General features: G+C 40.4%; 2 long non-coding RNA genes across 2 annotated transcripts; both read left to right on the forward strand.

Moving 5' to 3' along the window:
* Positions 1 to 23435: 23435 nt before the first annotated feature.
* On the forward strand, positions 23436 to 40378 carry LOC147581257 (uncharacterized). Its single transcript, XR_015251585.1, has 3 exons — positions 23436 to 23843; positions 38369 to 38518; positions 40230 to 40378. It is a non-coding gene; the product is annotated as an uncharacterized LOC147581257 (long non-coding RNA).
* A 4085-nt stretch (positions 40379 to 44463) lies between these two features.
* Positions 44464 to 50199, forward strand: LOC147581258 (uncharacterized). The gene is made up of 2 exons (XR_015251586.1): positions 44464 to 46408; positions 47011 to 50199. It is a non-coding gene; the product is annotated as an uncharacterized LOC147581258 (long non-coding RNA).
* Positions 50200 to 60948: the final 10749 nt, after the last annotated feature.

Genomic DNA, 60948 nt, shown 5'->3' on the forward strand with positions numbered 1-60948 from the left:
AGAAAAAATTTCAATTCTACACAAAGGATGCTAGAGAATTGAATAGGAAAGAATATTTTCCCACTCATTTTTTGAAACCAGTATCACCCTAATAAAAAATCCATACAAAGACATTACAAAAACTGAATACCAAAATCAATATCCTTCATGAGCATAGAAACAAAAATCCTTCGTAAAATATTAGCAAATTGAATCAAGCAATTTATAAGAATGATAATATCATGACCAAATGATGTTTATCCTAGGAATGCAAGTTTAGATTAGCATTAGAAAATGAATCAGTGCATTTCATCATATTAACAAACTGAAAAAGAAAAAAAAATATGATCTTTTCAACAGATATAAAAAAAGTATTTGACAAAATTGAATACCCATTCATGATAAAAGCTGAATAAAGAAGAAAAAGAAATTCTCAACATGATTAAGGACATCTACCATAAACTTACAGCTAACAACACACCACAATTAATTGTGAATTTAATGAATGTGTTACCCCTAAGAAAAGACAATTTGAGACATGTTATCTGCTTTTACCATCTCTATTCAATATTGTTTTAGAGGTTATAGACAGTGCAATAAGGCAAGAAAAATAAGGCAGGCAGATAGAAAAGCTGAGGGCCACATATGCTTTATTCATGGATGACATACTCACCATTGTATAACATCCTACATAATCCACAAAAACACTATTCAAACTAACAAGGGAGTTTAGCAAGGATAGAAGATACATGAACACAATACAAAAATCATGGGTGTGTCTGTATATTAACAGCAAACAACTGGAAATTGAAATCAATAAAACGGCCATTTACAATAACATCAAAATATATGAAATATTTAGAGGTAAATTTGACAAAAACTGTGGAAGACCAGTATACTGAAAATTATAAAACATTGTAGAGAAAATTTAAAGAACTAAATGAATGGAAATACATAAATCAATCAATACAGAGCTTTTTTGATTTTTAAGGTTTTATAGTTTATTAATACCTTCAAGAAGTAGGAAAGCATTTCAAACTTGAACAATGAGAGACTTTTCTCAATAAAGCCATATAACACATATAACATCAGTTCTGCAACTTTAGCCATGGGTTAAAAATGAGCATAGAACATAAAATCTTACTAGTCCAGATCTCAAAGGGCCATTCTCCTTTCCAGGGGGTATAAAACATTGTCATAGTTGATTTGAGTTCATTAAATGGCAAACAAAAAGACTAACCATTTCCATTTCTCTGTGGTATGCCACCCAATAGAAAATCTCTCTCTACTGTCCACCTGAGAGAGATCATTAAGTGATGAGACCATAAAACAATATTTCCAGTTATCACTCTCCTCAACAGGGAATAAATTATCAGCTGTGCATAAACTATATTCCCATATACTCTCCTGACTACTCAGTTGAGTCCAGCTTAATGGTCTCATAATCCCTATGCTCTGGACCCAGTTGTAGAATAACAGAATTCCCATAAAATAAATTTTATATACAGCTCCTTTATTGTTTGTGCAGTCACAACCAGTTGATCAGATAACTATTAGTCCCTGCTCTCAGCGGTAGAAAGGAATATAATCCTACCCTAATATAGACAGACATCACAGGCCAACACACCTAACCAAGAACAAGAAAGAAAACCGCAGAAGTAGAAAAGAAAAACAGAGAAACTGAGATTCAACAAAGGATAATTTCTAGGGCTACCTGGAATTCACTCTTGGAGGCAACTGTGTGTCCCAGCTTAAACATCCAAAGAGAAGCACTTCTCTAGCAACACAGTTTAATTGGCTCTGATAGATGTGTCCACTATGACATCTTGGTGAGACCTAAAAAACTGTTGTATAATGCTTAATTGTGTAATTTTCTAAAAGATAAAAACACATTGCCATGTGACAATGAACACATGTCAAAAATTTAACTCATTAATGAGGATATCAGCCAGATATTAAGACAGGTTCCAACAGGATTTCAGGAGCATAGTCTCTGAGAAAGCATGTTGAAATAAGTTCTCTAAGTTAGAAGAAAATTTAAAAACAATTAATGTCCAAATATCCAATGGGAAATAAAACTGTATCCTTTGGGGTTCTTTTGCTTCTAATCTCTTCTAGACAAAATGGACAAAGTAACATCTTCAAGTTTGTAAGTATCTTCACAGAGTGTGGGTTATAATCAAGGTAAATAGCAAGTCAAACAAAGATACATGCTTCTAGAGGATTGGGTAATTTTTGGATGGACCATTTAGACAATCCTCTGAATGACAGTCTTACTTTCCTCTAATTTCCATCTATTTGACATTTTTTCTTTTTCTTTTTTAAGTTTGTTTATTTATTTTGAGAGAAAGCGAGGGAGGAGCAGAGAGAGGGAGAGACAGAATCCCAAGCAGGCTCCGCCCTACCAGCGCAGAGCCTGTTGTAAGGCTCGAACTCCCAAACTACGAGATTACGACCTAAGCCATGATCAAGAGTCAGACACTTAACTAACTGAGCCACCCACCCACCCTGGACATTTTTTAACAGCTGCATGAGATATATTTGTTTTTAGCATGGATACCAACCAGGAAGTGATTCTTCTCACCAAAAGAGTAGAATGCCCCCTACGTTCCATCACCACATTGTAAGTTGAAATATAACACAAAGGTGTGGATGAAAAGAATACCTTGAGATGCAAACTGAAAAATAATCCTTTTTTTTTTTTTAGATCAGAGTAAACCCATGACAGAGATTTGGCATTTACTACAGTGCACTGGTGAGCACGAGCCTAGGGCTCTCATTTATGAAAAAACCACTTAGGATAAAATTTGAGAAACCATGGAAGCACAGGTTAAGGATATTTAGTTATTTATCAACACTCTTCAGGGGCACCTGGGTGGCTCAGTCAGTTAAGCATCTGACTCTTGGTTTCAGCTCAGGTCATGATTTCATGGTTTGTGAGTTCGAGCCCCATGCCAGGCTGTGTGCTGACAGTGCACAGCCTGGTTGGGATTCTCTCTCTCCCTCTCTCTCTGCCCCTCCCCTGCTCACTCTGTCTCTCCCTCAAAAATAAATAAGCTTAGGGGCGCCTGGGTGGCGCAGTCGGTTAAGCGTCCGACTTCAGCCAGGTCACGATCTCGCGGTCCGTGAGTTCGAGCCCCGCGTCAGGCTCTGGGCTGATGGCTCGGAGCCTGGAGCCTGTTTCCGATTCTGTGTCTCCCTCTCTCTCTGCCCCTCCCCCATTCATGCTCTGTCTCTCTCTGTCCCAAAAATAAATAAAAAACGTTGAAAAAAAAATTAAAAAATAAATAAATAAATAAATAAACTTAAAAAAAAATTTAAAAACCTCTTCAATCTTTGGATGAATTCTCTATGAGTTAAAAGAGAATGACAAAGAAACACAAAAGATGTGGATTTCAGAAAATATACTCACTTTAACAGGAAAGTACCAGTATAGACGGGACACACATATGTACAAAGACCCATAACCACCAAGTGATTACATATTTTCCCTCTCTCTTTTCACCTTTAATCTACAAAGTGAAACAATTATTTTAAAAGTATCTTACGCCTACAACATGCAAGTGTTATGCTAGGTGACATGAGACATTTACAGGTAAATACGACAGAGGAGCATTGAGTTCGAGTTTAGTTCCACTAACCATCTATGTGACATCAGTTATTCCAAACCTTTCCAGGATGAAGTTTTCTCATGGGTAAAAATCTGCTAGTGTTCTTGAAATTATAAAAGACTATAAACCTATAATTTTATAATTCCTGTCCTCAAAGAGCTTGGTAAAATTTCTTGAAGACTTTTAAAGTGTACAGAGTGGGATGGGAAGGTGGGTTCCCAACAGAGAGACTATTTCATTCATAGTTTTTCAAATTTTTATTTTTACCACAGAATTATTTGTTCAAAAATCACTATTAACTGGGAACATAAAGAAGTAGAATAAATATGTGGAGATGTTGTGATTGGATCAGGTGAGAGGTACCCAGACTCCGAGTTGGCAGACCCTCCCATCTCAGCCTATAGACTTCTGTGGTCTCCAAGCAGCTCCATCCAATCTCTAGGACTCTCTGGAGCATGTTTGAAAATTATTTATGAAGTTCAACCAATTTAGTTCAAGGATAATAAAATAACAGGCAAAGAGAAGTTAAGTTTCCTTAACTAGGAAATGTTCTTCTCCAAGTTCACAGAGATCAGAGAGAATTTGGTCCAGACCACTGAGCTGCCTCCTCTCCAGAGACTCTCTGGTGTGCTATGTCAATTGCGTGTGCAATACCAACTTATCAACCCTCTTTTCATAGTAACTCCTCAAAATGCAAAAGGGACTCATATTTGTTTTTGAAATTACTAAAGGTTATTATTTTTATGGCCTTGCAAAAGGACCATTTGACACCAAGATCAATACATCTGAACACTTTCATAAGAGTTATTTTGTAAATGGAAAAAAAATATAAGATGGCTTGGAACTAATACACTATGCTTGGGTAATACTTAACTCCTAAACCATTTTGTAGAATTTTCTTTTTTGTCCATGAACATACTGATGGAGGATCTGTATATGTTTTCTAGAGCTTCAAAGATCATTTTCAAATCTTTCCATTTTCTCTGTCACTTTATATTACTTCCTGCTCCTAGATCAGGTTATATATTTCCTGCTGTGTCTCTATGTTTTTAGTGAGGTAGAATTTCATTGTTGTTTTTTTTTAAGTGTGTCAACTTAATGGACTACTTTATTATTTAGACCCAAATAATGGTGCTTTTGTGAAGAAGGGCAGGGTGCGGGAGACAGGAAGGAGGAAAGGAAAGAGGGGGTGTGAGGTAAAGAGATAAACTCTAGCATATTGGGATTGCCTTTTAAAATCCTACACAGATTTTTCCCCCATTCAGATAACTTGCTGACCTTATCCTATGCTACATCTGATTGCAATTACTTCAGTTTGTTAGGCTGACCAATTTTAGAAACTTGGACAATGTACTTCGTTGCAATCAGATCTGCATTAAATCCCAGAAATGAAGGATAAATCAGTTATTGCCATTGAAGTTGTTATGTTGTATTTTTTCCAAAAGAAATACACTCATGTCAGCAGGCCTGAACTTTCATTTCTCTAAACTTCTAACATGTCTTCTGCAAGTAAGTCTGGTATCTTCGACATAATTAATCTAACAATCTCATGAAAATGAAGGACAAGCCTAATTCATCATTGTTCTTGTCCTTTGTAAATTTTATAATTATTGACAACACATTTGAAGGTACAGAACACACAGAGAGCAAAACATTAGAGGAAAGTCATACTATACACTTTCCAGCATTAGAATGTAGACGCTCTCTGTTCACCAATAAATTTCAATTTATCTTTCCATCAGGCTGCCATGCCCATGGGTGGAGTGATTTGGCAACTTCTTAACACAGTATGATATGAGGGGCACAAAAGAAGATATCTCTGATTTTTAAATTCTCTCCATGAATTGCCTTAGTTTCCAAAATCCCCACACTTTCCCTCTAGAGTAAGGACTGGAATACAGAAACCTCAGTTAAAATACAGGTATGTCACCTAGGAAAGTAGACTCTAGGATCTCTGCTCGATGCTTTGTAACTTCCCAACCAGAAAGCAAAGCCCTGAGATAAGATGCGACTTCAGGGAGGTAGAGTGAGTCAAAAAAGATGCAGGGCCTTTAGGGCAGCTAGTCAGACACTCTTCCAATCATAAAACTATACACGCTTTTGTTGGCAAGGAAGAACAGGCCCACAGGAAATATTTTGACAGGGCTACCAACAGGTGTGGGATAACGAGAGTGTCAACTACTCACCAGGAGCTGGCTCTCTCAAGTACGTGATCTTGTCTCACTGAATCCTCAAGGCAAACTGGAGTGGTAGGGGCTACTATGCTCATGGAGAGAAGAGAAAGTGAGCCTCCAAAGAACCCAAGTTCACTGAGCTACTGTACATTAGCATCTGGGTTTGAACTCATGGTCAAACACCTCCACCTTCACTATCTCATGGAAAAAGCAGGAAGGTGTAAGATGTGGAGCATGACAACTGCCAGGGAGATAGAGGAAGCTGAAAACCACCGGTGCCTACTTCTTGGATGCCTGGCACAGGAAGGTGAAATGAACTCTATGTCTGATTAATGCTGAACAGTGTAGGAAAACTGGTTTCCAGATGGTAAGTGGTCAGCTTCAAATTCATTTCATGAGGCTCCTCTCCCATCTCTTCCCTGTGCTCACTCTGTGCTCCAATATTCTATTCTATGCCCTCTCTGCCCTTGTTCGTGTCGCTGCTTCTGCCAGGAAATTTCTTTTCATCATTTGTGTTGTCAAACTCCTATAAAGTGGAGTCACTTCTGGTACTTCTCATTAGATTATAAAGTCCACATATAGGCATAATTCAGCTTAGTCAAGTTTATCTGTGAAACCCCTGAAATCACCCCTGGAGTTTGAAATTCCCTGATTTGTCCTTGCAAACCTCCAGGGCATAGGACAACCGAGGTGACTGAGGTAAGGAAGATTCATAGCCATCATCTCTTGCTCCTCAGGGATGCTTTGTCACTAGGCAGAAGCTGGGCGGAAATGGCCTCGCCCTGATTTAGTTGCTTTGTGTTTTTCCCCCTTGCTTCCAATTGGATCATCCATTCATATGATACAGCTTTGCTGTGATTCACTCAAAGTGGATGGATATGACACTTCAGCAGATATGCATTATAGCCTCTCACCTCTTTGACACTTTCTCTTACCGTGTTATTTTTATTGGACTGATCTTCTACATGGATTATAAGATTTCTGTGGTCACAGATTGTGTTTCACTCATATTTCTAGGCCCTTGCATGCACAACAAATGTGCTGAATTTAATTAAAGTAAGCAGATAGTTCAGCTCTGGCTGGCCAGGGCCATTTGCTGTAAAGTTCCCAGATACTTTACGACCTCTATGGGCATAACAGTGGCACAGGGATGTTGGGTGGAGTAGGGAACTCCTAGCCAGAAAGGCCCTGGTGTCAGTTTATAGCCTGGCGGCCTCAGAGAGGCAAAGTTGGTAGTTCCAGGTTAAGGTGGGGAAAGGACCTAACTCTTTGCCATCCCTCAGGAAGTGCCAGAGGCCTCACTCTGTAGAGGTGGCTCTGCCTTGGGATTGATGAACTGTTTACGGGAGCCAAGAGGATCTCAGTGCAGACAGAACCCTGGTGATGAAAGGAAGTGAGCCGAGATCATTGAAAGAGTCTTAGGCACAAGTGTCACAATAAATAGAGAGGCAGACTTTCAAAACTGTTTCCTTGCCGGAAACATATGAGTATATATCTCATCTAAAGAAATTATCTGACATCAGCATAGTACGGAAACATTTTCATTTTTTTTTTTTAATTTTTTTTTTCAACATTTATTTATTTTTGGGACAGAGAGAGACAGAGCATGAACGGGGGAGGGGCAGAGAGAGAGGGAGACACAGAATCGGAAACAGGCTCCAGGCTCTGAGCCATCAGCCCAGAGCCCGACGCGGGGCTCGAACTCACGGACCGCGAGATCGTGACCTGGCTGAAGTCGGACGCTTAACCGACTGCGCCACCCAAGCGCCCCGTAAGGAAACATTTTCATTCCACTCTCATATGAGCTCAATGCCGGCCTCAATATTTAAATATCTGTTCATCCTGAGTTTGTCTTTCAACACTGGCAACTTTTAGATATATGACCTTGAGTGAGTTTTTTTTAAGTGTATTTTTATTTATTTTGAGAGAGAGAGAGCAAGCAGGGGAAAGACACAGAAAGAGTGAGACAGAATCCCAAGCAGGCACCAGGTCATCAGCACAGAGCCTGATGCGGGGCTCGAACTCACAAACCGTGAGATCACAACTGGAACCAAAATCAAGTCGGACACTTAACTGACTGACCCACTCAGGCATCCCTGAGTGAGTTTTTAGACCATTCTGTGCCTTAGTGTTTTCATCTTTCTGGTGGAAACAATTATTATACTTACCTCAGAAGGTTGTTTGGTGGGTTAAACAAGCTAGTTCCCACAAATCACATAGGATGATATTTGTTCCTTAGCCAGCTCTCTATATTAACCTGCACCTCACCCATCATCATGAATTCATTTGTTAACTTGTCAACTTGTTAACTTGTCTACTTTCTACCCTATTTCCCACTGCTCCATTTCACATACCCCAGTCTCTGTAGTCAGCCTGCACCATCTCAGTTTCAGAACTCCACTCACATTCCTCCCTCAAGTTTACTGGCAGAACTATTGGTTGCTCCTACTGTATTTTCTTTACCTCCTTCTCCTGAGTTTTAGCTGGGCCCTGGGGCACCCAGGTAAAGAATACATTTCCCAGCCTTCCTTGAAGCTAAGTGTGGTCATGTGACTATGCGTTGGCCAATGAGACCTGAGATTAATTGATGTGTACAATTTCCAGAACGTGCCATTAAAAAAGAAGGGGTATGCCCTCCACTCCACTGGCTGAAGTGTGGACATACCACAAGATGGAAGGCACATGGTGAAGAAAACAGAACAAGAAGACAGAGGCCTAGACCTAAGTTGACTTCCAAGAGCAGAGCCACCCACATGTAAACAGGCACAGTAGGTTATCTTACTTTCTCTTGTGACTTATTTTTTTTTTCTGTTTAGTATCTTTACTCTTTATGGCCTATTATTACTTATATTCGAGAAAAACACATTAACACAGAGAATCAATATCAGGCTCCGAAGGACATATGATCTTGAGAGATCTTAAAAGTGAGAAAAATGTCAAGTGGATTTTTTCCAGATTCCACTATAAAGATTTACTGAGGCCTGCTCCTTCTTCCTTCTTTGCTTCTTTTATGGTTCGGGTCTTTCCTGCTAATCAGTATGATGTTTTAAAAATTGAGACACCTTGGCTAAGTCATAACTTTTTATTAAAATGTATTTTCTGTAAAAATTTGCCATGACTCACCTATGATTGCTCCCAAGACTTATATGACCAGTTCGTGTCAGTTTTTCCACAGCGTGATCTTCCATTTTTTCCGAATATCTAGCAGCACACATCTGCGCTGTGTGTACAAAATTTCACCTCCTGAGAGCCTCACATTTGACAGAATCAAGTTTGCCTCATTTTTCAAACAGTGTTAATTCAGTTTAAAAATACTTTTCTCATTATGTTATTGCAAGGGTCTTCTTTTATTCTATCTCATGCTTTAATCTATCCTGGATCTAACACTTATTTCATTAGAATTTTACTGTTGGGAAGGGGAGCTCAATAAAATTTGCCAACCACTTCCCACCCCCTGCATATTTCTTGTAGTGCATCAAAGAGTTGAAGGAAGGTATTACTTTCTCAAGACAAACACTAGAGATTCAGTCCATTTGGAAAATGTCTCCCTCACATCTTCTTTTATCTGCAGGGTAATTTCCTTTGTAGTGGGTTTGACAATGCAAATTAGGCACAGTTTATTTATACCCAAGTGCACGAAAATGAATTTAGATGTACCCCAGAGAAAAAGTTCCATGGAAACATCGGCTTTTCCTCACTTTCGGACTATAAGAACCTCCGCAATATATCAACTTCCATAAAGACCTTAGGGCTATGGAACCACTTTTCATGAGGCAAGACAGCCCCACCCTTGCTCTCCAAGGAAGACTAACTAGAATCATTGTTACCACTTTAAATCTCTTCAATTGGTTTAGGGTGTTGTCAGTAGTATAACTAAACCGACCAACATATATTTATTGGTTTCCAGTTAGAAGAAAGGTTCTGCCCTTTATAAGAAATACAAGAAAAGATATCATTTCTGCCCTTAAGGAGTTGCCCGTCTAGTTCTAGGAACTTGTGAGAGATCTAGTTTTTCAAGTCAACTTTGGAAAAACAGAAACATGGCTCTCTGATGCCTCACAAAAGACCATCCCTGAGAATGGCTACACTCTCCTGTGGCTGTTTAAATCCATTATGTTTGTCATTATATCACCCGAGTTGGAATAGACTTTTCAATCTTCAGTGAATTCAGTTCTCAGTAGGGGCTGCATCCAATAAGTCCTTGTTGTCCTCAATGCCTAACCTAGTACCATATTAACAAATACATGAGAGAGTGAAAGAGTGAATGAGTAAACTTTTGGTATACGGTCAATGCAATTAAAACTAATTCATTTTTGGGGCGCCTGGGTGGCTCAGTCGGTTGAGCGTCTGACTTTGGCTCAGGTCCTGATCTCACAGCTCCTGAGTTCCAGCTCCATGCGTCACACTCTGTGCTGACAGCTCAGAGCCTGGAGCCCGTTTCAGATTCTTGTCTCCCTCTCTCTCTGCCCCTAACCCACTCGCATTCTGTCTCTGTCTCTCTCAAAAATAAATATTTAAAAAATTTAAAAAAAAAAGATTTATAAAACTAATTCATTTCCAGGTCTATATGCAGGACATGATACAATCATTTCTATTCATGCCCAAGGACTAGAGACTGGTTGTTTCCATTTATATCCAACCAAATCTTTAACAATTATTTTCTGAGGGCTCAGGATATGACAGATAGTATTTTAGATGCTGGGAATACAGTGATATATAAGACAAGAATTTGCCCCAGTGAAGTTTACATCCTAGAAGAAAGTAATGCTGAGGAAAGAATTTCCCTGTGGTAAATGAAGCAGCCAGTAAGGGAAGGAAGGAAGACGCCATACAACCATGTCTTCCTGGGATTACAGGTAAATAGAACTTGTTTACTTAAGCTTTATTAAATTCAACAAGAAAATAGCTCCTGTCTCACAAGTGAATAAACCAAAATGAATTGCTCCTTGAAAAGTAGAAATGAAAAATTATTACAATTCTCCTTTACCTAATTGGTACATCCATAAGGGAGACATGTTTAAAATAAACTAAAATAAAAATTTTTAAAGTACCTCAGAATGAAATAGCTGAACTATACTTTGCATGAAATTTTATTCTGTGCTTTAAGCCAATGCTTCTCTAATTTATGTGCTTTCCTCTCTGAATTCCTTCTGTCTCCTTTAACAGCCTCTTACCAATGCATTAATTTCTTCACTAAAATTTTCATGAGGAGAAAAACACTGATAAGATGCCCAATCTAAAAAAAAAAAATTACTTACATCTTATGTAATCTACTGAATAAAATATGGTTAATGAAGAACACAAAAGTGATGCATTTAACCCATGTGGAAGTTAACTGTTCATAGATTCCTCCCTGTCACCCCTCCTGCATGAGTGACGGGGCTAGAGATTAACGATGAATGTGATGAATGTTTCTTTCTTTTTAAAATTTACATTTCTAATTTGCTATATTTGAATGATGATCAGGCAGGTGCTTTTGATCATCAACGGTAGATAAAGATGGAGAGTAGAAATACATCCTTCACTAATTTGAAAAATTATTTTTAAAGTAGGATATCTGAATTTAAAATGTTACTGTTATTCATTATACATTATAAATATCGCCAAATATCAAACTAGGTTAAATATAATTTTTTCCATACATTTGTGACTGCTGAAAATATTTGGCTAAATTTATTTTGGAAATATTTATTTCTGTGACATAATCTACACAAAAACTATCTCAGGAATTTTTCATCTTTTCTGTTGAAAATAATATATTGATGACATATATGTCAGCCATATTTCATTCATATTTTTATCCTTTTATCTCTTAATGATTAAACATTTTTAAAAGTAGTGGTTTTGAATTTCCTTCCAGATCATCTGTGCATCACGGTGTTAGGTTTCCCAGTATGGAAGTTCTGGTACCCAGGTACGTTCAGGGAGGGGCAGAAAATGGAAATCTCTCACCAAAGCACCTGAAACTCAGTAGACTCTGAGAAGGAAGGAAGGAAGGAAGGAAGGAAGGAAGGAAGGAAGGAAGGAAAGGGAGGATAGAATAGAGAGGGAAGGGGATGGAAAGGAGAGTCTGGTATCCAAGGTAGAGCTGGCCAGATATTAACAAACTAATTTCTTCTCCTATGCTTAGAAATAAGCCATATTTGCCACACACACACCCCACCCCTTGCAGTTGGGAGCAGCCATTAGACTGAGTTCTGAGGGATGGAATGTGGGAAGAAGTGAGGTGTACATCTCCAAGCTTGACCCATAAAACTCCCTGCAGAAACCTGCACACATTCCTTCTTTTCTGGGTCACCAGCTGCGGAGGATTAAGGAAAGCCCTCTCAGGAGGCTCTAGGGGGTGTTGAAGCCACTAGATGGAGCAAAGGCAGCAGAGTACCCACACTGGATGGGCCATGTGAGGAAGAAATAAAACTTCACTGTGTTATGCCACTGAAATTTTGAATGTTTCTTATAGCAGTGGTCTTCTCTAACTGATACAGCACCTAAAAAAAATAAATCAGTAATGACAAACTCCACACCTTCTCGTCCTGTGAACTAGTTGATCCTCATCAAAAAGACTTATTTAGGGCATCTCTAATGAGAAAAGGAGCTGCACTAGAAGCTTTTCCATGTCCACTGAGCAAAGGGTGCATCCTGTTTATTTATACACCATAAAACATCAAGGGGAGGGTTTCATTGCTCTGTGCGGGAATTTAATATTCTTTGATGCTGTACTGATGGCCAATGATCTCTTTATTCCTTTGGGGGGAAGCAACAATCCTGGGGCAGTAATGTTAGATTTCACTGACATATGAAGCAATTTTGGCAAACCTAGTGAGCCTTTTGGTTGTGATTTATATCTAGTCAGGGAGAAATGACATCTGGGATGTCTGATTTATTCACTAGCAAAATGCTGGCTGAACCTAAAATAAGAAAATAGAGATTTATGTAACAGATTGCAGCGCCTTAATTTAAGAATGGCTGGGAAACCAGCAGACACTCCGTGGCTCTGCTCGGCTTGGAGTCACATGCTGCAAGTTAATATTACCTTTCTCAAAGTATTAAGTCACATGTTGAGAGTTATGGCATTATTTTATCACCTGAACATTTTCAAGATGACTATTTCGTGTCCAAATAAGTCCTGGCATTCAATTACATGCCGACTGCCATAAAAAAGCAAACAGCTTTTGTAGAATTTAGCAGACAGCTAGAGTCTATTGTAAGTCTGCCAGGAAGCCCACAAGCTACTTCATACTAATCACGCCAGGAGAACCAAGGAAATACTGGGACTTGATAGTAAGGAATTCTGTCCCTTCTATTAAGAGACTACTTGAAGTCAATGTCTTAATTGTTTCCTTTTCAAAACTTTGCAAAGTTTTCCTGGATCACACTCAATGTTGTAAACACCAAAAATGCGATTTCTCTCTGGTCTCAGCACCATCATTAGATGTGCTCCTCTTAAGCTATCAATGTCTTCTTGTGTCAGGAACATGGAGTTACGTAGCAAAGTCCTGCTTCCTGCTCCCTGCTTTGCATTAGCTATGAGAAAGCTCAAAACCAACACATAGTCCCTTCTAGAGAATGTCAAAAACTCATGGTGTGACTGCAGTGCACTAACCTTATTCAGACTCCTCTCTGCATTTTGCCGTCTATGACACTGTGACCTATGTTCTCATCCATGCATTAGTTGGTCAAGCAATACATTTATTATGTTGGCTGGCTGAAATTCTTTCTGAATAAGCCTGGGGATCCACAGAGGGAGCAAGAAGTGATAAAAAAGGAGAATAAAAGTGAAATAAGAAGGAAAGAAGAGAGAGAAGAGATAGAGGATAGGGAAGGAACAACAGAATAGAGGGATGAAGGAGAGAGGGATAGAGTCCACATGTCTATCAGTGTTCAGCAGGTGAAAAAGTTGAGTGCCTTATCAAAAGATCGGTAAACAGGTATGTTTACTTTTTTCCTTTAGAGAAAACTAAAGCCCTTGCCAGTGTTCTTCTGCTAAATTCCCCATAGAGTAAAGAGATTGCACTGAAGAACTCCTCCTACGATATGAGATTCTGTTACTTCATCATGCCTTCCCTAATGTCAAGGTTTGGAAAGAGTCATCATCTTTATGATTGGGGATGGGATCTTTATCCCTAGCAAGACTAACCTTGGTAAGCCAGTGAAGGCTGTTTAGTTGCCCCCATTCAGTTCTACCTTCTTTTGGAGACAGATTTTCAAGTGTCTCAAGGAACATGGTTCCAGCTTCTTCATACCCTTCACTCTGGGCAACATGGCTCCCAGGACAAATGGTGAAATAAGTCATTCCTATCTACCTCTCTTCTTCAGGAATTTAGCCCTTTGCTCAGGCACCTGGTGCCATCCTGCTGACTCTGGATACTTCCCTGGCTTGGCCATGGGCCTCTGCCTCTGTATGTAACTCAACAAGTCCCAGGATGAGGACTCAATTCTTTCTCCCGCCAAGATTAAGTACTTTCTTCTTTTTCCTTGGTAAAAATTTAATAAATGTTTTCGCCATTAACTGCTAAGAAGTTATAGTCCCAGTTCTCAAGGCAGGAATGGAAGGAAGATAAAACTACAGAATCTGTCAATATGGACTTTTATAAACATGTACAAAGCATGACCTGAAAAACCAGGCAGGTGGCATTGAAGGTAAGCTGTGTACATTTGTTGTTTCATCTTTCGGGATGTTTGATCATGGACACTAGGTTATACAACTTCTCACAGGAATATTTGCCACTTAAAAACAAAATTTTGTCTTTAGCCTAAAGGAATAGATCTGTAGTAGATATGCAATTTTGTTCATAAAACTAAAATGCAAGAAATGTCACTTTAATTTCTTTTCTTAATCTGTTTCAAGGTCACTTTTCTCCCAGATGATGAGAAATACAATCAATATCAGGGCTTTTTTTTTTTTAGTTTATTTATTTTTCACAGAGACAGAGAGAGAGAGAGCATGGGGTGGGGGAGGGTCAGAGAGAGAGAGAGGAAGACACAGAATCTGAAGCAGGCTCCAGGCTCTGAGCTGTCAGCACAGAGCCCAATGCGGGGCTTGAACTCACCGACTGCAAGATCATGACTTGAGCCGAAGTCAGATGCTCAACCGACTGAGCCACCCAGGCGCCCCAATATCAGGGTTTTAATCCCACCCCCAGTCATGCAAGATTCTCTGTGATCTTCTGCATTTGACAATGTTGGAGAAGGGCTCTCATTTCTATTCAGATATGGTCATTTCTGACATACTTGCTTCCTAAGCCCAAGACATCCCCCAAAGGCAGGGAATTCCTCAACATGCATGCCACACCTGGGCTCTTAGAGGCTCGCTTTAATGTCAGCCTACCCTCAATCCTCTGAGAAATCCCTCCCCTGGGGGATGATCGTGTGGTATAGACAGTATCTGGCACTTTCTTGAACCTCCAGTTTCCTTTCTTCCTTTCCAGCCCAGTCAATTTTTTTTTAACCCCAAACACTACAGTTCATCTGCTGTCTCCACTTTCAGGACCATCCAGCATGACTGGCTTGTTTTCAAAAAGAACAGGAAACATCTAAAAGGGAGAATTGCCTTTTTTGCCTCATAACTCCTGCTTTCCTCCCTGGACCATACATTTTCCCCAAGATAAAGGAACACAGAGACCTAGTCATGGGAACGAAATAACAGTCAGCGACTCAATAAACAATCCCTGCACAAATAACCAGAGATGGAACAAGAGGCTCCAATGAAAAGCTGAAGTGGAATAAAACGTGGGGCAGCATGGGCCTTGCCTCACACCACATCCTTCCCCCAAAGAAGGAGGAATGACCACATGTATCCAGACAAAAGGACAAAAGAACTCCTTGGGGAAGGGCCTCAATTTAGTCTTGGAAAGAACAAAACTTTTTGATTGTGGAAAAGGGGTGCTCAAATATGAATTCTACCATTCAGCACCTCTGTGACATTGTGCGAAGTGATGTCTACCCCGTGTCTTCGAGTTCAACCCATAAAATGGGATAGAAATGACTTCTGGCAAAATATTCATGAGGAGTAAGTGAGTCCCCTCTCTGTTTGACTCCTCTCCCAAATATACTACAGTAATTTCTAAGAGGCTGGTAATAGGGCAGGAAATGGTAGAAAGGCCAGAGGAAACATCCTAAAATTCCAAAAAGTTTATCCTCTCCAGCCCATGTCTTATTAAGTTCCACATGCCAGATCAAGCAGGAGCAAATGAAAGGCCACTGCTCCTAACTCCTCCCCTCTCTCCATAGCCCTGAAGGTGATCCACTGAAATGCAGAGTCATTGTTAAACCCTAAAGCCCTGCAGTCAGTCATACCTGGGTTTGGATCTCAACTTCATCTCAGACAGTGAGTCTACCGATATGTGAAACAGGAATAATCCTACTTATGACAAGAGTTATCATAAGAAAAAAAAAATGAGATGACACACAAAAGGTTTAGCCCAGTGTCGGACAACAATAGTGGCCCTCCTACTATTTTTATTATTATCATCCTCCTCTGTGGACTTGCTAAGAAACCTTTCAATAAGTGTATCGGTTACTGAGCCTTTTCCTTTTCCTTCTTGTTCAATCGGTTTTATTCTCAATCTTTTTAGCCTCTTCCTGATTCTGTTCAATCATGTCTGGATTCCATTAATCCACTAATTTAAAATTCTAATAATTATCCATCATTCCAAAGCAGCTCCAAGGTACAAGAGCTCACAAACAAGAGAGAGCTGCTTCCATGGAGCTCCAGTGCTCGTCCTGCCCGACATTTGCAAACAGGACCTATGCTTATAAACAGCCTCACCTTCACCCAGGATACCATCTTTTATTATGATTATTACCCTCTTTTTTCCTTGTCAAGGCTGACAAGTTGCACCAGGTATTTCCTTCTTACTTAGATACCAAAATAAAGTCTCTTCCAAACTTCTGGCTTTTGAGTTCGTATGCCAGGGTGTCAGAGCCAGCCCCTGAGTCATGCAGCCCAGAGCCAAGCTGAGGGGAGGTGGTTTTCATTTCAGGAACTCGGCCCAGCTTCCTGGAGACTAAACACAGCGGCATCAATAAATAAGGGAGAAAGGAGGCAGTAATAAAAGAAGAATTTCAACTTCAGGTTCAGTGTTAACTAACAAGTATACAAGTTAAGTGTGGCTAGACAAGAGAACACATTTCTATATGGTGGGAAGAAAGGATCAAAATCAGAGGCAGAACAAGGCCTGATTCTGCCATCACACAGCCGACATGGATGGAAATAGCATTTTCCTAAGTGCGCAGCCTTTTTTTGAAATGAACCAGACGTCTCTTAATGGGCATTTTTAAGTCCTATTTTTTTCTTTCTCTTTCATTCTGTAGATTTCTACAAACACCTCCTATGTACCCCATGCTGGAGACACAACAGGGAACAAAATACACTTCGTGGAGCTTATATTCTACTGGGAAAGACAAATCATAAACAAGACTTTGTTCTTCACCAAGGGACTATGAACTCACCATGTGACCCTGGGCAAGTGTCCTAAACTTCTTATGCCACCATTTCCTCATCGGCATCAGGAGGATATTAATAGTCTGTACACCAGAGGCTTGGTGCGGGGGTAAATGAATGGCTATGTGTTCCAAGCTGAGAGCAGTGCCTGGTGCAGGGTGAGTCTTTCCTCAGTGTTGGCTGTTAGGAACCGCACTGGAATGCAGGCGCAGAGGACAGGCCCTTCTGAGGTTTTGGTTATTGCCATATCCCCAGTGCTGAGAACAATGCCTGAAATAGAATAGGTGCTCAATAAATATTTGTTGAATGACCAAAATCAAGTCAAATCAAACATTGTGACAAGAGAGGTGAACAGGGTCTTCTAAACAAAAAATGGGAGAGCAGGGAGCAAGGAAGCTCATGGCCAGAAAGTCTTTCGGTAAAAAGCTAATAAAGTATTCCAGGAAGAGGGAACAAAAGCAAGGGCCTCATGGCGGGAAAAGCTTGCTGTGTTCAAGAATCTCCTACCCCAGAGGGCAAGCACATACAGCTGCCTGGCCACTGGCTTCCAGACTGCCTCCTGCAGCACTCCGATGACCATCGCCTGCCCTTTCCTTTCCCCTGGCCTGTTTTCCCCACAGAGCAGCAGAGGGCTTCTCTCAATACGAATATCTCTCAATGTGAATATTTCCTTTAAAGAATAGTATTGGAATGTCAAGGTGGCAGGAAGTAGAGGAATATGTTTTTCTCAAATATTTCAGCTCTCTGCAGACTTGGTGGAACCTGCTTTCATGCAGTGTTGTTGGTCACCCATGAGTTTCTACACATCTCTCACTTTTCTCTTCTGTGTTTCACACCCCTTCCTGATGACGTGTAGCAACTTGGAATTCCTAAGACTTGTTTTTAAGCATCTAAGCAAACAACTTGTGTTGCATCTCAATAAACTCCTTCTCCAGTAAGAGATTTCCACCCTCTGTGTTTTCATCCCCATAAGCCCCAAATTCTTCTATAAAGGAGTTGCTGGTATGTCTTTAGAAATGTTCAGATTTGCTCAAAAGAGAAAGTGGTATTTGTTTTCTCATAATAGAAGTGAAGTAGACTTCCCTCTGCTTTATGAGATCTCATATAGTCTAGGAGGGATTGTTTCCCACTAGAAAGAGAGGCAGGGAGGAGGACCTTCGACTCCTCCTGAGAGCCAGTGGATGGGTCCAGCCACCCATGTGTCTATCTAGACAATGAGACATCTCAGCTGCCATCACACAGTTCCCAAAACTGAGCCCTTCCCCCGACAGATTCACTGTCAACCTTCACAAATTCATTGTTTTCCAGCCATGCTGAGGCAAGAAAAAAGGAGTAACTGAAGACATGTCCATTTCCTCTGATGGCCAGAGTCAAAAAAGGAGCAAGAGAACTTCTAAGTAAGCTCTCTGCTCACTTCTTTGTCATGGTTGTTTAACATTCAGGTTCTGCTTACATTACACATTATCTTCCTACTGGAAAGCAACATTGATTCCCCTTTCTTTTTTCCAAGACTGTTTGGTATAGTTGTAAAAGTACCCAACTGGGAGCTGAGGCTTAGGGTTCGAGTCTTGGGGGTGAAATTGTGTTCCTCAGGAAGTCCCCTTGGCCTGCAGCATCCTTGCCTATAAAATGAAGGGCGTTGGACATGGTGTTTGTTCTAGCTCTCAAACATTCCATGGATCTATTTAACAAGCATAAACTTGTGGATGCTCACTTGGCACACCCAGAGAGGAATTTGCCATGCTCGGGCACCATTTAGTGAAGGCTGCTGCTTACTGCCTCTACCAGTATCAATTGGACTTACCCACTTCAGATATCTTTCTGTGGCAAGATCAGATGGGATTATTTTTTGTCTAGATTTTTTTAAAGAAAAAATATATATATATCTTAAGGGAAAAATATATATATATATCTTGAACTGATGCTATGGAATATAGGACATACAGTTGATTGGTATTATGCTTAAAGATCCAGAGTTGTAACAACTAACATATAGATATAACTATAGGGTGGTTTGTTATATTACCTTCAATCTTTCCGTACTAAGGTGTTGATAAAACACTTAGCCAGGTACCTGTAAGGTCTAGCATGGTCCTGTCCTTACTTTCCTTTTGTAAGCCTTATGCTGAACAGGGCAAGACCCCTCTTATATACTGTACCAATCTGTATGTGACCCTCCTTCTAGACTGATTTGAAGAATTCTTATCATCTTCTATGATTTCACAACATTCACACATTAAAGTTCAGAGTCCCCATCAGTTGTCTTTATATAACTCCAGCTATTTCTATTCCTACTTGTGAAGGCACAGACTCATGCAAATGCAAGAACTATGGAAAGCATGGCTCATCTCCAGGGCCACTCTCCAACTTAGGAGGGGTTGCCACTTGCCTGCTATAAAATATCTTCTCTGTCCCCCAGCACAGAGGGCTTTTGGAGACCACCCTGACTTTTGGAGAGAGAACATCCACTAGGCGGAAGCCATTACCCTAAGGTACTTCCTGAGTCTCACCAGCCAATGGCCCCAGAAAGACAGCAGCTGTGAGCAAAACCATGAACTTTCTGGCCACGGGGATTTTCTTGCTTAACTGCTTTACCCCCATTTATTCCACATTATACTGTCCTGGTTGTCAGGGATTTGTCTTCTTTAGCTTATGTCTTTGGAACTCATGGTTATCTGTGTGCATCCAGTGATTCACCATTTGTTGGGAATTACAGAAGAGGAAGCTCAGCAAAGCCTCCTTTCAAAAGTTGGCCCAGAATTATGCAAGTGGGTTGAAATGAGTAGTAGAAACAGATGATTTTAATTCATCTCATCTGTTCATTACCTGCAGTGCAGATGCATGTGTTTTGTGAGTACTGTAGCATATGTTCCATTTTTCTTTTACCACATCCCTTGACCCTGTCAGTGCACTAGAGATCCTTAAATTCCCCTTCCCAGAAAGTTATATATAATCTCAGCATTCCTGAATTTCCATCCTATGCCTTTCATGTGATCAACAAAAACATATAAATGATTGTGGAACTGCGAAAGCTACTTCTTGTTTCTACTGAGAAACGGGGATTCATTCTCAACATTTCCTTGTGATGTATCCCCATGCCCACTCCTTCCAAAATGTGTGACTGTAACTCATTATTCTTACCACTTCTGTTACTTTCACTATGAATGCTTGTTCGAGTTCAACCTTAGGAGTCATCAGTTTATGGCGCATATAGATTTCCCCTAACTCTCCCTGGGCATTTATCACTTAAGGAGAAATTGTCTTTGTACTATACAAATCTCCAGGAAATATAGGTGGTGGCATCCATTCCCTACAATAGGTTAATATTCTTGTCCTGAATTATCCTACTTAAGATGTACAAATGAAAACATCGTCAAAACACCGTCTTGCATGGTGCACACAAGTCCCTACAAAAAGGCTTCCATACGGACTCCCTCCTTCATGGACCACCACCTCCTCTCCAGTTCCATAGCACAGAGGCTCTGTGTCTCCATTCGGTGCTTAATCAGATCCTGTGTCAAACTGATGCCTGTTACTCTGTGTGGGGTACTCTTGTCTTGCCAATTACATTAGCATTTCCTTGAAGGCTGTATACATGCAGCTAGTTCTTGGAGTCTTCCCTGGTTTTCTGCCTCCTCCCCATACAAAGAATAAAATAAACCTTCTCTATGATCCCCTTCCACTCTCTTTCTCTCTCTAGAATGATAGTTTTCACATTGACTATAAATTTTTCTTCTGATATTCCTCAATAGACCACTAGACTGTGAACTTTTTGAAGGCAAATTGAGGTATTGTTCATCTTTATATCTTCAATGTCCAGGAGAAGAACTTTTCAATAAGTTGTTCAATGAATAGATAAATGGATAAATGGGTGAATAAATTTTTTCAAGAATGTTTTAATTGCCTGTAATGCTTTAATATAATGTGTTAACAGAACACTTGTTAAATATTAGAGAATAATAAGTACTACATTTTAACAGTTCAATGAGCCTTATATTTTTGACCAGCCAACATTTTTTTCCCTGTTCAGATCTTCCCAATGAGTAAAGCATGCAATAATATGCAAGAGGAACTCAGTCATTGCTAAGATGCAAATAGAATGTAGCACTTTGTGCTGAAAATGTGACCAGAAAATAGTTGCTAGTTTATACATAACACACTTAGAGAAGTGCAGAAATGTTCAAACAGTGATTCCTGTGTGTTTGATAGCTCCAAGAACGACATCAAAGTATCATAAAAAAATTTCCTGCTAAATGTGAAAACCTGACAGTCTGCCCTGTCTCCTGCTGAGGGTCTGCCTCATGTCTGGTCTCTGGGAGAAACATTTTCTTTGTATCATCAAAGTTGGCAGTGAATATCTGAGTGGGCTTTGACCTTGCCTGAGACCTCCAACAACATACCCTTCTGCATACCTCTGCTCTCCAAGCTCTCTGCAAATGAGCTAAGCTAAAAATCACATCACCCAGTTCAACCCACTGTTATTTCAAAGTGCAACCCACATGTGAGAAAGAAGCCTGTGGCAAGCCATTCAAGGTATTAAAACCGTGACTCACTGCCAGACAGAAAAAAAGTATTCTCTGCCCAGAAATTCAGTAACATGTTACTGCTAAAATTAAAAATAAAAAAAAAACTCTCGAAACAGACTTGTGATGAATTTGTATTAATGATGGCATTACAACAGAAATCTGAAAAGAAAAAAGTCGAATTTTCCAGTAAGTTCATAGAACATTAGATAATATCAAATAGCAACAGCAAAACACAGGAGATTGTCCCTGAAAAAATGCTTTCTTTAACTGAATGAAGTCATAGAGTTAAAAGAAGGAAGGACAGTCTGGCTTTCTTGGCAAGACTGTATTTAAACCAAGTTTGGAAGTAGTTTCAAAAAGAGTTATCATATATATTTATGTGTGTGTGTGTGTGTGTATGTGTGTGTGTGTGTGTATCTCACATATATCTGGAGGGCAGATATATGAGATATATATATCTCAACTATATCATTTCAACAACAGTGACTTTGCCCCCGGGACAGAGATTCTTTCTGGTGTCTCTGGCTCATCATTGATCTGGTCACTAACAGTAACCACAGGGTACTTGGTACTCTGATACTCACCACATTTTAAATAAGCCACCCAGTCTCTCTGGGAGCTTACAATCATGTATCAAAAGCACACCAACATGATAAACTAAGGCAACAATACAGGAACAGAAATCAGTGTTACTATTAGAATATATCACTTTACCTTTTTCCCATCTAGGTAGTTGTTCAAGATTGGTGAGAACAAGGAAAGATCAACATGTGCCTCCACAATGTCAAAATTGGTTGAGAAAATGGAAGATTCATCTAGTCTCTCCGTTGTTTGCATTTGTGGTATAAACACACTGTTGACTGTTTGGGAACTGAATTGGTCCCTTTCGATATTGCAGAGTTAGAGTAAGACTTGGAGGAATGATGAGCACACAATTATTTAAAAGGGCAAAAATGAGCATAAAAACATGGTCAAGAATAATGGAGGAAGTCTGGGAGCAAAGGCTACAGTATGTGGTGAAAAGCACAGTTTAATATGCTCACCAGCCAGCTGAGAGCAATTTCAGAGAACACCACCCAAAGAGCTAAGAAGCTTTAATGGCAGACATTCGCTTCATAAGGCAGAGCTCATGATCAACAGCTCACTTCCAGAGCATCAGGGGGCTGTTTGAAATGTTGTGCCCACACTTGTCCAGGATACGTTTTCAGAGGCATTAGGCATGTACGTGACTTAAGCAAGGATTCATAAAATCATTCATTCTCTACATTTCATACCATAATGTGGATGCCATTCTACCATTCACAAAGAAAAATGAAAGACATGATTGAATTGAGGCCTGGAGTTGTCTCAACAGCCTCAGACAATAGGCTGAATCTCACAAAAATGAATCTCATTCTTTCAGGCCTTTGCCTAAATTGTATTTTTTAGCAAGGTCTTACCCAAACTTTGGACCATGTAACATGTCTGTGTGCTCCTGTAGCATCTTGCCCTGTCTCTTTCCTTTTTGCAGATTATAAATTTGTTGAGGGTGAGAATACATCTATCTCATTCACCATTGTATCCCTAGTGCCCACAGCAGTTCCTGGCATACAAGTCCTCGATGATTATTTGTTGCATTAATGAAAGCATCTACAAACCATTATGCATTCAAGATAAGAGCACTGAATGCGTCTTTAGAAGATGTAGCAGGCGTGGTGGAGATCGTGATAGGCTAAGCAGCAAGCAGGTGTGACAGCAAGACCTGGAAGCGGATCAGTAATGAGCCAAGATTTCAAAAAATGTTTAGTATGTTGGCCACATAAATAAATTCAAAATTCCACCAAAAAAGGAGGGCATAGCTTTCCTCTTCCTTGGAATTTTGTATCCTGTTCTGGGGAAAAGGGCAAGCTGAAATTAATCCACAGGAGAGCTATCATGATCGTGGGGTCTGAGAACCACGAAAGATGTCTGAACACCTGCAACCGATGAAAACCCAAAACTAAGATTCGGAGAGACCTGTAAGCAGTGGTCACATATTTGAAGTGCTGACCTGGAAAGAAAGGATTACACTTTTTATTGCATGCAATTCTGGAGGGCAGAGAAAGGACCAATGCGTATAAATTACAAAGAGGTAAGTTTTGGCTTGATAGAAGAAAAAAAATTCTAATAATTATAGCTATTTAAAAAAATGAAATGTGCTTATTCAGCCTTTGAAAGTGGTGTTATGGAAAAATACTTAATGACAAAGGATGATAAAATCTGGTTCCAAAATATGGATGGCATGATTTTTTTTCAAAATAAAAGTATACACATGCACACACACGCACACACACACACACACACACACACACATCTGGGTACATAGATCAAAATGTTAATAGTGGTTATCATGTGATAGTACTATAGATATTTTGGATTTTTATTTCATGCTTTTCTTTCTTGTTTTCTAAAATTATTGCAGTGATGAAGGATTATTTTTCTAATGACAAAAAAAGTACTGTACAACAAAAATTGTTGTTTTGGAACATGGGGAGTTCCTTTTTGCTGAAGGTGTTTGAGAAAAGCTTGTATTTGTTTTTATAACTCTTAGGGCGTCAAAGGATAGCCCTTATTTAGAAAGGAAAACATACCTTAGCTCTACCAGCTTTTAAGTTGTCTTTAGGTTCTGAGAGTCTATTGCACAAAGTATTAATTATGGATAACTATTATAATTATTAATAATATATAACATGTGTAGACATTAATTATTATTATTAATTATTAATAAGAAGTCATGGACTCTCATATTTGTTAGAGAGCTCAGAAGTCATCTTTTCTAGCCAATACAGATGGAATTGAAGAACCTTTAGGCAATAAGTGCAGGTAGATGATTGCATATGTCCAGGGACCTGTTGCCCATTTCAGCATGATCTACCCTTGTAGGTAAGAGACATGTCTGTCCTAAAAACACCCAGCCCAATGGCAGGTGAAGGAATTTAATATATTCCCAAGCGACAGAGGATGGCACATTCAAGTCTATGGCATTATTACTCCTCTCTGATCTTTCACAGTGAAAATAGAGAGGGGTTCTTCACTTTATTTATACAATATTGTTTCCTTGACTTGAAAATCTCATCTTTTTATAATTTTTATTTTTATTCATTTTTTTGAAAGAGAGAGAGAGCAGGAGAGGGGCAGAGGGAGAGAGAGAGAGAGAGAGAGAGAGAGAGAGAATCCTAAGCAGGCTCTATGCTCAGCTCTGAGCCTGACAAGGGGCTCAGTCTCACAACCGTGAGATCATGACCTGAGCCAAAATCTAGAGTTGGATGCTTAACCAACTGAGCCATCCAGGTGCCCCGAAAATTTCATCTTTTATTGCTTCAAAGCACAGACTGATTTTTTTTTTCCTTTTTTGTGTGTCTTGTGTACTGTCAGCAAATCTACTTTCTGTTTTTCACTCTACTCAGGATGTCTGAACATTGTTACATAGAGTGATTTTAAGTACAGACCTAAGCAGAACTCCAGACACCTAACTCTAAGGAAACCCTTGGGTAAAGTTTTAAAGTACAGGATACATTTTTCTTGAATACTGGAAGATGTCCAAATTCTCCTTGGGCATCCTCTTTCTGCTTCCCTCAGCGAGCCAGCGCCTTTCCAAAGTTCCTTCATTCCGCCACCTTAGAATCAAACTCCACTCTTTGGAAAGAGATCCGAAATGTTTTCAAATCAGAGCCTACAGTAGAAAACCAATCAACTGATTCTGTAATTGTCTCATATAGGCCCTCCCCTGTGCAAGACCCCATGGAAAAAATGAAGTGATAGAAGACAGATCCTATTCTTATGAGCAGACAACTGTGTCGGGAAAACAAACTCATGAATCATGAAGTCACAAAGTAATATGTAGTAATTAACATTACAAACAGTAAATGCTATTGGTAAAGACTACTTAAGTTCAGAAAATAAAATATGGTTATCTTGAAGCTGACAAATTTACAAGGTGATCAGATGAATGAGGAAGCCATTACATGGTGCACTAGAAAGGCTGGCAGAGGGGAGGGGTGGTAGAGATTGCCGCCCCAGCAGAACTCCAGAAAACTACCAAACAGGCCTGGTGGAAGGGACCAGTCAGTGCCCTGTGCTACTTAAGTGCCATCAAAGTGTTGTCTGTGGACCAGCATCCTCTAGACCACTCAGGAGCGTGTTAGAGATGCGGAATCGAGGCCCCTCCCCCAGAACTACTGAATCAAAATCTATATTTTAACAAGATCCTTGGATGATCCACATGCACACTAAAGTTTCAAAAGCTCAGGTCTAAACAATGGAAGTCTGCCTACTTTCTTCACACTGGAGCTCTGAGTATATAAAAATGGCTTGCTTTTTAACACAATTATTACTTTGTCACCTGTGATTGTCAGTTGCAAATTTAGCTCATTGCTTGACTCTGTTTCTAATTTATTTCTCCTCAATATCTCCTATTCATCAAGGGAGGTGATTAAGAACGGCTGACGTATTTTCATCTCCAACCCAGTATCCAGGGAACTACCCTATGTTCTACACTAGGGGGTGTGTGAGGACTGGGATTTGGAATCTTCTAGGCCACCTTCTCCTCAATGATTTTTATCAGCTACTGCCCCCTTGCTCCAGAATTGGTTTTCCAATGTCATTACTTGGAAGAATGAGAGCAGTTCCTACAAGCCTCCTCTCTACACTCACAAACCAGGCCATTTCCTCAACCATGGCTGCTTTGTCCACTCGCCACTATAGGCCCATTTGCTTGAGGGACACACATGCCATGATCTATCCACAAGGAGGGCCACCTCTGGAGCATCCTGTGTGGAACCAGGGACCAAGAGAAGGAGAAGCATTGCATTAAATACAAGAGCACATCAGAAGCCTTTCACTCAGTATTGCTGCTTTCTTTTCTGGTGGGTTTCTCATTTTATCCCCTTATGCAGCACTGGGTCTTTGACAGATCTCCTCTTCAGATGCCATGTCAGAAGGCCACAGTCTTTCATCATCTAATTAAAAAAAAACAAAAACAAAAACATTAGAATTCTGTTCTTTCATTTAAAGATATTAAGAGACCTACAGACAGAGAGCACTAAGTGATGTGTGGGTGAGGAATCCAGAGTCCTCTCTGGATTCCCCACTAAGTTACTCACTCAACCTTTGGCCTGGAACATAAGTAGAAAATTTAACATTTCATTTCTTTAGGAAGTCTTTTCCACAGTAGAACCCAATACTCTCCCTTTGGTTGTGTTCTAGAGAAGGTCTAGTAAAGCCAATTTACTCTGAGTCCACAAAGTTTGTCGTTGCTCATCCACAGTGCCCTCGGCATCTTGGCAGGATGCAACTCATAAATGCATTTTGGAAATTGCTATAAATTTCCAGTGGTATAAGGGTCTTCCGCCTCCAAAAAGCCTTTGTTCTGGTAGGATGCTTTAAACAATAATCTCGCTGCATTTATTCCTAATAGGGCTCTATTTCAAATTTCAAAACTTGTGACTATTTGTATCAGTGTCCAACCCCACACTTTAACAAATTGGAGCCCACTCCAAAGTAAAATTAAAACAGTTTCAAAGACTGACAGAAAAACATTTTTTTTTTGGCAGGGAATAACAGGAAGCCAGAAGGAATAGAGGAGAAATCCAGTGGAGAGTGTAAAGCAGTGAGAGACCTTTTCCATATGTGTGGCCATTAAAGAAATTATTACGATTCCTTATGTTGCATATGTAGAACACAGCTCTATCTTATAATAAAAATAGTCTCCTTTTTTTTTTTTTTTTGCCATTCCTGCAGATATTACCAAAGAATTTGTCCTATAAAAGAGAAATAATATGATGAAGCAACCATATAGAACATAAGAAGTAGGGCCCAGGGCTACACAGTACACCCAGCAGACACCCAGTAATTTCAAGTGGATCACAACACTTGACTTAAATATGCCTGTGACACAGAGTGGGTTTCTTCTGCATAAATTCAGAAATTCAGAACTGGCTTCCTCAGGCTCCTTGTCATAAATATGTAAAATATTTCACGGCACAGTCCCATGGGTCCTAAAACACTCGATCCTCAGTGCTGTTTTATGTGAAAGTGTTTCCCCTTACATACCAGCCCCCTCAGCAAGAGAACATGGCATCTCCAGCATCTCCTGGTTATATTCTAATCAGATGACTAAACAGCCATTCTGTTGACCTTTCCTCCCATTACCTTTGCTTTCATTTCATGATGTCATGTGTTGACCTCAAATGGAGAAAGAAGTTAGATGAAATATCATTATATACTGTGTACTCATCCCCAAACCTTTTCTGCCCTTTACTCCCAGAAGAACACGGTCATTGCCCAGTTAACTTCCGTTTAGGCTAGATACTCCTCAAGTCTTCCTCTAGTGAAGAGAATCTGGCTGTCCGGATGAGCCAAGGACTGAAGCAAACACTCCTTTAGCTCATTCATTTCATCAGGAGTTTAGATATTTTTTTTTTTTTAGTTGGGAAATTCTCTAATTACCATAAATACAAATATTAGTGGGGCTGCATATGCTGTATCAGGCACACAAGAGCCAAGTGCCTATAGGTACTGGGTCTCACCAATAACCATTTTTTTTCATGGTGATAGTTTCTGTTTCTTTAAGTCAGCAAGTAGAAAAGGAACCATCCCATTTGCACTTAAAAAAAAAAGTCTAGTGTCCAGTTTTGTATGACCAAGAAGAGAAGGAAAACCATTCTAAGCTGGGGAGCAATCGTAGCAGAAACAGAGAAAGGAAACCAGAGGACTGGGTTCAGAGAAGTGTGAAGAAAGTTATCAGACCCACGCAAAGCTACATGTGGCAGTGGCAGGGGGAAATCTTTCTGGATGGGTGGGTAGGACAGTGTAGAGAGTGCCCTGAGAGCTAGATGAAGGGTCATGGTCATAGCGACATAGGCAGTTGGGAACCATGTCGTGACTTTGAGTAGAGTTGAAGCCTGCTGACAAAGGGTAAGTTTAGGCATGCAGATTGGATTGGAGCCACAGATGTCTACAGTGAAACTCAGTGTCTTTTCAAAGTCCTTTTGGTTAAAAGTATCATAAAGCCAGAGAAGTCAGCCTAATCATTAAATAGGAATTTTTTATAAAGATGCAAAGTCATCTTCAGAACCCAATAGAAGGAAGTGTATCCAGGCCTCTTTTCACTCTGCTATCCTCTGTATATTTGCAATTTTCTTTTCCCCCACAGACCAGCTTGTTCTGCTTCTCTCTGCAGATGACCACCTTGGCTCCCAAATGCATTTCTGAGCCAAACTCAGATAATTCCTACGAGAAAGAATATGATTGTGCACCTTGGGTCAGTAGGTGCTCTGATGGAATCCATGATCAAAGTGGAGGGTACTCAGTGAATAAATGGTTACCTGAGTTGATCTTGTGGAGAGGAGGATGATTCCTATAGAAATGTAGTTACATCATGGCCTTGGCAGGGACTCTGAAAAGTGTTTACAATGACTGGCCAGAAGTCTGCTGGTGTATTTCAATCCTACTTGGTGTCAGTAAAAATGAAAAAAATTTATATATAAATATAGGAAATTTTTGTCTTATTCCTGTAACAGGGCCAGTTTAGGACACATGGATTGTCAGCCACGGGCGCAGCATCAGCATAAGGTGGTCTGGGCAAAGCTGAACAGGGAAGAGGCATTTACACAAGACTGCCTGAGATGTTGTGCACCGTGCTGGGGTCGGAAGAATTCAAAGACCTATAGAGATTTTCTACTGAGAATAACCCAGAAGATCACATGTGTGCTGGCTTTTTCCTTTAATGTGGAGATGAGTGTGGGGTTCTTAGAGAGCTAAGCAAGACCTGACAATTCCCAAAACATGGGAGGAAGAGTTTGCCCTCAGTACATTCACAGTATTATTAATCACTTCCCCAAATAGTTACTAAGGTCCTAGTCTGTTCCCTATTGTAGTGTTGAGTTTGGGGCTATCAAGACAAAGAGGCTATCCCTAGGCTGTGCTGGGGAAACTGGGCCCAGCATTGTGGGAAGTCCCCTCTGGGGTTCTGAAGGGAACTTGATGCCAGGAAGTTTCTAGTCTTCTCTCAGCTTCCTTTCCACAGCTCAAAGGAGCACGTGCTCCTTCCACCCTCCTCTTCTGCCTGCCAGAATTTCCAGATTTGTTCTGTTTTGCAGTTGCATCAAGCCACACTCAATTCCAATCCTAGCAGAAGGCATAAATTAACATTTTATTATGTGTACTTATTAGGGTCTCTTAAAGTAGACACGCAAATGTAAGCCTCCCATAGTAAATTACAGCATACCCAGATTAACTGAAAATAAGCCAGGTTGTCCTGGCCAAGCCCTTGGAAAGCAACACCTCGCTGAGCTATCCTGGGATAGACACTCACCTCAGCTTCTGCCCCCAGTTGTTTACCCTGGCAGTTGGCCATTTCCGGCTCCGTTTGGCACCCCAGACCTCTCTGTCCAGCTGCCATTGGCTCATATGACTCCTGGTTGACTTTCATTTACAAGGAACCAATTTCACAAGCAGCTGTAGGTGAGCCTTTTATAGGCCTCTGGCGAGTGAGCGAGAGGCCTCGGGGCCTTCTCCTTCAAGCAGCTGGACAAATACATCTGCCTTGGCCTTCCACAGGGACCAGGCTATTTTGAGGCTGCCCTTGATTGGCTCTTCTTATTACTGTGCCTTTAATTCTAGCTTATAGCTCTTAAAACCTTATATAACAGGAACTTCAAGCTAGATGGAGTTTGATTTGATTTGGCTTGGCTCTAGTGGAGGAATTAGTAAAACCAAAAGTGAGAACTACTTGATATACCACTCATAGTTCTACCAGGTTGACTTTTAAGCTACTCTAAGGTATTTCTTTCCAAAATGCTGATTTGCTCATACATTTTTGTGCATTCACTGGGGAGACGTGGACTGGGGAAGAAGGAAAAGAAACTTTTCGATGGCCCCTTGACTTTTTGAGATTCTCTTTTGTATCCCTTGTATTTGATATTATAAACATCTGCCTTCTTGTGAGCCTATGCGGGCAGTCCCACCCAGTAGTGAGAGAAGGCAGTAAAGGAACCGAAGACTAGAGGCTTCCATAGCTCCTCCACAGGCATTGGCCATTGATTGGAAATCCTGGTTCTAACCTCAAAGGTGAGAGAATTGGATTCCAGTGGCAGCCTATGGGCTCGTATACACAATAAGCAATTGCAGGGTGTAATGTTGGAGCCTCCTCACCTTGGAGGTTATGCCCGAAGCCACCTTCTAGTGGGTCCTGTGTAGTGAGGGTGTCTAGAATTGCCCCCCGATTCCTGCCCCCTGCTTCCAGGTGAAGACTGTATGAACCCCCCCCCACCCCCCACAACCCCGTGGTTCTCATGAAGTGAACGTGCTCTTTCCAAGTGCTCGAGGACACTGCTGTCCACAGGAGTGCCAGTCGGCAGGTCCTGGTTTTCCCCTGCCATGTTGCTCTGCTTGATTTTTACTTCCAAGCAGATGTCTCTGAACCTCCCTCCTCCCTTCTCCCACCTCTACTCCAGCTTTTCCACTTCCTTTCTGTCCTGATTTCACTCAGTTTTTCTTAACATCTCATTCATTTCACCTCTCTGCTCTGTAGAGAGCTATGCACGGTTCTTACCTTCCCCCAGTGGCATTTAAAGTGTTTCTTAGTGCAAAACATCCTATTCATTGCCATAGAAACAGGAAGCTCAGTGTGGAAGAAAAAGAAAAAAAGAAGTCTGGGAGTCTGAGCTTTGCAATTCTGTTATTTTGCCCAAATCCATAAATGGCAACGTGCTGGGAGGCATGCAAAAGCCTGCTCACCGCTGGGACAAGAGAAGTCAGGGCCTCCCATTCTAGGAAACTGGGCACATGTTTTAAACGCTGGTTTAAGCCCAGAGAGAGCCAGCTTAGGCAGCAAAGATCTCTGCTTTTCCCTCCTATCGGAGCTCCCAGCTGAGTCGAGAAAAGTCAGACAAACCTGAATTCTATGATCATGTCTGTGTCTCAGGAGCTGCGGCACCCAGGACATTTGCTGGACCCCTCGCAGCCTTCCCAGCTGTAGAACAAACATCCCCACAGCCTTCAGGTCAGGATCACATGAAAGCATGTGGAGTTGCAGCCTCTTTGCTCCCCTCGATGGACTCACCATTTCCTCATCACACCCTTGGACAGCACTGAGTTTAGACGATCTGTACATCGGGCCATCTCTCAGATATAAAACCAGAAGAACTTCACATTCACATTGTTCCTAAAATAAAGTCAACAAGCCACAGTTTCCCTCGATAGGCAATAAAATGTGTTTAATGTTTACATCTTCATGAAGAATCTTCAAACCATTGATTTCAAAGATGTATCTTCAGCTTACCCTCAGCTCTGCCCTTTTCTTCTGGGTCCTCAAGCACGCAGGGCCATTATTTCTATGCTGACAATGGGCCAGCTGACTGCATAGACTGGAGCTTCAAGCTCAGGACATGAAGTTTGCTGGTTCAGTCTCTATGGAGCAGTGAGTTTCTCAGAGGCAATCTATATTCCATTTCCAGAAGTGCACCCTACTTTCAAGCAACTGCCTGTGATCCGACTGTGTTTTCTCAGATTCTGTATCTGTCTAGTTGGTATCCATTAATCACAAGCTGAACTAGGGGCCAAAGCAGTTTACATCTCCCCTGTGATCCAGCTTTTGCAGGGGCACAAAAATCATATTAGAGACTCTCCAGCCAGTTCTGAGCCCATACCCCAGCCACCTCTCTTGATTAATGCTCACTCACCAAACCAATGTTCCCACTGCTCTAAATCACCCAGACCCAGGTACAAGGTAACTAAACACCACCCTTATAGCCGAAAGCCTCTGGATATCATTCAACCCAGCCAATCCTAAGCCGTTGGTCCTGCCCTGCTCTGCCCTGCCCCTCCCATGGAAAGCACAAGAAAGGCTCTGGGCTATCCTTTCCCCTGGATCCTACATCTGACTCCTGATCAAACCTGGTACTTTCCCATGTGGCTCTGCATGACATGGCATGTCCCCTCCACTTGGAAACTGTAAGCAATGAAAATCTTTCAATAGCATTAGCCTCTCTGTGCCATCACCCGATCACCTTTATAAGTTAAGACCCAGGCAGAAATCAACTTTGCCCACACCGGTTTTTTCAGCTACAAGAATATCCTGGTAAGGAGATGTAACTGTCTCATCGCATATACGTCACAGCTGTGGAAGGACCGTCCCGAGGCATGTTTATTGGTGCCAGTTCAGCAGCATCTTCATCTATAAATAGAGTGACCATATGTCTCACTGTGCCCTGTAGAGTCCAAGTTTATCCACCAACCTGGGCAATTAATAGGGCCCTCGTTCACTCCCAGAGCAATCCTAGTTTAGAATGTATATCATACAGTTACCCTAATACAAAGCACCAAACATTAGTCACCCATTAAATAGGTAAATGTCTTTGTTAGAGAGGACTAATTGCAATGTAAACACTTAGTCCCACATTTCCACTTGAGGAAAAGGTCTAAATAAACGTTGCAGACTTTCTAAAAATATAAGTGTTTGTCTTCACGTAATATGAAGAAGTTAAAGAGGAAAAACCAGCTGCATGAAGTATATACACAAAGCAAAGAGATGAATCATGATTACTCCGAGGTTTCGTTCATGAGACCTGAGAGAGATAGTGGTACCGTCCGCCATGTCTGAAAAGTTGGATAGGGATAGGAGTCACTATGCGCCAGCCAATTGTGCCGCCTTCTCCATGTGCTGTTTTTATTTATTTTTTAAGGTTTATTTATTTATTTTTGAGAGCGAGAGAGAGAGAGAGAGAGACAGACAGACAGAAAGAGAGTGAGTGGGGGAGGGGTAGAGAGAGGGAGAGACAAAATCCCAAGCAGGCTCTGTGCTGTCAGCAGCAGAGCCCCACACAGGGCTCAAACCCACAAACCATGAGATTATGACCTGAGCCAAGATCAAAAGTTTGATGCTTAACTGACCGAGCCACCCAGGCACCCCTCTCCATGTATTTTAATGTTTAGTACCTGAGACGAGATGTAGGCACTCAATCATCCCACAATATATTTTGTCTCTAATAAGTTCTGGAATTTGTTCTAAATGCCAGGGATACAATTAGAATCAGCTTCAGTTCCTATCCTCAAGAAGCTTATTCTATAAAGGGAAAAGTTAGCATACAGAAGTATTGCAAAAGGTGTGAGGACAAGCTATTACAAGTCCATTTAAGAGAAGCACTTACCCTAGTCCTGGGAGCTATAAGTAACTTTTCAGTTTAAATTTGGAGTGCGTTGTGGGGAGAGAGGAGAGTGAATTATAAGACCCTTGTAGTAGCTGAACCGATGATTATAGAGCCCAGTGGAAGGTTCCAGAAGCAAAAGGCCAGTATCCGAGGGTATTGGAACACCAGTCTAGGGGGACAGTCTAATATCAAGCATCCCAATAAACAGGATATAATGACACCTGAATGCTATGAAGGTCTGGCCACAAGTCTTAGCATTTTTTGGCATTGAGAAATGAGGAATGTTCAGTCCCTAAGCAACCTACATTATTCCTTAGGCTCTAGGACTGGTGCTGATAGCTGCCCTTAAGATCATCAGCCTCAGTTCCGTGGAGGGGAAGGATCAGCTGTGTCACAGGGACCACTTCTTCGCCATTCTCCCAGGGATGTCTGTCGAAGGCCGTTTATAATCAAGCCCTAAAAATCTATGACACGCAGCTGCACTGTGATGGCATATACGTCAATGAGAAAAATTCATGATTTAGGAATGCATCTGAACTATGTTTTGCTTCTCCACACCCTAGTCAGATGCAGGGTTGTTTTGGTCCTCTACAGAGTTATAAATAAAGAGCCAGCTCTAAAGATTTGCTCAAGCAAACCCGAGGCTGGAGGAGCAATCCTTCTTAATTGACCTGACTTGCACAATGTTTTTGGCATATGGTCTTGCTCTCCCCAGGCAAAGAGAACTCCTATAAAAAGAAATACATAATATTGGCCCTAGCATTATTTTGGAGTCCTGGAATGTCAGACACAGAAGGAACATTAGAGATCTTTCTGCCCTACACTTTTATCTGAAAGCTGAAGATGCCAGACATTGTAGAGCTATTTAATGGAAGTCCTCAGCTGGGATTCTTTTTTATTTCAGTAGCAAACACAATTAGATTCAACACCTTGGAAACCGGAATTCTGTTATATTGCTGAGGTATAGGTAGTGATCTCTATTGTATGATTAGTACACTTAGACTATTCTGTACCTCAAAGCATTCAGTGCCACAAAATATAGCCCCCGGGATCTCCAGGGCCCATCATGAGGCATATCATTAGTGTTCCCTACTTGGGATCCCTTCTACCCATTATCAAATTTCCTCCTTATGCTCCCTATTATCAGAGCTATGGCAGATAAGAACTGGTCTGATAAACTTATTCATCCCGAGATACTCACGTATGCTAATATTCTTTTTTTTTTTTTTCAGTTTATCTATTTATTTTGAGAGAGAGAGACTGCGAGCAGGGGAGGGGCAGAAAGAGAGGGAGAGAGAGAATCCCAAGCAGGCTCCGCACTGTCAGCACAGAGCTCCGTATGGGGCTCAAACTCACGAACTGTGAGATCACTACCAGAGCGGAAATCAAAAGTCAGACGCTTAACTGACTGAGCCACCCAGGTGCCTCACATCTGATAATATTCTAATGAGAGTAAATTCATAAAATATTTACCTACTGAATCACATTTAAAAAACTAGAAGCCAGGATTTTTTAGTGTGAAGAGCCAGGCATTGCACTGACCATTTTAAATATATCAGCTCATTTAGTCATGACAACTCTACAAAATATCACATTATTCCTATTCTTTGGATGAGGAAAGTCAGGTTAGGACTGGTTACTCAATGTCATATTATTAGTCAGTGGCAATAATGGGATTTGAACCCAGGCTATTTGAATTCAAAGTCTACGTACTTTATCACAGTACCTGCAATGAAGCAGCTACTCCATGAATTGTGAGGACTACAAACAATAAAACAATGACAATGGCATGTCTGCTATCGTGCATTTCCTCAAGGCACAAATTATGACCCTTTCGATGATGACAAATTCAAGTCCCTTTCATTAGCCTTTGTGTTGAGAGTTTAACTAAACTACTCTCCATAATGCTGCTGCCTTGGCATCCATTTGGTGTGGCCAAGTGGTCTGCGGGGGCCCTGGACTGATACAAGCCCCTCATGCAAGCACGTGCCCTAGACAATAGCTCTCAGAGTCACAGATAAATACAAATTCCTGATGTGACTCCCCACACCACGCTGGTGATAGTCTCCCCCACCTCCCAGGGCCTTCCCCTTGTGCATCCCTTAGATAAGACCCCCATGAAGCTCCTTTTGGTTTGAATAGACCAGATAAGCCTTAGCCTGGGAACCCCAAAGCACTCTATTCCGGGACCCTCACAAAGGCATGAACCTCAGGTCCTGCCTTGCTCTCTGCCTGCACCCTGCCTTGGCCTCCCACTGTGGTCCCTGGGGGCATACCATGTAGCTCCTCTAGGACCTGTGGGTAAGAAACTTCTCTCTTTCAATTCCCTTGTGGGTTTTGCTGAACCTGCGGCTCACCATCCAACACCCCAGGGCACTGCTTAACAAAGTCACTGCTTCGACAAAGTCACAGCCCCTCTGCTTCCACTTCTCAGAAGCTTCCTGGACTCTCCATTCACTGGTTTAATACTGATTATTTGGGCAGATAGTTCAGTAGATACCAGCGGCCAGTAAAGACCTCTTTGACTCAAATCTGCCTCCACTTTTCCAAGAAGAAGTGCAACGTCTGCTTCCATCTTCCCTGGCCTGTTTGTAGTTGGATCATCTTCATAACTGTCATTACTGATCTGTTTCCTCCCTTGGGATTCTGCTCATATGCCACAGGCCCCTGGAAACAGTGTCTGTCACAGCAAAGGGCTGTGAACTGGCCCTAAACCACACCGGCAACCCCATCACCCCTTGAGCTTCCCCTTTCCTCACTCCTAGCTCTACTCTGCTAGTTAACTTCTTCATCTGCAGCCTGAGAATTTGTGCTGTGCAAAGGAGCACAGGACAAACCCCGGAACACACTACACATTTGACTTTCATGAAGACAACAGTAACCTCTAGGCCCAGATGTGCTCAAGGTCTGAGAAGGGTCCCATTGCATCAGCCTCCCTGAGACACTCAGCCACTCTGGCACCACCACACATGGCCATACTGCCTGTTGTGGTGGAGGGTGGGGGGGGGTTACCATCTCTACCCATCTCTGGAGCTTCTGCAGCTGCCTACATTTCTTTAATCCAATCAAAGCTACACTGTCCTGTTTCTTTTCTCATCATGATGAGATTGCCAGAAGCAAGATATTCATCCTTTCTGGCAAACCCATCTCTGAGGCTGCCTAGCTTTCCTTACCTGTCTAGACTGTCCAGGGACTGTCTCAGGTAAGACCCCACTCCTTGGTACTTTCCCATATCATTCACACTCTCTCACTCTTTCCAAAATCCTTGGGGGCAATTCAGTGTCCTTGATAATGTCTTGATTGTGAAGGAGAGCCTCACTTCCCACCATGTAATAGAAGGGCATGGTGCATAAAGGCTGAGCTCTATCCACAACACTCAACCAAGGACCTACTCTCTTGTTTCCTCGAATAAGCCACCTCTAAACCCTCTCTAGGAAAGACAACACTTAGAAGTTCCCTGTGCAATTCTTGCCAAAATTATAATTCCATTTTTTCTTTGAAGGTAGGCAGAATTACCACCACCACCACCACTCCACACACAGAGATGTTCACATTCTAATTCTAGAAACCTATGGATAAGATTATCTTACCTGGCAAAGAGAACCTTGGGGGTGTGATTCAGTTAAGTATCTTGAGATGGGGAGAATTGATGAGACTATCCATGTGTGTCCAGTCTAATCACATGGGTTTTTTTTAACAACAGAGAACCTTTCCCAGCTGTGATCAAAGAACAATAGGGTAATAGAGATGAGACATTGCTAGCTTTTACAATTGGGGGCAAAAAAGCTGCAAGTGAAGGAATGCAACCTCCACAAGCTGGAAAAGGCGAGAAAACAAATTCTCCCTTAGACCTTCCAGAAGGAGCACAGACCTTCAGACACCTTGATTTTACCCCCAATGAGACCTGGGTTGGGCTTCTGACCTCCAGAAGTGTAAGGTAATAAAGTTGTAGTGTTTTAAGCTACTAAGTTTGTGGTAATTGGTTATGGCAGCAATAGAAACCTAATATAGGCTGAAAAAAGAGTGACAGGCAATTCAAAGCCTTTGTCTTCTCAGCGTCCCATTAGACTAGACATTAGCAAATGACTCCCTCTCAACTGGCACTTATCTTTCAATAAGCAACTGTTACAACAACTATGAAAAATACCAAATAAATTTCAAGAAAGAAAGAAAAAATGTACAATGTCATCATTATCCAGGCTACTGAGGAATGTATATTGCTATGGATAGAAAAAGGCATGGACTGGTATATGTTAACTCCTGAGATCATTTTCAATGCAAAGTGATAAACTTAACATGAAAGTTCATTTTTTTATTACAAAGTACATGAGTACATTACAGAGTTAGGAATTTTGTTTGTGAGGTTCTGAAAGACATAAAATGGTGCTGAAGAATTTTTGAGATTGTTTGGAGTCAGGGCATCTTGGATGATCTCAACTCGCTATTGAACCTGAAAACTTGTTCACAGACCCCTGAGAACTCCATATCGTGGTGTTCAGTGATTGTGTAAAGTCCAATCACCAAACTCTTCCAGGAGAGAGAATGTGACTCAGTGCTATCCCAGTATGTAATGAAGCTTCACCAAACTAGGTCAAGAGCATTTAAAGTAAGTGTCAAGGTAACTGATGCTTCCTCTTATCATTAGTGTTTCATTTTATATCCTTTTTCAAATACTAAAAAAGTGATTTTTCAGGGGTGTCTGGGTGTCTCAGTCAGTTCAGCGTCAGACTCTTGATTTTGGCTCAGGTCATGATCTCACAGTTCATGGGATTAAGCCCCATGTCGGGTTCCATGCTATCAGCAGAGCCTGCTTGGGATTCTCTCTCTCCCTGTCTTTTTTGCCCCTCCTGTGCTTGTTCTCTCTCCCTCTCTCTCTCTCTCCAAATAAATAGATAAACTTAAAAACAAATAATTAAACAAATAATTAATAAATAAGCCATTGTTCCCTTCTTCCCTGCCTCCAGCCTTGAATACGGCTTTAAAAAGTTTCATATTCCCTCTTACTATTTACTTTTATTTATAAAATTGTGAAAAATTGAGTCAATAAAAATTCCTGCCATCTACTGAGTAACTACTATGTGCTAAGCACCTGACATTTACTGTCTCATTTAATCTCTTAACTAAGGGTTATTATTCCTATTGATTGGAAGGTGAAACCAAGACTTGGGAAATTCAAGTAACATGCCCAAACTCACAGAGGAGAGAGGTGGCAAAAGTCAGAGCACCTTCCTTCCTTAGTCAGAGGCCTTTTAGTTTCATATATTATTCTCCATGTTTCTCGAACGTGAAATATTCACATTAAATGGATCAGTAACTGGCAAGTCCAGTGTTAGGTCATGAGTCCATTTCCCCAACCCAGGTTAGGCGTTCCCCTGAGCAGCACCCAAAGAGGCTTCCGTCTACAGGATGGACAAACACAGAATTAATAGTTTTCCTTGTTTCTCAGTGTGGCTTCTGTCACTCTGTGATTACTTTTCTTTTGTGAGGGGTCCTCCTTAGAACCCTAGAAGGGTAGAAATACCTACATGACTTGAAGGTACCTATCACAATTGAGGGTCACAATTAACTCACCATTTCTATCAGGTAAGAAAACAATGTTGTTTGGTTACTAAGATAGAACGCCTCATTCTTTACTTTGTTGCTTTAGTTTTATTGAAATAATACCATTTCAATAAATATTCAAAAACTATCTTATTAAATATTTTATTGAATTTCAAGAAAACTATTTTGTTGGGATAGTTTTAAAGAAATAGTATGCTGGTGCCATGTAAATTGAACAACTTAGTCAAGAGAGTTAGCCCCCAGATACTCCCTCTCCTACAATTTACCCTCCACTCCACATCAAAACAGTCATTGCATAGGGGTTTTCTACAGCAATGATTGCTGGAGAATAATTCCTAACTCATTCTCCTTTCTGAGCTTTCCTTGAGCTGTCTTACTTCTGCTCCTTCTGTGATTTCAGAAACCATTTTTAATTTCCTCAATTTGCTGTAGAGTTGCCATGATGTTATGATATCCTTGTGAATCACATTACAAGCCCTGGACCCCATTTCAGATGGGTAGATTTACACAAAGAATTGGTAATAATAGTATGATTGCATCGGCTGCTATAGAAATGACCAAGCATAAAGTAAAGGGAATTGGTTTCTTTCTGTTTCCATTCACTAAGGAGCCAACTTTGGCTAATTTGTATGGTAATAAATATCTGTAACAGTTTACCACTTATACCGGTATATAATTAATATAATACAATTGTTCTTCAATCTGTCTATGGCAGTAGATAAAAGAAACAGGAGAGGTGATGAGAAAAAACTGACTTTTTTTTTTAGGATCATATTTACAGGCTCAGAAGAATCACAAAGACCATGTGCAACATACCTATAGTTGGATCAAAATAGAAGAGTAATGGCTTGTGAGGAAGTAAGTCACTTCTTGTGGAGGTTATCCTAATGCAAGGAATAAAAAAGAAAGCAATCGATCTGGGATCTGGCCTTTGGTTTTCTGATTTAGGGTTCAGGGGTAGAAGTAAGAAAACCTGCATTCTGTTCCTGTACTTGGTACTCACTTACCCAGGGTCTTTTAGGGATACAAATAATGAAACAGCAGGAGATTGTAAGCAAGAAGACACAAACTTCCTTCTAAAACATTGGACAAGATTGGGATGTTCTACAAACTAACAGAGAGTGAAATTCAGGAAACATGATATTGGCAAACAAAAATCTTTATGCAAACTCAATATCAAAAAATCTAGCTACCTATAATTTGCCTCAAAAATGCCTGAAGTGAAATGTAGGAACTATAAACAAGACTGATGAAAAATAAATTGTAGAATTTGCAGGTGCTGGTCTAGGTGCAATCAGACCTCAAACACATTCAGATTTAATATCAAATTTCTTGATGCAAAATATTCCCCAAGGGAAGATGAGAAAACCTTAGTATATTAAAATAAAAAATATTGTCTTTATTATAAGGGCAAATGATACTTGCACGTATAGACTCTTATTGGAAGTTATTATTTTCCCCAAATATCAGGGTTTCTAACGCCTATCTCAGGGTAATGATTTTGCTCTCATTTCTAAAGTTTACCAAACACATTACAAATTATCTTGAATGGGCTGTAGTGTGGGAAGATGAAGGCAAGATACTATTATTTTTTTCAGGTATTGACCAAGAAATAGACAAAGATATGTTGAGTGATATTTTCAAGATCATATGTTAGACTTTTACTTCTAGCTAAGATAAAGTAGTTTGCACTAGACCAATTATTCTGGGAAGAACAAATAGAAAACTCAGATAAAATGTAAAGAAAAACAGCAATAACAACAGCTGTCTGACTGAAGGCATTGGAAAATGACTGAAGCAACCAGGAATTGAAGGGCCAAGATCAAGCAGAGTCAAGAAAAGGGAACCACAGAGAGCTGAGATGATGTTCTTCAAACAGCTTTTCCCCTCAAGGCAATTGCTAGTTTTTGGCTTGGAATTAGAGGCTAACAATCTACCCAGAGAGCTGTGGCTGATAAGCAGAGAAACAAAGTTTCTGGAAATCTCACAAGGGTGCAGACAAAAAAGGGGAAAAAAAAATTGAGAGCAAAGGGGAGGTTGGGAGGTTGATTGGCCAAAGTATCCAAAACTTGAAGTAACAGAATCCTGAAGAGAAGGAAAGCATGGAGAAGCACATTAGATACCTCATTTTCTCCCATATGCTAAATCCTTAAACTGCTAAGGACAAGAAGCGAGGCAGGAAATCACAGAAAATCAGAGGAGTTTTGGCCCACTCACAGAGTTGAAGAGACAAAAATAGGAGAATACAACCTGACAAGGAGAAGCCTAAGTCAATACTCTATGCTCAGGAGAGACTCCTGGGAGCCATACCACGGTTGAGGAGCTAACCAGAAGTATATGTAACTTTCCAGACTTCAACCCAGCCTCAAATCTGTTCAGTTGCTAACTGAATCAAAGTGATCAACTTCTTCCCTGAATACATATGAAAAGAGAGGGTAAGCCCCTTCAAAGGAAGAGAGTGCCTCCACAGTCTTTCATATAGAATATATAGCATTCAATCAAAAATTATGGTCCTATCAAGGAAAAGAACCAAGAGGAAAAAAACAGGTAATATAAACAGACCCACAAATACTACTGTTATTAAAGTTATTATACTTGAACGTTTAAGGATATGATTAATGTGACAAATTAAGAAAATATAACTCAAATATAGTCCAACATGAATATATTATTGATAAAACATAAGTTAAAGATGGAAAATTTTTACTTCTCTGGTTTTCTACTGGTATTTTAGAAAGAATTAAATGAAAATTATGGAGTAGAAAATAAAATACTTGAAATTAAATACCCAACACATAAACTGCAATTTAACAGCAGTTGGGACTCAGCAGCTATGTGGATTAGTGAAGGAAAATAGGGAAGTAGAAAATCAACTTCCATCTTTCTGTATGGAAAATACAGAAAGAAATATGTGATAGATAATCTTATGGGTAAAAATGGCCAGGCCATCCCGCCCAGATATTTGATCAAGCATTATTCTGGATGTTTATAAGAGGGTGGTTTTTTGTAGATGAGAATAACATTTAAATTACAGAACTTTGAATAAAGCGGTTTGCTTGACATAACATCAGTGGGCCCCATTCAATCAGTTAAGGAAGGCAAAGACTGACCTCCCCTCAGCAAGAAGGAATTCTGCTGGTGGATGGCTTTCAGACTTGAACTACGATGTCAGTGCTCTTCCTTGGGTCTCCAGCATGCTGGCTGGTTTACTCTGCAGATATTGGACTTGCCAGGCTCCATAATTGGATGAGCCAATTTCTTGAAACAAATCTGTCCATATATCTATGCATATTGCATTGGTTCTGATTCTCTGTGAAAGTTGACTAATTTAGAACATGAGAGACACAGAGGCACAGGAGAAAGGTTTAAAATGTGTAATTAAAATGCCAGAGGTAAGGAGAGAGTGATAATGGGGGGAAAAGACAATTCACAAAAGCTCCTGGCATACACATATATATTTTATAACAAATTAGTTATTACATTAAATATAAAGGGATTAAACATTCCTATTAAGGGACAAAGATTGTCCAATTGAATTTTTAGAAATTTATGTACGGGGACTGATCTACAAAAAAAGATGAGCTCTGTTGTCAGTCAACTCTATTTTCTATGACAATATTTCTTCAGTCTTCCTTAGCTTGTATAAGAATCTAAGAGTCTTGTTAAAACACAAGTTCCTGGGAAACATCCTCTAGAGGGTTGAGGATTCGAAGGGTGATCATTTGCATTTCTATGAGCTTCCAGCTTCCAGGTCATGCTGTTGCTACTACTCTTTAAATGCTAAACCCATTTTGTGCAGCTATTATCTACATGATGATAAATGTAGATTCACAGAGGCTGTGGTCAAGATCTGACCCTTCTCTTTCTTATGAGCTCATATGAGAGGTGAAGTCAGAAGAACAGATAGGCCCATGTTTTGAGTTTGGGTAAGACCTCACTCTGCATTATTGTTTTGCAAAGAAATAGCACATGGATACAACCATCTTCATCTTTTCCACAAAGAAAATAAGACTCTCCTAGTCAGCTATCCCAATCTCCATATTAATAGGGAGCTCTCACAGTGCAAGATAAAATTATGATCTCATTTCACTAAAAATTCTGCTGATACCACTATTAAGCCAAAATGGCACCAACCATTATCTTCATGCTTAAAAATGCACCAATGCATAACCAATCATTTCATATATGTTTTATCTCCTCATCTAAATTATACACTATATGAGGGAAGGAGTCATCTCTGCCATTTTTTTGTTTTTTTGGTATCTTCCCAAACATTAAGCACAACAATCTCCTTCAATGAATTATGAAGACTAAGAGGCAAGGCAATCACTAGGAATTAGCATGGAGTTAACCTAAGTTTGCCTTCTGCCCTACCCAGCGTTCCCATGTATCTTATTCATCACCCCTCACCAGCAACACCCACCTGACTCTATCAATGCACTCAGGACTTCCACTGTGGCTGATGGAAGCCTCATGCTACCAAAACCTGAGTAGGAAATCATTAATTAACCTCCTACACTTACAACTATTCAGAAAGCATACCAAAATGATGGTACACTCCCTGCCATCCCCATGTGGCAGCAACATTCAACAGTGAGAGTCCAGACACTCCAGCTCCAGAGTACAGCAGACAAACCAGAGAGAGTTGCTGTCGGAAGGTCAAACCCCTTCAAATTATATTTGTAAGTGACCATCTAGCTGGTTCCTTGCAGGCCAGACAGCCTTTTCCTGACTTCAACTCAGTCAGTCCAGGCCTAACTGAAACCAAGCCTCCGAGACTGTTTTTTGTTGGCTCGAAGCCGGTTGCTTTGTTTAATTGTTGTTTTTATGGGTGCCAGGCACTGTGGTGGACACTTATGACTAACACCTCACTTATTTGAATGATACCAGTTATCAATGGTTTCATCAGGTAAATGGCACATATCATAAACAAACGATAAAGCATGATTAATGTGAAAGTTCTGAAAGAAACAGTCTTAAGATGGATTTCAATTTTATTTCCAGAGCATAGCATGAAAGTCAAACCCTTTTCTTTTCTTTTTTTTTTTTTTTTTTTTTTTTAGCAAGAGAAGGGAGATTACATGCCTCTTCATTTAGGGTTAGAAGGACCCCAGAAATATTAAACTAACTTATAAGATTCAGCAAGCTTTTCTCCTTAAAGTTAAGTATGTCTGCTTTAAGAAAATGGATATCTGACCCCAGGTAATATTTTATTTTTTGGAACCCTGCTGAATTGGGAGTAAGCATTCTTTCAGGCCAAAGAAAGTCCTGTGAAATCTTTCTTGAGACAAGTATATTGGTTGAGAGCTAAACAGCTGTCCCTCAAGTAAGCATTTAGAGTTATGGAGATATCCAGGAGAACCAGGGGAAATGAAGAGAAATGCTACTTTTCACTTCTAGTTATAAAGAATGTATGACTTGTTTGTGTAACTTGTTTTTATAAGCCTATCTGGAATATAGGGGACCTACGGGATAGTACTTCCAACAGGCAGTGAATACTTCGTATAAATATGGACCTCCTCCTTCTCAAAAATAAGTAACGCCAGTTGTTTCTATCCTGCTTCCTTACGGGTCTCTCTCCAAGACCCTGTTCCCAGATTCCCGGTCATGAAGTCACTACCTATGGGATATCACCTGCTACAAGGTGTTAACCCTCCAGACCACCGAGTACCTGGTAGTCACCAAACCTGATTGACCATTCACTGCCTGGCTGTCCTTAGAAGGAGGCACAATGCACTCCCAAGACCTGTATCTTTCCATGCCCTACCAACGAGTGCATAACATTTCTAAGTTTTTATCACTGCTAGTCTGTCTCACTGTATCTACTACCTCTTAAGCCTGAAACATCAAACTCAGTGTGCATGTGTATATATGTGCATGTGTGCGTGCATTTGTACTCAGAGAATAATACGGTAGAAAAGACCTGAACTAATTAGTGCATATACTTTCGACCTTCCTTTTTATATCCTGCGGATTCCGTGGAATCACTTCAAGGTTAGGGGAGGAGATGAGGAAACCCAAGGGGCTTCAGGTCCTCCCAAAGCCCCACAATCAGTACAGCTTCCTGACAATCAGATTTATATATTGACTTTTATAGTAAGCATGCTTTTGAGGAAAGGGTACTCTCACTGTAAAAAGGCAGGTAGTGTTGAAAACCAGATATTTACTTCAATCCCCTTTGTTCTACAGAAGGGTGAATCAAGAAGAAATGAAGGTTGTCCCACAATCACATAGCTATTTAGCTAGAGTTGGAAGTACAGCTGAGGTTGCTTGATTCCCAAGTGTGTGTTTTCTATGTACCATCCAGCAGGGAGAAAGGGGGAAAAAAAACATACTGTGTGCTTATTGCATGTGTTAGTGATCAGGATATGTCTTGATGACAATCTAGGGTTTAAGTGGCAAACAAAAATGTGGGAGTGGAATGTCCCATTCTATAATGTGTCCCAAACACATTTCAGGAAAATCAGAGAGTAAGCAAAGGGTTGAAGTCCTGGGCTAAGGGAGATTCTTTCTAGACATGTTTGGTAAGCCACAGCCTACACCTCATAGCATAAAGAAGCTGCACGAATCCTAAAGAGCCCTTAAAGGAAGTTCCCCACTGGGAACATAATGAAGATGCACCGTATAAACTAGCAGCATTTGGAGTTTTCTGCATCTCGGTTATTTGTTAGGAGTGTCCATAGGATTGTGGCAAGGCTTATGAACAGAATGTCAGCTTTATCTTATCAATATCATTCTAGTGAAGGAAGCTGCCAAAGTCCAGTGGAAGGGTCTTACTAATCAGAATCTTTGTATATCCAGCCTTGCAGAATCAAACCGTGAAGGGTTCTCCTGAGTTTTAGATCTTTATTTTGTTGGCAATCATGGATACATATTAGAATCACCTAGGGAGTCTTAACTATACTGAGGCCCAGGCTCAACCCAGAAGAATTAAGAATTTCTGCAGGTAAGCCTAACATTACTTTTTTTTTTTTATTTTGTTAATGCTTATTTATTTTTGAGAGAGAGAGACAGAGACAGAGACAGAGACACAGACAGAGTGTGATTGGGAGAGGGGCAGAGAGAGGGAGACACAGAATCCGAAGCAGGGTCCAGGCTCCGGGCTGTCAGCACAGAGCCTGATGAGGGACTTGAACTCACGAACTGTGAGATCGTGACATGAGCTGAGATCAGACACCTCACTGACTGAGCCACCCAGGCGCCCTGTTATTTTTTAATGTCCCACATGACTTTAATGTACCACCAAGGTCAAGAGCTACAAAGTCAGAGGGTTCAAAAGAACCCAAAAGGTGAAAGAAGAGGAATGAGAGGTAATGAGAAGTTACTATGCCCGAATGAGCCAAAATGACTCAGTGTCCAAGCAAATCTCCAGGCTGAGTGACCTGTGTCACTTAACAGAACCCTGCTAGGAATATGTGGCTACCATGTCACCACCCCGGATGTCTCACTGTCCCAGTGCATCTCCCTCTCAGGGTAAACCTACCTCTAGAACTCTGCCTATTGCACCACTACCCCATCCTCACTCACCACTCCTGCTTCCACTTCCAGCAGATACTACCTTTACCTCCCATCTACCAAAAACAGCCAAACCTCTCATTCAGAAGACACGTATGTTTCTCCACCACGGGTAAACAAGAGAACTTTACCACACACTACTGGTCTTTATGAGGCCCTAATAGAATCCTTCTCACAGCTTGTGTCCACCTATAAGGGGAAAGGAGACCCTCCTGGGAACAGATCTTCCTTCTTGACTGAATCCATGTTTAACTCTTGCATTTTCCAAAGATACGGCTGCTCGCAATAGCTGCAATGGCCAAAAGAAACTCACCACACCTCTGCTGGCCCCGGCGAATGTTTAAGTGCTGCCGGCCCTGTAAATAATATCTAATCCTCGATATCCCTGGTTCCTCTGAGTTAACAGGAGCTTACTGAGGACCTGCTCCGTGTGGGTGGGGGGCTTGCGGAATTAGAGTTTGTCAGAGGCAAGTGGGACAATGGGATGATACTAATTCCAGGAGTCAGGAATGATGAAGTCTGGTCCCAGCTTCATCAATCATGTGCATGGGACTAAGGGCAAGACTCTATTTCCACATTCCTACAACAGAATGATCTCCAAGTAAAGCACAATGGGAAAGGGAGGGTTTGGCATTTCTGCAGCTAGAAGTCCAAATAGGAAAACAACTGGAGCACAAAGGAAATTACGGGTTTCCCTTGCTGTCCAGAAGTGGAGCATTCCTGTGAAACTTTTCCCAAGTTGAAACGGCAGCAAGCAAAGAAAGTAATTACCATTAATTCCCATAGAAACAATTTCGAGCATTCTCAGGCCCCAAACATAACCTTTCTTAGACTTTGCAGATACCTTAGGCCACATCTTGTTAACGGACACGCAAAATAAATTGAGATAAAGCACAGATGGTCACAGACACGGTTCGAAGCTATGGCGGCTTGATGCTGAGGTGTTGAGTGCAGTTTCAGGGGAGGGGGATTGGAAGCGCCATTCTCACTGCCCTGGGCACGCTGCCTCTGAAACAGCTCTCTGCAAAACAGGCGCTGAACGTTCTTTTGGCTTTTCGCCTTTTTTTGTAAAAGCAAAAATCCTCTTTGGATTTCTTTCGGTTAGCAGAAACAGGTCCTATTAGTTCTCTTGTAAAAGTGAGTGGTGTAACGCGAGCTTTTGGGAAGTGGGGGGAACACCTGTTTTTGAGAAGAGTCACGGGACAACATTTGCAAAAATTGAAAAGCACTCTCTTCGATGCCTTAAAAATGAATCAAGTGGACGATTGTGATCAATATGAACAATAATATCAGAAATTCCAAAAAAAAGAGAGAAATGAATAAAGTAATAGCTATATTAAAGGGGTGGTATATCAAACAAGAATTGAGGGCTCTGAAGAAACGGTGATTAATATTTGGATCGCTCATTGCACGTGGAAGAATTGAAGGTCCCCACTTCCTGAACACGCAGACCCTTTGTTCTCCATATGCTGTGTCTCTGTTCCATGCACCCGCTTCTCATCAAAAGTATTCAGAGTGCCCAAATCTTGGAGAACTGGGATGATTTTGCATCTAACCATTTCCAACTTGGATCCTCTGGGAAACGAAATTCTAAAGGGAGATTTAGTCCAACTGAAGCCCCCACAGGGAAAGCTTGCGGGACGCCAGCTTCGGCTTTTCAGAGCACCCTCGGTAATGCTGAGAACGGCAGGCAACCATCAAGAGGAGACAAAGAGCCAAATGTGTTTCACAGATACATCCACCCTGTGAACGTGCCAGTGAATGTCTGGAGATGTCCCTGACAGCACGGCCTGCTCCATCACGGACCCGAGGAAGCCCAATCACTTGAGAGAGCTAAAACTGGCCAGAGAGGAGGCCGACACACATCCTTCGTGCCCCGCGCAGTTCTGACAGGGAAAACCCACAGCGTGTCCTCATGCAGAAGGTCTTTTCCTCTGCGGGTATCTGGGGATCTGCGGGCTGGGAGCTTCCTAGGAGGAACAGAAGGACGGGTCTGTGCATGTTCACACATCTCATTTCATTCATTCACACTTCAAAAGGCTCCAGATTCTGTTAAAATTTTAGCTCCCTCTTATTCTCAGTCCATTTTTGAAGCTGGCACCAGTATGCCTGCGTTCCAGGTATAATATATAGCTCCCCACCGCCTCCCACTTCCAAGCCTTGCTACCAAGAATGCCACTCACATTTTCCTCCTTTCAACACAAACATGATGCTTTTCATGCCTCCCTTTGCAAATGATGGATGGAAGCTGAGCTAAATATGGAGACAGGGGCTACAGACACATCTTGTTCCTATTAAACGTTCTACTTCTGTGTCATTCCCCTCCTCGGCTTTCACATTAACTCGCTTCCTTCCCGGTATCCAAAGAGTAGGTGCCTGTGATTGGAGTCCTGGAAGTGAAGAGCTAGACTCCATATTCTAGATCTATCTTTAGGTGTAAAGAGTGTCTCTATCTGTAAATTTTTATTTTATTTTATTTTATTTTATTTTATTTTATTTAGGATGGAGTAAATCACCTGTCACTTCTGTGGTCTAAGATAAACACGCTCCTTGAAATCTGGGACACGTGGGGGTTTTTTGTCGACCGATGAGACGAAGTGGGTTGTGAAAACGGCACTTCTGAAACACCAAGGTTTAAAATTCTTCTTTAACGTTCAACAAGCTAACAGTGAGATTTTGTAAAAACCCACGAATAGTGACAAAAAGTTGAGCCTAGGCTTTGGAGATGAGCACAACCAGCTTGGTCTCCTGTTTCTGCCTCTCACTGCCCGGTGACCCTCGTGTATACTTAGAATGCCTCAGTTTCCCAGTCAGGGTTCCCACATCACATCTGAGTGTCATGTCTCTTTAATCTCCTTTAATGTAAGACAACTGCCTTGTACTTTTAAAAAATTCATTGCTGTTGTCTGTCTTGACATTGACCTTTTTGAGTAATTCGGGACAATTGTTTTGGAGAATGTCCTACATTCTGAATTTGTACTATTATGTCCTCATGATTAAATTCATATTTAAAATGCTTGGCGGGGCGCCTGGGTGGCTCAGTCAGTTAAGTGTCCGACTTTAGCTCAGGTCGTGATCTCACGGCTGGTGAGTTTGAACCCCTCGCCGGGCTCTGTGCTCTCAGTGCAGAGCCCGCTCTGGATGCTCTGTCTCCCTCTCTCTTTACCCCTCTGCCCCTCTTTCTCTGTCTCAAAAATAAATAAACATTAATTTTTATTTTAATGCCTGGCAAGAATACTTCAAACTTGATGTATCCTTCTCATTGCATCTTGCCAAATGGCAAATAATAGTCCCGTTACTACGAATACCAAGTTGATTACTTGTTCAAGGTAATTTCTGTCAGAGCTCTTTATTCCAAAGAAACTTCTCTTTGTAATTAATAAATAATATTTGGTGAAGTAAAAATTTTAAACTGTATGAATATTTAGTTCCTCAAAAAAATTTCGCCCAGTGGTTTTAGCATCCATTAATTATTCTTCCATGAAACATTTATTCACTTATCATTTATTTATTTAGGTTTGCAAAACAGCAAATTTTTTTTTAAATATTTTTTAACGTGTATTTATTTATTTATTTATTTATTTTTTTTTTTTTTAATTTTTTTTTTCAACGTTTATTTTATTTTTGGGACAGAGAGAGACAGAGCATGAACGGGGGAGGGGCAGAGAGAGAGGGAGACACAGAATCGGAAACAGGCTCCAGGCTCTGAGCCATCAGCCCAGAGCCCGACATGGGGCTCGAACTCACGGACCGCGAGATCGTGACCTGGTTGAAGTCGGACGCTTAACCGACTGCGCCACCCAGGCGCCCCTAACGTGTATTTATTTTTGAGACAGAGAGAGACAGAGCATGAATGGGGGAGGGTCAGAGAGAGAGGGAGACACAGAATCTGAAACAGGCTCCAGGCTCTGAGCAGTCAGCACAGAGCCCGACGCGGGGCTTGAACTCATGGACCGCGAGATCGTGACCTGAGCCGAAGACGGACGCTTAACCGACTGAGCCACCCAGGCGCCCCACAGCAAATTTTTTAAGCCTGTCATTTCTTCTTCGTGTACTCGTTGGCATTCTTTTATAAAAAACAACTTTCTTTTTTGTTGTTTCTTCTCCTCTCTCTCTCTCTTTCTCCCTTTTTGATCATCACTAAAATCTGAAAGGATTTTAAAAAATTAATGTGCTAGAACTATCATTATCCCACTGATGTTCAAATTTGCCACAAATGTAATTAGCAGAAGCCCCTTCAAAGGGGCTTCTATAAAATTTTATCTATTTCTTTGTTTTGTTTTGAGTGGTTACGTAGAATTTACAATGTGCATATCTAACCAATCCCATGTACTTTCAAATATTACACTACCTTACAAACAGTGTAAGAACTTTACGGCAATATGTTTCCGTATCTCCCCTACGGTCCTCTGTGCTTTTGTCGTCATCATACAAGTTACTTCTGTATGTATTATTAATGCAGTCACTGTTATTTTGGCTCTAAGCAGCCAATTATGTTTAAAGCAATTAAAAATGAGAAACCTTGGGGCACCTGGATGGCTCAGTCAGTAAAGCGTCCAACTCTTCATTTTGGCTCAGGTCACGATCTCAGGGGTTCGTGAGTTCGAGACCTGCATCGGGCTCTGAGCTGACAGAGCCTGCTTGGGATTATCTCTCTCTCCCTCTCTCTCTGCCCCTTCCCACTCTCTCTCTCTCTCTCTCTCTCTCAGAATAAATAAATAAATAAATAAATAAATAAATAAATAAAAGTTTTTCTTTTATTTACCCACATACACATCATTTTCTAGCCCTTTTCACTCCCTTTGTGTAGATCTAAACATCTATTTGGTATTTTGTGTCTACCTAAAGAACTTTCTTTAACATTTTTCTAGTGCAAGTCTGCTTGGATTTTCATGGTCAAAAACATCCTTTATGTTGCTTCATTTGTGAAAGACATATTTGCTGGTTACAGAATTTTAGATTTTTTTCTTTCAGAAATTTAAAAATGTCATTCCTTCGTGTTTTTTTTTTTTTTTAATTTGCGTAGTTTCTGACAGGGAAACCGAAGTCATTCTTAATGTTTGTTTCTCTGTTAATAATGTGTCTTTGTATTTTTAGTTGCTTTAATGTCTTTTTTAGCACTAATTTCATCAAAGGGATTATGATGTGTTTCAGTGTGATTTTCTTCTAGGTGCATCCTGTTCAGGGTTAATGGAGCTTCTTGCATTTGTAGATTTAGATATATATTATAAAAATATATAATTATTATTGATAATGCATACAATTATATATAATTATCTTTTAATATATAATATATAAATTAATATATATAAGTTAATATATAAATATAACTTTGGGACATTTTAGCCATTCATTTTTCAAATATTTTTTCCTTCTCAGAGTTCAACTCCATGCATATTACACTGATTGATATTGTTGAGTTGTTCAGGGAGCTTTGTTGTTCTTGTTATATTTGTTGGTTTTGTTGTTGCTAGTCTTCCTCTTCCTCCTTCTTTCTCCTCCTCTCCCTTTTAGCTTTTATTTTTCCCATCTGTGATTCATTTATTAGCTCCTATTTCTATGTCTTCAAGTTCATTGACATTTTTTTCTTTGGTTAATCTGCTATTAATACCATCTAGTGGGGTTCCTGGGTGGCTCAGTCTGTTACGTGTCTGACTTTGGCTCAGGTCACGATCTTGTGGTCCGTGGGTTCGAGCCCCACATCGGGCTCTGTGCTGGCAGCTCAGAGCCTGGAGGCTGCTTTGGATTCTGGGTCTCCCTCTTGCTCTGCCCCTCCCCTATTCATGCTCTGTCTCTCTCTGTCTCTTAAAAGTAAATTTAAAAAAACACCATCTGGTATATTTAGCATTTCAGATATTATATATTTTTCATCTCTTGAATTTCTTTTTTTTAATATAAATCCAAGTTAGAATAACATAGTGTAGTAATGGTTCAGGAGTAGAATTTAGTGCTTCATCACTTACATATAACACCCAGTGCTCATCCCAACAAGTGCTCTCCTTAATGCCCATCACCCATTTAGCCCATCTCTCCACCCAACACCTCGCCAACAACCCTCAGTTTGTTCTCTGTATTTAAGGAGTCTCTTGGGGCACCTGGGTGGCTCAGTCAGTTGAGCGTCCGACTTCGGCTCAGGTCATGATCTCACAGCTCGTGAGTTCAAGCCACACGTTGGGCTCTGTGCCGACAGCTCAGAGCCTGGAGCGTGCTTCAGATTCGGTGTCTTCCTCTCTCTGCCCCTTCCCTGCTCTGTCTCTGTCTCTCAAAAATGAATAAACATTAAAAAAAATTTTTTTAAAAAGAGTCTCTTTTGATTGGCCACCCTCTCTGTTTTTATCTTATTTTTTCCCCTCCCCTATGTCCATATGATATTTATCTTTCTCTCACTGATTTATTCCACTTACATTAAACACTGTAGTTCCAACCACGTTGTTGTAAATGGTAAGATTTCATTCTTTTTGATTACCGAGTAATATTCCATTGTATGTATATACCACATCTTCTTTATCCATTCATCAATCAATGGACATTTGGGCTTTTTCCATTTGTCTACTGTTGATAGTGCTGCTATACACATTGAGGGTGCATGTGCCCCTTTGAATCAGCATTTTTGTATCCTTTGGATAAATACCTGGTAGTGCAGTTGCTGGATCATAGAGTAGCTCTATTTTTAATTTTTTTGAAGAACCTCCATACTGTTTTCCAGAATGGCTGCACAGTTTGTGTTTCTACCCACAGTGCAAAAGAGTTCTGCTTTCTCTGCATCCTTGCCAACATCTGTTGTTTCCTGAGTTGTTAATGTTAGCCATTCTGACAGGTGTGAGGTTGTATCTCATTGTGGTTTTGATCTGTATTTCCCTGATGATGAGTGATGTTGAGCATGTGTCTGTTAGCCATTTGGATGTCTTTTTTGGAAAAATGTATGTTCATGTCTTCTGCCCATTTCTACACAGGATTGTTTGTGCTTATTGTGCTCATGTTTTCCTTTACCTTCTGATGCATATCAAGCATATTTATAATAGCAATTTTAGTGTTTTTGCCAATCTGAACACTTTAGTCATTTGGAGATAAATTTTTATTGATTTTTTTCATAGACATGGATTATATTGCCCTATTTTTTTATATGGCTAGTCATTACTTATTTGATGCTGGACTTTGAGATTTTTAACTTGTCAATGCTGTATTTTGTTGTATTCCTGTAACTATTGTTGGAACATGTTCTAGCGGTATGTGCTTGGAATCAATTTTATTCATCACTTCACTGGAATCAGTTTTGTTGGGTTAAATCAAGAGTAATTTTTCATCTAAGATGAATTTATCCCCATTACAAAGATGATATCTTTCTGAGAATTCTATCCAGTGCCCCATGTGTTATGAGGTCTGTCTCCCCTGTCTGGTAGAAACACAAATTATTCTCAGCCCCATTTGAGCTCTAAGAATTCTTCAGCCTGCTTCTTTCCATTGGCCTTGAGTACTTGCTTCCAAACCATACAAAACAGTACTCTGCTGCAGACTTGAGGTGACGCTTTCCAAACCTTTGGAGCTCAGCTGACCCCGCTCCAGTATTCTGCCATGAAAATTTTGGCTGCCTCGGCCTCCTTGAATTCTAATTTGTTTTCTCCTCAATTTAATGAGACTCCCAAACTCTGTTGGTTTCCCCTTCTTATGCTGCAGCCTAGAAATTTCCTTCAAGCATTATGCTGGGTCAGTTGCAGATTTAACTTTGTTTTCTTTTCTCAGGAATATATCTCAGGATATATGTATATCCCAGTTTTCTAGTTATTTAAGATAGGAAGGTAAATGAGGTTTCTATTACTCTGTCACTGGTAAAAAGAAAAGACCCCCTTGTCTTCTTGTCTTCATCAGTATTTGATTATCTTTTTGCTTTCTAAAGCAACTGGATATTCTATGTTCATCTTGTATTTTTCTAGTCTTGAACGCATAATCAGTCATTTCTGCAAGGAGCTCTGGATCTTTAGTAGGCAATAATATTTAGAAAGCAAAATATGGGTGCTGCATTTGTTCATTTATACTGTGGTATCATTTGGTCTGTAACTTTCTAAATGATTATGTTATACTGATATCTTGAGTTCAAGCCCAGCAGTGTTCTCCTCACACTCCCTCATGTTATCTCTCTCTCTCTCTCTCTCTCTCTCTTTTTTACTATAGTGAGAACCCTAGTTCCCAGAACATCAATATATTTACTCATTTGCCCAGTATACACAGAAATAATCTCACAACTATTCTACCCACACCACTGCTATGAAAAACTAAATAAGTAAAATTTAGGATTGTTTTTGCGATTATTCTTACCTTTAAAATATTTCCCACACAAAATACACAACCAGAGTACTGTGTTCAAAATTATTTAGATTGAGGCCCCTGGGTGGCTCAGTCAGTTGAGCCTCCAACTCTTGATTTCAGCTCAGGTCATGGTCTTGCAGTTCATGGGATCGAGTCCCATGTCTGGCTCCGCACTGACAGTACAGAGCCTGCTTGGCATCCTCTCCTTCTCTCTCTCTCTCTGCCCTTCCCTTGCTGTACTCTCTCCTTCTCAAAATACATAAACTTAAATTTTTTTTTAATTATTTAGATTAATTTTTTTCTACGTGATTTTGGTATAAATTTGCTATATAGTTAAGTTTACTTTGCTGTTGTTTTTATTTAATTTTAGGGTTTAAATTTTAGGGTTTAAATTTAGGGTTTGCTCTTACTTCCCTTCGATTTTATGTGTTGGTCATGTATTATATTTACATGGTACCAAAGAATATATATATTCTTATTTCATTATTCTTTCCTCTTTTGCCTTATACAAAAGAAAAACCACTATATATTCTTTCATTTTTTTTTCATTTAACAAGGGCACACTACATATAAGATGTCTCATAGGCATCCAATTGTGGATGTCAAATAGAGTGTTAAGATTACTTGCTGATAAGTTTCTCTACCAATTATCACATAATACTTACTCTGCCAATTATCAAGCAATATTTAATTTTGGTTTTGTTATAAAATCAATCTTTCTTGAAGTGTCTTGTATGTAACCTCAAGACAAAAACTGATTCTCTCCAAAGCACAGTTTTGAAAGACAGACTTCTCTTTATCCTGACAAATTGGAATTACGTTACCTTCTTATCATTGACCCCATTTTTCAAAACTCAATTCTCTCTAAGTATGACCTTTCAGAACTCTGCAAGTTAACCACAGCTTGCTTAATTTAAGGAGGCCCGTGAATGAAATTGTCCCAATTCAGATTCAACTTCCTTATTTTCTTCTAAACATCTCTCTGAAGATCAAGGGCAGTTTGAATTCTGTTTGTTCTACAAGCAGGTTTCCATAGGATACAAACTAAAATTGGGGCAAAGAAGAGTTTCTGTTACTTGATCAATTAAAGCAACCTTAGCGCAAAACAAACAAGTAAACAAAAACAGTATTTGCTGAAGAATTAACATTGAACAAACGTTGGTAATATTATACAATGAGAGTGGCTGATATTGATAAATTTAATAGGCTGTCTTAGAGCACTTTAGTGCTATGACCTTTTTCATTTTATCAACCGTGCAACACTACCATGTGGAAGGTCCAGGCTGGGGCTGGGCAATTGCACACCTGAATAAATCAGAGCTTTTGCCCTCAAAGGTGTTACTGACAAGTGAGGCGACAAGTATATTCACAGATATTATTAAAGTAAGATGTAATGCATATTATCATGAGAAGAGCCATAAGTAAAAGGTGATGAGAGTTCAGCGACAAGGACATTAATTCTGATAGTGGAATCTGATACACTTCCTCTGGAACATGAGATTGAATCTCAGTCTTTGAAGGCTGAGCAGGATTTTGACAACAATGAATGACAACAGGCTTTGACTTGTGCTAAAGAGACCTATTGGAGGCTGCTATAAGATACAAGACACAGGACAGTTTTAATTAAGACAATTCCAATGGGAGTGAGAGGAGAGATTCAAAGGTCAAATGTCTAAAACCAGGAAGATCTAGCAAAATGTCGCTGATGGCCTCGCACTGCACATTGTTGCCAAGAACCTAAAATTAAGATTTAATACCTTGGAGTGCTGAGAAAACACAGTGAGTTTTCTGATGGATTTGTTTTACTTTCCTCACAGGGTTGTTGTGAATATCAAGACAAGTGAATATGAAAAATATTTTATTTGTTGTATAGTGTTCTTGTTATTTCTATTAACAAAAATAACAATTTATAATATGGCTATTTAAAGGTGTCTTTTTTTTTTTCTTTGTGAAAGCCTGGAAGTGAAATGCAAATAAAGACTGAAGTGAGTTTTACTGTAGAAAATAATCCTATCACAGGTTTCAAAGTAAACCATTTGCAGCTGCTGAAGTTGAACATACTGGGTTTTTCTATGGAAGAACAAGGACTTCCAACCTCACTTTTAGTGGGAAAATGAGCTTGTTTTTTTTGTTTTTTGGGTTTTTTTTTTTTTGTTGTTGTTGTTGATGAGAAGGAATCTGTTGGCTTCAATACAACAGTTTCATTTTTTCTAAGAATGCAAGATTGGTTGTGGTAATCCAGCATTTTCAGGCATCTTTATTTCCCTCTTTCATGGGGAGACAAGTGAAGATTAGTTGTAGCAAGAAGAGTTCCATTCTATGACCACCTCCCTTCTGGCCTCAGAGGGACAAATTCAGGTCTTAAACGCCCCAAATCCCTTCTGGCCTCAGAGGAACAAATTCGGGTCTTAAACGCCCAAAATAATGTATGGTAATCACCATTTCGTTGCTATGGACCGAATATTTGTGCGCATCGCCCCCCGAATTCATATATTAAAATTTGGGAGGTGATTAAGTCATGAGGGTGGAGCCCTCAAGAATGGAATCAGTGCTCCCATAAAAGGGACCCCAGAGAGCTCCGTTGTTCCTTCTACCATGTGAAGATACAGTGAAAAGACAGCTGTCTATGAAGCAGGAAGCAGGTTCTTACCAGATACCAACTCTGTCAGCACCATGATCTTGGACTTCTCAGCATCGAGAACTATGAGAAATAAATGTGTGTTGTTTAAGCCACCCAGTCTATGGTTTTTGTTGTTGTTGTTGTTGTTGTTGTTATAGTACCCTGAACAGACTAAGACAATCACCTAAGCAGCATTTTGATAAGTATCTGGCTTCACATGACAACGTGATGAGTGGAACTGACAGTGATCTTGGCCTTGCCAGTCCCTGCTGGTATAGATAACCATAGCATAGACATTACAGATCTAGCTCAACAACATATACAGTGCAGTCTATGTTTCTTATAAGCAGAGAAAGTAATAATGCTTAATATTCATTAAGTGCATGTTACACACTCAAACATTGTTGCAACAGATTCTCATGTTTTGTCTTATTTGATTTCAAAATCAAATAACCATTTGAGGTCTTATTCTTAACTTCATTTTACTGATGAGAAAACTGAGGCAGAGAGGATTAAATTACACAGCTAATACGTAGTGAGGCCAGGATTTAAACCCAGTTACTATAGCTTCAGAGTTCCCCTTTTTAAACACAGCTTCTTGTCTCCAACAGTGCATTTTAAGGGTTAAGAATAGGAAGGATTTATAACTTATTTGAGTCTAAGTAAAGCAACAAAAAACCCCATGTGTAGATACAGGGGTGAAGAGATAAGGTCAGCTTCTTGGTTCAGAGGAGAGAGAAGTAAGAAAATAAGACAGTCCTGGGTTTGAATTAGAGTTCCACTGCTTACTAACATTGTGAATTTAGGGAGCTACTTAGCCTCTGCACGTCAGTTTCTTTATCTGCAAATTGAGGATAAAAATCACAGATACAGCAAAGGCTTGCAGTGAGGTTTAAAGGGCATATGAAAAGCCTACGGGTAGTAACTGGCACATAGAACATATTCAAATTACTGTCACTGTGATTACAGGTAGCTCTTCAACATTGGAACTTGTACTAGGTTGGTTCACATATACCAGAAAATTTTCTCCTTGGTTAGGGAAAGATTTGAATATAGGAAGGATTGAGGGGAAGGGTGTTTGAGAAATCAAAGGCTCATCCTAGCTGGGGCTCAAGCTCTCCACCACTGACTCTCCAGTCATGACCTTGAGGTACACCTCTGAAGTGGCTTCCTTCCCAGGATTCCAGCCTGGCTTCTGGATTTCATGGAGTAGATTTTCCGGATTTGGCTCATTCTCAGTGACTTCCTCCTACAACAGCTGCAGAGCCACACTGCCACTCAGTCTCCTGGGTGTCCATCTCTCAGGGGGAAATAGAGAGATGCTGTCTCACTGAGGACAGGCCCTGTTTTGAAGAGAAGCTCAGCGTCTTAGAAAATGGAAAGAAAGTAAAAGTATGAAGACATAAGTGAGGAAGTTTATTATTTAGAATAGAAAAGGTCTTGACAGATCTGGCTCTAACTTCTCTCTCAACAGATGAGGACATTTAAAACTAGAAGAGAGATTTGCCTGACATCATTTAGCCAGAACTCAAATGGTCAGACCCCTGGTGGAAGAGTTGACAACATCAACATCAACATCAGGCACCAGGACTTCTCTGATGGTCTCTGGAAATGTCCAATAGAAAAGAGAGCAGGGAGGCTTCTAGACATTTCCTCAATGAGTGCACCTCCACCACAATATGGTTTATATTAGGCCTTCAGACTAACACTGAGTTTGTAGGAAGGTTTCTAGGGCAAAAAGGAATATTTGAGAACCACTCTCTTAGATTTTTTTGTGTCTCAGACACTCATCATCAATTGAACAATTTATAGAACGTAAACTCGAAAGCATCTCCATTTATGGAGCTTTTTGCTAAATATTCCAGGGGCCACTGAGGCCATACAATTATACTACAGGCCGTCAGATAAATGTTCAAATAAATGTGAAGATAAAAAGGGGCATAAACCTCAGGATGTTTGTATAGGACCTACATATGTGTATGAATTTTATTATTTTTCAAGTTAATGGCAAACAATTTGTCTGAAGAAGACAAATATGGAAAGAGTAATAGAGACAACCTCTTCAACATGTTTCAAGTACCTACTATGTGTGTCACAAAGACTTTGCCTGTAGCCTAAATAAGTTTCTTACATATACATGTGTTACCATCATTCAAATATGTCTACATGACTTGACCACTGATAAAATCCAATTGTATCCGAAAATGTTGATTTTAAGTTCTGATATTTTCAGATATTTCAGATATTTTCTCAGTCAACATTTCCCTATTATAGGTCCACGACTGTTTTCTTAATCATGAAAAAGACATTCCCGTGTGTGAAAATTTAAGGGACTCTGGTTAGACTGCAAGACAGGAATGAGCCTTGAGTAATAAATTCTGCTGTGCCATGAACATCAGACATAGGAAAGTTTTCTGAGCATTTCTGGGTTATTTCAGGTTATCACTTGTTTTTGTGAGACTGGCCATAACCTTTCTTTCTTTTATATATTACCACTTGAGTTCAACACTCTTCCAAGTAGAACAAAGACCAAGAGAAGAGAGCTGGTTACGTTATCCGGATGTTCCATAAGAATTAAAACGTTTTGAAAAGCGATGTAATATAACTTCTTTATTTCTCCCCAATCCACAACGATCCCATAATTGTACAGGGGGAAGAGCACTGTACAGAAAAGTTAGCGTTTGCTTAAGAAAAACGTTAATCATAAAAGTCGAACAAGCACAAAAAACCAGCTAACCCAGTCGCTTGCCACAGTTAGTGTTAGCATGGAAGCGTGGGACAGGCAGTCTGATAAAACTCGAAGGACGTGAGGTTGCCCAATTAGTGTTTATTTGCTGCCCGGAGGAAAATCAGAGTAGGGTTCGGTTGTAATGAAAATCTAAAGGAACTAGGGTATCACAATACAACACCTCAGGAATATTGGGAATATTGGATAAGTAATCTATCTTTTTGTTTTTTTTTTTTAATTTTTTTAAATGTTTATTTATTTTTTTGAGACAGAGAGAGACAGAGCATGAACGGGGAAGGGGCAGAGAGAGAGGGAGACA

The sequence above is a fragment of the Puma concolor genome, chromosome B2, assembly GCF_028749965.1.
Source record: "Puma concolor isolate L17-30 chromosome B2, mPumCon1.1.hap2, whole genome shotgun sequence".
In the NCBI taxonomy this organism is placed as follows: Eukaryota; Metazoa; Chordata; class Mammalia; order Carnivora; family Felidae; genus Puma; species Puma concolor.